This window comes from Hippocampus bargibanti, linkage group LG02 (assembly GCF_051943395.1).
Source record: "Hippocampus bargibanti isolate YZ-2025 linkage group LG02, ASM5194339v1, whole genome shotgun sequence".
NCBI classification, from domain to species: Eukaryota; Metazoa; Chordata; class Actinopteri; order Syngnathiformes; family Syngnathidae; genus Hippocampus; species Hippocampus bargibanti.
Window position 1 is genome coordinate 9,991,018 of NC_142735.1, and position 72,089 is coordinate 10,063,106.

At 40.4% G+C, this 72,089-nt stretch overlaps 1 protein-coding gene across 3 annotated transcripts; it reads left to right on the forward strand.

Moving 5' to 3' along the window:
* The first annotated feature begins 2,507 nt into the window (after positions 1-2,507).
* klhl4 (kelch-like family member 4) lies at positions 2,508-35,317 on the forward strand. 3 transcript variants are annotated; one of them, XM_088988488.1, is made up of 12 exons: positions 2,508-2,996; positions 7,973-8,431; positions 17,879-18,046; positions 18,838-18,974; positions 19,393-19,589; positions 26,028-26,240; positions 26,740-26,926; positions 27,049-27,273; positions 30,208-30,370; positions 31,819-32,031; positions 32,935-33,106; positions 33,354-35,314. In XM_088988488.1, the coding sequence occupies exons 2-12, from the start codon at positions 7,983-7,985 to the stop codon at positions 33,411-33,413; spliced, it is 2,184 nt and encodes a 727-aa protein (XP_088844614.1). In that variant the 5' UTR covers positions 2,508-2,996; positions 7,973-7,982; the 3' UTR covers positions 33,414-35,314. The 3 variants fall into 3 exon arrangements, with proteins under 3 accessions (XP_088844614.1, XP_088844622.1, XP_088844606.1); XM_088988480.1 differs by lacking the exon at positions 2,508-2,996 and having other exon boundaries at positions 3,035-8,431; positions 33,354-35,313; XM_088988496.1 differs by lacking the exons at positions 2,508-2,996; positions 26,028-26,240 and having other exon boundaries at positions 3,033-8,431; positions 33,354-35,317.
* Positions 35,318-72,089: the final 36,772 nt, after the last annotated feature.

Sequence of the window (72,089 nt, forward strand, 5' to 3'; positions counted from 1 at the left end):
AGTAATGTAGTTTATTCCATACGTTGCAAGAATGAAAATTGTAAAGAGCAGTACATTGGGGAGACTCAACAAATTCTCAAAAAAAGACTTTATCAACATCGCAGGGATAATACTAGTGGGCCTCAATCGGCAGTACATTTGCACCTAAAAGCTAGCAACCACTCATTTGACGACAATGAGGTTAAAATCTTAGCGAAAGAACATAGATGGTTTGAAAGGGGGGTAAAAGAAGCGATTCTTATAAAACAACAAAATCCATCATTAAACCGGTCTGGTGGGGTGAGGTTCAATTTGGATCGTTCATACAATAGCCTGCTTAGGCTAAACAGGTTAGGCAACTTTCGCAATGCTGATGAGGGTCGTTATGCTGATGAGGTGATACCGGGGGTAGTGGGGGTAATAGGCCAGTCGTTAGTCAGGAATGTAGGAACAGTGGGACCACAGGGAGGGGTCCCCTGCCCCCCCAACCTGAGAGTAGGGACCTATCATAGCTGTGTCCGGCGCCACCATGTCTGGACATTAGGGATATATAAATGGGGCCGATACGACCAGTCAGACTTTAGTTCGCTGACGAAGCCTCTTGGATAGGAGGCGAAACGTCCGAAACCTTCACTTTTGTACAGATGACGGCTGAAGAAACCTTCTCATCGAAGGCACTCACGTAATAACTAATTAGAGCTGATGCAACTAATCTGTAATATTGCTCACTTGGGGAAAATCACTACAGTGCTGTTTAAGTGTAAAACACAACAGCAAACATAAAAAAATCATGGCAACAATTAAATGAGCACAACAGAAAAGTAAAATCACAACTAAACGTAGCATTTTCTTTAAAGGCACACGCAATTACAAAACAAAAAAAGCAGTTTGATCACAACAACACATAACTAAGCATAAGAATATTAAAAACACGTCAAATAACATAACAGCATAGCAACAAACAAAACCTACAACCAATGGGTAAAGCCAACAGCATCCATCTATTCATCTGAGGCACCCAGCTAAAATAGGAGCTTCCTGTTTCGGCATAGCTTTTGCTGCCTGCCCAGGCCTCTCAACCTGTCCATTATTACTGATCATAATGTGCCCTAGATATCAATTGAACAAAGTGATATACGTACTTAACTGAACTTACTGTACTCGTCGAAAACCAATTGAAGGTCAATTATCGCTGACTAACACTTCTAGAATGCCAGAACGTGCAATCAAGATTTTTCACTTTTCATTGACTTACTTATTTGTGATGTGCGGCACATGTAGCATCTCACTGTACCAAGAATAGTATTTTTAATACTCCGAGATATGACTGTTTACTTTGCACGCACAGGTCTATTCTTACCTTTTGCCTGGATAGTGTTAGGTTAAAATATTACAGGCTAATTTTAGCAAACAACTACAACTTCAAACATGCAAACATTCCACATCTGCTCCCTCACCCATCCATTGAAACCAGAGCACCATTGATACTGATTAACTCACTATTTTAATGTTCATCCTACAATGTTTAAAATGGCTAACTAAATGTATTTATTTCCTTCACTAGTAACTAACTTTTGTTTCTTCATGCTTCTACGCTCTGCAAATTTTACACTGTTACTGCCAGCGTTCACTCTACCCGGAGGTAACACAGCAGCAAAGTTATGAAAGGAAGAGGAAAGGAAAAGTAAACACACAAAAAAAACACAAAAACTAAATAACAAATCTAGTACTGTACTATATGTAACATGATATAATTGTTCTGTCATTCAGGCTGTGAGAGCCTACTTGCTCCTCGTCGCATATCACCCTCAATACCAATGGTTGAACTCACATTTAGTGGCAGTACATACTGCCTACACCACCGTCAATTTTTCAATAGAAATAATCATTTGGGCATTTTGGTTCATATCTTCTGATCCGTAGCCAGACGCGTTAGGGTGTCCACTGCCTCGTGACCGAAGACAGCTGGGATAGGCTCCAGCACCCCCTGTGACCCTGATGAGGAATAAGCGGTACTGAAAATGGATGGATGGATGGGTTCATATCCTCCATCAGGGAATATTTAAGAGTCTCCAGCCACTTTGTTCCTCCTCCTAAACATGTACTGTTTTGTGGCTAAGTCCATGAAACGATTTCCCCCTCAATCCCCTCGATAAAAACGATTTCCCCCTCAATCCTGTCGAATCAAAATCAAGAACAGTGTAATTAGGTGGCTTACGTCTACAATAACAATACAGGGTGAATATCCTGTGGTATGCGATTTGATCGATTCATGGTGAAAATACGTTTCTTAATTTGGTCAGGAATCTAAAGCACACCACACAATGTCCTTATCAATGAATGGTTTATTTTCAAACCTTTTCTATACATAAGGCGCACCCCTTCAATGAATGAAACAACTTTTCCAAATATATAAATATCTAAAAGTTTTCCAAATATAAGGTACGCCACATTATAAGGCGCTACAGTAGAGGCTGGGGTTACTTACGCACGACTTCTTCAACAGGAGGGAATTGAGTCGTGGCTGCTGGCAGTTGTGAGACCTGTTATGGCTCAATATTACTTCACATACAAGGCGCACCTGCGCATAAGGCACAAGTTCGTCTTTTGAATAAAATGAAGGCTTTAAGGTGTGCCTTATACACAGGAAAATACAGTAACTAATTAATTTCTTTAAATCTATGACTTTATATGGTATGTCTGATTTTTACTTTATGTACAGAACTTTGCATGCAGCAATGGTTGTTTTGAAAGTAATCAAAATATGTTTGAGTTGATTGAGCAGTGAAAAAAGCATTTAACTGCAAACATTGGATAATGTTTGCGTGCTTATAGTGATTCGATGGCAACTGTTGATTCAGTGCACAGGAAGGAAGAAACTGCTTCCTTTGAAAGAGGAAAGTGCCCCCTTTTCCTTTTGGAGGACCAAGCATTTGTGTGCTGAAAGAAACAGAAGACAAACGGTTGTGATGGTATTGCATCTAAAAGTTTGTTTTAAACTTTGAATTCATTGTCAGGTAAGGTCTTCTTAAATATTAATTTGAAGCTTCCTTGAAAATATACAGCATTTTTGTTATCACTACTGAGCCAAACATGGTGTGGCTATGTAAATTGAGGCACTTTGCTGGATGAAAAAGTAAATTGTAGTATATTATGAAGACTGCATTTATAAATGGTAGACAAACGTCATGATGGCAAGTTTGTGTCATTTGTAATGGTTTTCTCTAATGATCAAAATCCTTCAAGTTTTAACATCAATAGCTTTGTCATTAAAGGTGTTGAGGAATTCGGCATTTTATTTTCCGTCTGCTATACACGATGCACAGATCATTACAATGATAACCGGATGGTCTAATTTTTTTCATCGTTGTGTGGAAAATCATCAATACCCTATATGTATTTGTGAATGATCATTTCGAATCGTCACTGCCCTAATGGGGTTTGTCTGGGAATGCCACATCTACCCAGATTGTTGCACTGTAAATCAGGAACAAATTGTAATTGAAATAACTAGATCTCAGATCGCTTTACTAACTATTGGACGAGACGTATTGCTACCGTGCAATCCTGTGAAGAAAGATAGTGGAGACTTTAAGCACACAAGTGCAACATCTTACTACGTATGTGTCTTGTGGAGTGTAGCCAGAAGGTGTCCTTGACTTGTGTGCACGATGAAGAGGTGACGCAGCCTAATGACTATAGCTTGTATACTGTATATGAGGTCATACTTCATTCAAATAGACTTGTGATGTCATAATAGAATGAGACTAAATGATTTATATGTTGCTAGTATTTACTCAAACTGTGATAAGAGGATGCAAATGCATTGATAGGACAAGTTCACATTGTATGAAATATATGTGATTGCATTTACAGTTCAGTACATGGATTATCTTTGGGCATTTATGCTGATTGGTTGTGTTGTCTGACCCATGGCATATTTTGTGTGCTGGGAGAATCGGTTCACAATGAAGACGTTCACTGCCTTGTTTTTATTCTAACCTTTTCCTTTGATCCCAGACAATACTGCTTGCAGCAAAGTGGTCAAATAAACTCTTTGTTACCAGCTTTGTGAGCAGAGGTCTGTAGCCTAAGTGAGTGCTAGTCTAGTTACCTACTTCAAAACCACTGAAAAAACACAGACCCAATTTGATTGGAATTTCTGAAGCTGCTGACACAATGCGCCATATTTTAGTGGCAGTGCAATAAAAGGGAGTCAAATTAGGATAATAAAACCTAGTTAATTACCCTTTAATGGCTGTGATTAAATTCTTTTTGGAAGATTCCGATGAACTTGCTTGTCTATTTTCATGCCATTAATTGAACTTAATGAGCGTGGGACGAATAAAGGTTTTCTGATTCTGATTTTGAATCTGATTCTGATACTTGGACACACACACACACACACACACACACACACACACACACACACACACACACACACACACACACACACACACACACACACACACACTAACAAACACACGCACACTAACAAACACACGCACACTAACAAATACACGCACACAGAATCCCTTTCATTTTTCAATCCTCATTTGGGAACATATTTTATATGCAAGCCCCATCGGGCTGAAAAACAACATAACCCTGCAGTTCAAAATCATTTTTTTAATGACTAGACATTGCATTTCTTCATAATGTATTGTTTTGACCTATGACCAAATATAAAATTGAGCTTTTACCGCCAGCATAAGCGCTCCACTCGCAACAATCAAGACAAGTGTGTATGCTTATTGAAATTATTATTTTCTATGAGTATTTTGGAATGCAAATTTCTTAGTTCTATATTTTTCAGCATGCTGCACATGAAAAACACAAGAAAACGGTTCTGCCACATTGTGTGCCGTGACAGTCAAGCATGCATTTTTTTCATCCTGTGTTTTTATGATAGCCTTTTTACTCACAAACACATTTGTACAAAAAGATACTGTATGTCTAATTCACAATAGGGATCATTTTTTTCTCATATAAGGAATATTTTATCTTCAACCCTCAATATGATACAATGATCCATGCATGTCAGAGTCCTCATTTGTATATATCATTGGTATTTTGGCATGACAGTGACATTTTTCCTGCATAGGTATGCTAATTCACTATTTTCCAATTATGTTTTTTGTGTAGTCGGTCAGGGTGTGAATGCTGTGGGTTTCAAACAAGTAATTAGTATTTAGGAAATAGATACAATCCAGAGACAATGAACTGAACAATTTCTAGATGTTATTGATTTTTCACGTAATTATCCCATTATATTACCTCCATGTGGGGCTTAGCCAATGCCTGTGGACACAGGAGTTGGTTACAAATAACCTTCCCGCTGACAATGCCCACACACGCTTCCTAACATGAGGTGGGAGGTAGCAGAGGCGGACGACAGCTTTTGAGGTGCCAAATTAAAGCAATGTCAGGGCAAGTTAGCCCTTTCATCACTGCAGAGCCTGTTTTTATGGTTCACAACAACTGAGTGTTTGCATTTTCCTGATTAAAGTTGAGTAACATGCACTCGTACTACATCGACAAAAAATACATAAAAAATGAATAGTGAGTCACATCAGTCGCTAAAAATGGAGAAATCAGACATCTTAAAATTTTAATGCGCTTTCAGTCACCCAAATTCACCCTAACCTTGCTTTTGCTTTCATGTATCTGTTGTGTATATTTATTTATTTGTTTTGTTTATTTTTACTTCAATATGGTGCCGCGAGAGTGGCTGCCTTTCCAGCAGCTCTTGTATTTTCTTTTTATACTTCTTTCTTTCCTTTTCTCTTCCTTTCATGACTTTGCTGCTGTGAAATGTAAATTTCTTCACTGCGAGATGGATAAAGGTACATCCAATCCAATCCAAATGTATGCAGTTTATTCCCACAAATGGTATTTAGGTTTAAATATGACATAATTGAGACCTTTACAGGTTGTTTTGAGGTACTAAGGACAACAGTGAGATAGCATGGTAACTTGGTTCCAATGGAGTGCCTTCACAAACTATTGTTGGTGAAATTCAACGTCTGACAATGTATGTGTCCTCTGGCGAGTACTGCTTAACTTCGGTAGATGGATTATTCATAAGCAGGGTCTGTTCTTGAAATGTAAAAGAGTGCTCTGAAGTTTTGACAGGCATCTCACTGATCTTGAGGGTTCACCAGTTTATTTATTTTAATTTGGCTGTGTCTCGCGAGGGGGCTTCCAAGACTGCGAAGGGGAATATTTATCATCATACAAGTAATGGGGAAAAAGGACAACGTGATTGTATGCATCAAGTTAGAGAACTTGATATATTTTGTACAACCTTTGAGGCAATTTCTCCCTTAAAAACATTTCTGTGAATTTTCAAGCCTCAAGGTGGGAAAATGTTCTTTGGATAGATGAGACCAAACTAGAGCTTTAACTAGACACTCAAAATGAAGCATTCAAAGATGATTATTACCTCCCTTGAAACATGGAAGAGGTTGAATCAGGTTACAGGCCATTTATTCTGCATCTAGTCCTGTTTTGAAAACACTATAACTACTCTTCTGGTCTCCGCATTGATGATGATCCTATTGTCGCAGCTTATCCTGTTAGACCATCACATACAGTTCAACAGTGCATACAGTTTCTATTGAACAAAAGCAGGGTTGTTGCAAAAATGTTGTTTGTAGGCTCAAAACAACAGGCGCCCCATGATCTTACCATCACCGTCAAGGGACAGCAATTCAGTGGTCCCTACTTTCTCCTCGACTAAGACAGTGATGTTGCAAACATGCTACTGGAAAGGTGCAACCGCGGAGCATAGAGATTCTCCTCCATTAACAAAACAACTAAAAACAGTCTGCACAGTGTACAAATTCACAAAACACAAAAGGGTGTAAAATACTAATTTTGGAGTGAAACATTAGCTGAGGTCTTACCGTAGGGTGCTTACTCGCAAAAGCCATTTGAAAACGCCGTAAAATCCAAAGGAACATTTGTTGGATGAGACAAAAAATATATAGTCTGGACAATTTATCTACCAAATATCAGACGCCTGGTTAACAGATATGGCGCAAAAGTCACATTCAGAATTAGACATAATTGTGTTGCTCTGATTGATCACCAAGGTCTGAATGAAATTAGGGTGAGCATATAATACACTGAAGGTAGCATAACAATACATTAATGTGCGATATGTACATCAAAAAACAAAACAAAACAAAACACTATCTTGAAGGTGTGACCTCATCATTCTTCATCCATGGCACCCCACCTTCCTTGCAGTAAGACGAGATAGCCCTGTATTTCTCTCTCTCTCTCTCTCTCTCTCTCTCTCTCTCTCTCTCTCTCTCTCTCTCTCTCTCTCTCTCTCTCTCTCTCTCTCTCTCTCTCTCTCTCTCTATCGCTGCCTCACTCACACACACACACACACACACACACACACACACACACACACACACACACACACACGCATGCACACACACACACAGAACGCGGAGCAGAGATATGACTATGGAAGTGTGGGAGCATTTTCACATTTTATCAAATGCACTGTCTAGAAGTGTGTGGCAGCACGTGTGTGCATGAAGAGTAGACAAGCAGGGAGAGAATGCGAGAGTTAAAAGGAGTAGAGAGAGAGAAAGAGACATGGGTGGCAAAGGGGAGGGAGTGTAGATCATGCGTGCACATTAATTCAACTCCAGCGGCACAGAAGCAGCAAACAGCAACCGCATCTCTGGCAGCAGCAGCACAGGAGGCAGGAGAGGAAGGAAGGCAAAGGAGGAGAGTTAGAGTGAGATTGGCAAGAATAAAAGCTGCAGAGGACCATTCTACATCACTAAAAGAACAATAGAGGTGTAACAGAGAAGGGAGGTGGCGGTGCTCATGAGTGTAGAGAGACAATAACGGAGTGGAAGGTACCCTGTATGTGTGAGGACTGAGTGAGGATTGAAACCGAGGCTCCCGTCTTGTCTGCTCTCCATGTTTTTGGGCACTCACCATAGTATTGCCCTTGTCTCCAAAGCCAGGGGAGAATGTCGGGGAAGAAGGAATTTGATGTGAAGCAGATCCTCAGGCTCCGCTGGCGCTGGTTCAGCCACTCATCGCAAGGTTCGGCAGGAAGCGGTGGTGGCGGCGGGGTAGGAGGTTACATCGCGCAGGATGGCACCGACCACAGGGGGACCCCAGTTCACGGTCGGCTCAAGAGTCAGTCTCGGGAAAGGGGTGGAGGAGGAATGCGGAAGTCGAGCAGCCCGGCACACAGTATCCTGGCACCCACGCCGGGACCCACGCCTGTCAGTGTCAGAACGGGTCAACAGTCCTGGCAGCAGCAGCAACACACCGTGCCAGGCCTTCAGGTCAACGAGGACACGTACAAGGGCGCTCCCTCACCCAGCACCCCCAGGAAGGAGGCCCCCTACACGGGCATAGAAGAGGTGAAGAGCATCTCGGAGGAGACTGCAGAGGTGGAGGCCAGAGAGAGGTACGCCTGTTGACCTCATAGACCATGTGTTCATGTGGCACAACTTCAGTCACTTTTAGACATTGACCCAACAGCCGCACAATCCCACGCGTGTCAGTTCAAATACGGATTTTGAAAAAAAATCGGCAGTTTCTGAGAAACGGATTCTCGATGTGCTTGTAGTTTGTTGTGCTCTCTCACATTTGAAGCTACTTCTAACATTTCCTCTCTTGCTGAGCCAAATAAAGTACCCAATGCTTGAAAAACCTTTCTGTACTTAACAGTACAGCTCTATATCATTGCAAACTACACAATCACAATCGTAAACACAAGCAGAAATAGCTCTAGTAAGCCTGCAGGCTGGTTTGCTTCGAGTCACAAGTTCAAGACCTGCTATGCAGAGAAAAATATGGAAATTGAGGATGGTTGTTGGAGGAAAGCCAGATTACTTTGTGAAGCCCACTCTGAGGAACACAGCCTCTTCGTTTTGACACCTTGCTACAAACTACCCTAAGTATCTTAAAATAATATCCATAAAATGCCATTCCTGAAGTATTGATCTAAACCAGGGGTGTCCAAAGTCGGTCCTCGAGGGCCGCCGTCCTGCCTTTTTTCCAGCTCTCCCAGGAGCAATGCACCTGATTCAAATCATCAGGACCATTTTGATGCTGCTTTTACAGCTGGCTGATGAGCTGATCATTTGAATCAGGTGCGTTGCTCCTGGGTGAGCTGGAAAACAGGCAGGACAGCGGCCCTCGAGGACCGACTTTGGACACCCCTGATCTAAACAAAGCATCAGATCCAAAAGATATTCATTTTTTTGGAGAACATAGCACTAACCTTATTTTGATCAACTGAAGAGTGTGTGCTGTGGATATCTGAAATGTTTGGGACAATTGAGTCTAATGAACACGGCAAGCCATTGGTGACCTCAGGACCCACTTTTATGCTGTGCAGATTGTTGGACGGGATAAATCATAGACGCGTTATCTTAAGTATTCAGTCGACATAAATCATCAGCTTCAGGTCAGTTTTGAGCCAATTTGCTGCTCTCCAATCTGTCATGTTTTTACACTAACTTAGACGGTCAGACTTTCATGGGGTTCATGTGTTAGGCGAGGAAAAGCGGTGACATCACTTAACAGCCAGCGGCCATCAAAAACAGAAAGCACTGTTGTGCCACGAATTACCCCAATGAAAGTGACTTCATGAGTCAAATGCCATCACAACAAGAAGCTGCAGCGCAGTTTGATTTATCACGAGGAAACATGTTTTTCAAATGCGAGTTGCAATTGTCCAAATGTTTTAGTCGGTCTTGTTATAGTTTTAGTACTTTAGCTTTCCTTTCTGGCTCAAAGCGAAACGGAAAGCCCCCAGACACCAACATTTGATCTTTCCTGTGACGCCATTCTTTGGTGATTGGCATTATGCTTGCTTCATGTACCCGGTGAATAATTTAGTAGTGTCAATGCAATGTGTCACTTTATTTCAGAACAGGCTCAGAGGAAGTAAACTGAATGCAAATAATGTGTCAAGCAGGGTTCACTGAAAGTCGAGATAGCAGAACGGACTGGGAATTCTAAATTAGCATGTGTGGTTTTGGAATCAGCTCAAAATGTGGCTCTTCATAATTGGCAGATATCCATATTTGGTGGGGGTTCCGTATGTGTGAAGAGTACATGCATAAGAGATGTGCTTACAGTGGGGGAAAAAAATTGTGTAACTCATCGGCTCTCAAAGGGACTGAGTTCATGCTGGTCATGTAAAATACAGCAGCACCATCATATTTGACAACGATGCTGAAATATTAAAAAGGGTTGCTCTCCGTGGGATCATAAAACATGCCCTTGGCCTTCCTGCACTTGGTTTTAGTAACATGCATTTATGCACTTTATAACCGTGCAAAGTAATCTGATACATTAAGTCAGTTTAACGAGAAAGCCTTCCTTTGCACACATTAAATTGATAAACGTTATCACTGATCTTTGACTATTATGAGTTTGAAGAAGCAAGATCCATCACCAGAGGGAACCAGAGCTGCGAGGGAAGATTTCATTCTGAAAGTATTGACTCATTCGTGCTGTGCTCTGAACCTACCACTATGAGCGCTCTCTTAGGTACATTGTGACTTAAAGGACAACCGACGTCTCTGGACAAGTCGTGTCCATAATTTGAAAAATGGCTTCAAATGACTTCTACTGAGTGTATTTTACAAAGATTCCACCGCATATAGCTATATTTTACGTTTTAAGACTCGCGCTGAATATTCCGGAAGTCTTGTTTTTAAGTTGATGAGTCCTCACCCTACGTCACTGAAGGAACGCCCCTCAGCGAGAAAGGACATACCTTGCATCACCTCAATGCATTTTGCAATACTTTGTTTGGTCTGAAAATTTCGTGTTGATGGCGAAATTAGAAGGAAAACATAAATAACGCGATGGTGAATCCTTGTGTGTGGCACCGAGCATCTATTTGATATTCACTGACAAAAATTGTAAGGAATTAATCAGCTCGTTTCCACGGAGCTTTCCACGGAGCTTTGTCGCCCCCTTATGCCTCTTTTCGGTGCTACAATTCCCCACCCAGATGACACACATTCGATGCTACATTTCCCCCCTCAAAATGACACGGAATAAATTCTTTAATCGATTGCAAACATGTATGCTTTCCTCTTCAGAACTATTTGAATCATATTCATAACTGGATGAGTAACAAGAAAGCATATTCTCAGAATCTGAAGCCATTGTTTTGATTCTCGAGCAAGGCAAGATGTCTTGCCGTGACGCCACGAACATGGGGGTGGGAACTTCTGAAACTGGCCACTTCCGGTTTCAAATTGAAGTACTTTTTACACACTTTAAGTCATTTTTATTGGTGTTTTGCATTTGACTAAACATATCATACTGCGTGTTTTGGGTATTTTAGATGCTATAATACGTTTTTCTGATGTCAGTTAGGAAACAAGTGACGTCGGTTGTTCTTTTACAATTACAGCATGCTGTGACTGTGTAGAGTTGCTAAATCGAACTAGTGAAGTAAGTCACAGCCAGTTTCACTTTTGTTCACCCTTGGGTTGAATACAGCCACATATCCCTTTTGTCCTCATCCAAACTGGCTCCATCGTCAGCATACAATATATAGCCCCCGTTAGCCTGAATGGAATGGAAACCCTGACCTCTTGCACATAAACACGAACAGAGGTTGGAGTCAGTGGTTGTTATTTTGAATGATATCTCAATTCCTTCTCCGCCGCCTTGGAAAAGAAATACAGCCGCCTCTCCCATGTCACCAGCAGTAAGTCAGATATTTGTTTGAGGCCTCATAACGCCACAAGCTTCTTCACGTGTGGCACGTGCTAGAGGCGGCAAATGACCAAATAAGCTCTTTTTGTTCTTTTTCCAATCTTTTCAAATCTCTTTTTTTCTATGCTTGTCTGTGACTGTAAAGTGTAGTTGAGAGCTTTGTAAAGCCCTTGAAAATAAAATGTATTATTATTATTATAAATAATGTGAAGTTGTCTTCTAAATTGACATCTTTGTGGATAAGATACAGATTCCAAACATTTTTTTATTAATTACCGTCTTGAATAAAGGGTCAGATTCTGCTGAGAAGAGAGAGAGCAACTATCTCTCTCTCTGTCTCTCTTTCTCTCTCTGTTGCTCTCTCTGTCTCTCTCTCTCTCTCTCTCTCTCTCTCTCTCTCTCTCTCTCTCTCTCTCTCTCTCTTTAGATACATGCACTGACATTCTGGACATATTCTCCTTCCTTACAATTTGAGCTAATTCAAAGAAAATAATCCTTCACACATCTTTTCATAAAATTTACATGGATACTATTAGGCATGGCCGTTACCCAGTTCTGCGGTATCCCGAGGCACTCATTTCCTGTCATTTGCATTGAAAAGAATCACTGAGCCATGGATAACAGTAATAAACAATAAATAAATAAATAAACAGGAGAATTTTGGATTATAGATAGCATTTAATTTAACGCACATATTTACACATGATATATTTCTATTTTTTTTTGTTAAATGCTGATATGGAACAACAATGATTAATCTCATAATTACCATTGAATTAAACACATACATTTCTCATAAGAGGTCAATTGTAATTGGAAGCAACATATGACGTTATCCAATAACAGTAATAACTTATTGATTGTGGGAGTCAACTATGGAAAAAAGAAACCACTACCACGTGTGACACGCTTCCTGCAAAAATCTGATCTGCACATTTTCACCACAAAGACTCCCTCAACATTGACAACTGGCACACTTATATCATTTACAAACATCAAATGGAAGGGAAAAGCCGAAAGGAAAAGAAGAAGAAATGGAAAGATGTCACTGCCATATCAATCAGTTAACCACCGATAATTTCAAATAGTCTAAATATTTTACAGTATGTGAGAACATTTGCTGAAAAGTGAATTTTACCATTTCTTACATACACACTGGGTATATACTATGAGTAGTTTATCTTTCATTTTGAAACCAGCTGACACTGTTTAGATTTACTTCAAAGAGAAAAATCTGCTGTGTGGTCCTGCAAGCATTTTGACACCTGTCTGGGATGAAAAGTGTGTTCAAATTAGGTGTATTAAGATCGTCAAAATTTTTACACTCGCATTTTTGGGGATAAAGTTCATCCAAATATAGAATAATACAAATGGACATATAGTATTGACCATGAGCCACGAACATTTTGTTCACTACCTACACAACATGTTAGAAAACTTCCAGTGGAAATTTAACGACTGAAAAAAATCCTGAAAACAGAAAAGACAATTTCTGAAAAGACAATTTCTCAGCATTTGCCATCGCAGCCTCTAAGTTTGAATGTCATTAATACACATTGACTATTTTCCCACCATCCCACTCACACAACTTCATCACGCATGATAGCGACTGAGGTGGAAGTTACTCGTGAAATATATATAGAGTATAAAGCTACACTAGGCTTTTGAAAGCTCAACCCAATCTCAGTCTGCAAATAATAATGGCTTGACTTTGCTTCCTGGGAAGCAGCTGATGCCTCAGTGAGATCCCCTGTAACACGTTTGATTCATATTCACACACAGTATCTTTACCCAGCAGGTCTAATCTGGGATGAATCATCCAATCTGGGGAGCAGTCTGACTGTTGCTGCACAGAAATGATGTGATTATTTAAATATGCTCTCTATAGATTAGATATCGCATGGCTTTCGACTGGTTAGAACATTCGCCTCAGGTCATGGCTTCGAATCCGGCCCTGACCTTCCTGTTTGGAATTTGCTTGCGATGTCGAGATGTTTGTCCAGGTCCTCTGGTTTCCTCCCATATTCCATAAACATGCAGGGTAGAATAATGGAAGGTTTTCAATTGTGTGATTGTGAGCCTGACCGGTAGTTCGTCAGTATGTGTCTTACGATTGGTTGGTAATCAGTTAAGGGTGTACCCGGCCTACTGCTCGGAGATGGTTGAGATAGACTCTCGCACCCTCGTGAGGATAAAGTGATTCAGATATTGATGGTGATGTATCACATGCTCGTGTCAGCTTTTTCTTTTTTGCTTTAAAGTCAAGCAGCATTTACTCTCTGAAAGTTTTCGAAACTTTAGAATAATTTCAATTGGCTCAAGTGAACTCTAGCTTTTGCAGGACAGACCTGCCCAGGTCCCGATAGCGTCTGTTACTTTGAGTCAATTGGTTTGTTTTACGCGATTGTTTTGCAGTGGGCCACAGTCCGTTCCCTAAGACGGCTGTTGTGATGCTTTAATGCCTCAATAAAATAAGGCTGTATACCTTTGATGATTCCACCCAGTCCTGCAAACCAAATATACACCTCTGACAAATTTACCGTCCTCTGGAATGTGATACCAACGCAATTAGTGTCAGCGAGATGTGCACACATGGAAAATCCCTTTTGCAGGCCTTAGAGCCGATACACAGGGAGTGCGTCTTAGTTTTATGGCCCCATTGTAATTCTGTCTTGTTTGGTGTTCCCATCCAAGATGAAACAGCAATGAGGGAATTATCGTGACTGCACTATGTATCATGCTTTGCACTTAAACATACCGTGTATCATAAAGACTGACCTGGTGGGATTAAGAGGAATGTTAGAGTTCTACAGACAGATCTTCATGACTTTGAACAAACAAGCCAAAGAGGAAAGTCAGACACTTGTTATTTCTTCTGTTTACCATAATGTTTGTATAAGAAACTGCTCCTCCATTCTACAAATCAGGTAAGCAGCCATTCTTTTTTTGACATGACTTTTTACAAGACTCAAAATCCCATGCTGTGACCCTGTGTATAAATTACGAAGCATGGACTTCAATTAAAAAAAAAAAAAATGCCCCCCCCCCCCCCCCCCCCCCCCCCCCCCGAAAAAAAAAAAAACAAAAACAAAACAAATATCAGTCTTCACACAGCACAGCCACTGTGCTGATGACCATGATATCCTCCTGTGACATGATGTGATTCTTTTTGAAATAAACGAGCCCAAATGTCAAAATAAAGCAGCTTTATGAAGGGCATGGAGTAACCCGGTTGCATTGTTCAGCAAGCGTCACAGGGATATACTGGGATGCTGGTGAAACAGTGCAATCTCACAGCCTGCGGAGACGAAGATGCGGCTTTCTCACAATGCAGCAATGAACAGACGTCTTTGCTAGTTAAATCTCCATGTGATTGGAACACTTTTGTGTGTGTGCAGATAAACACAGGCCTGTTCTGAAAGGGAAGCAGTGGATTGTGGTGCTGTTTGTCCCACTGGACTCAGTGACTTAGTCATCCATTTATTCACGGAGTTTAGTCCATATCCATTTTATTTTCAACTTGGAAAGATGTAGAAGCACCACAGAGGATTTTTGAGTGTCACGTGTCCGACCGAATAAGTGCGATGGTCCTCCCCCCATCATTCTTTTCCTAGTCTCTTTTTATTTTGGATGGCAAAGGGGACTGGACAATGGAGAAATGTTTGTTACTGTGGCTATCAAATTAATTCTATGACCAAGATTTGATCCTGGATGCATGTACACGTAGACGTTTTTGTCGGCACTCAATATTTGAAATTGAAATTCAATTCTTGAAACTTTTAGGAGATGATGTCATGTCAGTGGATAGGTCTCGTGGTTAACACATCTGCTAACAGTATTAAGGTTTGGGTTTTAATCTCATCCTGTGGCTTTTAGCTCCGATTTACCTTGTACTGTATTCCGTGAGCTTGAGCGGGTTTTCTCAGGGGCACTCCCAACTTCCTCCCACATTCCAAAAACATGCACATTGGCTTGATTCAAGTTTCAACACACACACACACACACACACACACACACACACACACACACACACACACACACACACACACACACACACTTCTATATATATATATATATATATATATATACAGTGGTGGGCCGTCAGAGCCAGCAAGAGCCTTCTCTGCTGGCCTAACATAATCAGACATCATTTTCATAATTATAATAAAAGTCAATTTCATTAAAAAAGTATTTTTTTCTAAATATATATATAATTATTCTACATACTGTTTTCTTGATGTTATATTATATCCATTTGGTTATGCTCCTTTCAGTGTTGTAGTTTTAGGTCAGAGTTTTTAATCCGATCAGAATTCAGCTAGCTTGTGTCGCCAGGCTGTATGAAATCTGACCGACGCCTTCAGAATCAACAGTGAGGGCGTCTGTGCGCTGTACATGTAATTGATATATAGTTGCGATAGCCAATCAGATCACGAGTTGGCACAGTAAGGCCAGCTAGAGGGCCTCGCGTTGAACATGACATGTACGCGTCCTGTGATTGGATACTCACTTTACCTCAGCCCTCAGCGGAGGCAGCGCTATGCAAATCAACCAAGCTACAACAGATCAGACCCGGAAACTTTAGCAGAAAAACCAAGTATATCTACTCGCTTTTTTTAACCCACAATGGCTGAAGGAGAGGACAACTCGCTGTCGCATGTCGGCCTATTCTCAAGAACAAATGAAAAAGATTTGTTTACTTTTATTTTCAACAAATAGTTCGTTTTGTGAAAGTCTTGTTGTTTTTCTTATATTAAACTGACATTTTGTAATTTAGCATAAAATCTTGTTAAAGATTGCATATTCTTGGTGGACTTAATAAAGCTTTGTGGACAAATGATTTTAAATGTCCTTTTATTTTTAAGTGTTTGCAGTATCACGTATAGTGACAAGTTCTAATTGCTGATGCAGATTTATTGATGTGTAATTGCTCCGGAAAATAGCCTGTGTTGTAGACGATTAAGGTGATGCCACGCCCAGTACTGCGTGCGTGTGCTTTTGTAAAGGATATCTCCAGCCGTTGTGTCATAAATTATGGTATTACGAGGGATATTTGTTCAAGTCGGACTAAGCAGGACTTCACTGAAGGCCTAGGTGTGAAATGCACGGACCACCACTATATATATATATATATATATATATATATATATATATATATATATATATATATATGTATATATATATATATATATATATATATATATATATATATATATTAATTGGTGTGATTGGTTGTTGATGAGAGATGAGATGAGACTTTATTTGTCTCACATTGGAGAAATTCCTATTCTACAGCAGCAAAGTTGTGAAAGGAAGAGAAAAGGAAAAATAATCAGTAGAAAAACAAAATAATAATAATAATAATAATAATAATAATAATAATAATAATAATAAATTTCATTTTAAGCGCCTTTCAAAGCTCTCAAGGACACTTTAGTCAAAGTCAGCTTTATTGTCAAATATGCTAATATGCATGACATACAGCACAGATGAAATTACTGTCCTCTCGGACCCAGCATGCAAGGCACTTATAATGACTTTAACAAACATAATAAACATGAAAACGCCAATTTGCCGGGAGAGGGGAGCCGCTGTGTGTTCACACGCCGCCATCTTGGGAAAAACAAAAATAACAAACATGACAACACAAAGACACAAAGGACAAAGAATTACAACACTCAAAGTTCATTCTTCATGACTTGCTGTACGCTCTTTGTGATGACATGAAGCAGTTCTAGATGAAAGAGGAAAGGATCAAAGCATCCATTTCAGCAGTGGATCAGGGACGTCATGGTGCAATTTGCACATCTACTACAAGCTAAATGTTGAAAGCAAACACGAAGCTGTAGCATCCATTGACAAAAAAACAGTCTTTACAGTCACATACAAGCATAAGTACTATAATAAATAAAATACAATCACAAATAGAACACAATAAATAAAATGTAATTATAAATAGAAACAAGAGAAAGAGCTACACAGAAAATTCAATTTTAAATAGGTGGGTTTTGAGATGGGATTTGAAGGTGGGAGAGAATCGATGTTACGTCATGTCCATTATCTGGCAACTAGTTCAAGGTGTAGCTTTCAACAGGAAATAAAAAGACTGAAAGAAAACATCAAGTTCCAAGTCCATAATGGCAGGCCTCTTTCGTATATTCTCCAGGTTAGCTCTGTCCGCATTCACCAGAATGAACACCAACTCCTCTGGCGAATTCTTCCAGGCCACAAATCACGCTGAACAGACCTTCCGAAAGATGGAAAGCTACCAGCAGCATAAGCAACTGTGCGATGTGCTACTCATAGCAGGTGATCACAGGATACCAGCTCACAGGTCAGCACTCCTATCGTATTTGATTTACTATTTAATTACATTTAATGTGAAATGAACAAAGTTCATCAAGATTTCCTGTGTGAATGTTTTGCTTTGCTCCGGTCTCACCGGATTTCCTCGTTGAGCAAATAATCAAATGATCCTTAGGAGACGGTTGAGCCTCCAGATGAGCAGACACTTTGTTCACCAGTGTGTAAACAAATAAAACCCACTGCTGTGATCTAATTACACCTCTACCCTCTCACATCGATATGTTACTTTTGAGATGCAGACGCGTACTGGGATCCAAATCGCAAAAATGTCTTAATGTGGCCGGAAGAAAGTGGGAAAAACCATGAAGCATTCTCTCATAGCATCAAACCAAAGTGAGCAGACAAATATAAATGATGAATACCGTGCTTTTGCTGGATCACGTTCGCTTATTCAGGTGTACCTGGTGAAGTGACTGCATGGTTCCAGCTCCACACTCAAATTAAGGGGACTGGGGGAGGAGAGTGAAACGTATTTGACAGTCCTTTCGTGTTTCTCTTTGTGCTGGTTTTAATGAAGCACTGCTGTCCATTTCTGCATACTGCTTGCACTCCAATCTATTACACACATCTAAAATCAATGCATTTCCACTTTTGCATTTTTAATCCATCAAAGTGAACAAATGTTTCAAAACCACACAGTGCTACATTATGTAATGATCCTGTCTGAAAAAAAAAAAAATCAGCCAGGATGACACTATGTACACAATACGTGACGGCCGATCTGCAGTTTGAGCCTTACTTGAATTTTCTCTGTATAAGGCTTGTTCTGAGCGCCGTCTCCGACTACTTTGCCGCAATGTTCACAAATGACGTGAAGGAGGCCAAACAGGAGGAGATCAAAATGGAGGGGGTGGATCCAGATGCCCTCACCTCCCTGGTTCATTTTGCCTACACTGGTGAGTGCTCATAAAGATATTCACAAGCGCTTGCAAGTCGTTAGGAAACCTCTGGAACGCGACCGTGATTAAAATGGATCAATCACTGAAATGAATGACTGACCACCCTCGGGATTTCACATTACTTCATCTCACATTTCCCCTTCTGTATGTGACTAAGCATTTCCTTTTTTTCATTGTATTGTAAATACCTAAAATTAAAAGCAGAATGTTATAATAATTTGTTCCGCTTTTACGATAGGGATTAAAAAAAGCAGTTTGGTTTTTATTACGTCAATGAATGTTATCACAGAGGAAAAGGATTTATGCTCATTTTTATCTATTCAGAAATCATGAGTGACACCATTACAGTTTTTGCCGGCGCAGCTACATTTGGTCGTTGCATAAAAAATACAGCTTGCGCACTCTGACATTGCAGGTGTCCTTGAGCTGAAAGAGGACACCATTGAGAGTTTAATGGCGGCAGCTTGCCTCCTGCAACTCTCACAAGTAATCCACATTTGCTGCAACTTTCTGATGAAGCAGCTGCATCCCTCTAACTGCCTGGGAATACGCTCCTTTGCCGATGCCCAGGGCTGCGTGGATCTTCTTAATGTGGCTCACAACTACACGATGGTAAGCAAAAATGGAGCAACAAAACAATAAAATGACCAACTTTTGGAAGGCCATAGTTTTAAATGCAAAGTCCTTTATAATGATAATAATATAGCTCAGTTTTGATTGATTGCCACGGCTTGATAGAATGGGTACTTTTGTGATTATGGTTTTCTAGTCGTGTTTCTAAGAATTTATCTCTCATGTAGTTATAAAGGTCAATATAAAGTTGTAGTTAAAGAGGTCAAAAAAACAAAGAAACTTATCGTCAAATACATACATTTTGATAGTGTAGCCAATTTCAATCAATGTTATATATACAAACAGTAGTGCTGAAATGTGTCTTCCTTTTTTATTGCCTTTTGATTTGTGGTTCAAAATGAAGAGACATAAATAATTGTCTTACTTGTTTCACTGTATTTATGCATGCTCTTTATTAATTTTCGTACATCCATTTTCTGATCCCAGCGGTCTTTTGGCATTAGGTGTTTTTATTGTAATTTTATTGAATTTCATTTTTGGCATCCATTATTTCATTGGGGTCTCAAGCTACATATAGCAATTTATCTTTTCTTTGATACTTGCGCTATGTCCAGTTTTTTATGAAACATTTTTGCACATTTACAGGATACATCTCAGTTTTCTGACATTTTTACCATGCTTAGAATATCTTGTTTTATTATTCTTTCCCAACCTATGGTTGTTGAGTGAAAGTGATTTTTTGGTTGTGTACGTGCATGTGTGCGTGCATGTGTGAGCGTGTGTGGGTCATCACAGGCACTAGCCTTGATATATAAAGGTCGGCTGACTACCTTGTTACAGAAATCAACATTCAATATACATGTTGCTTCAGTCACAGTAATTTAATGGGAGGTTGGTATTGGTGTGATCCTGTGACTGTAAAGTGACATTGAGAGTTTTGAAAGGTGCTTATTAATGAAATGTATTATTATTATATAAATGATGAAAGTGTTTTTTGGATTGGATTGGATTGGATATGCCTTTATTAGTCTCACAGTGGAGAAATTTACATTTCACAGCAGCAAAGTGATGAAAGGAATGAAAGTAGAAAAACGAAAATGATTTTCTGATGTATCTTGCATTTTTAAGTAAAATACATGTGATAAGTACACCTTCTTGCCACGTAACACGCCGTCCCAATGAGTGTGAGCAATAGAGAGGTTATTTTCTTCCTTGCTGTAATCCTGCTACGGTCTCTGGTTGACAGCTCAGTGTCAAGCAACTCCTCAGGCATCGTTGAAGGTTGGCCATGGAGATTAAGAGGCTAAGGACAAATATCAAGGTGAAAAAAACAACAGCGGCAAAGAAATGCAAAATTGGTGGAATGCAGTTGGGGCAAAAATAGTCGCATCTGACAGGTGATTAAGATTTCCTCTCATAAATCATAAATGGTCAATGAAACCAGATTTAAATAGAACTACGTGTCTGAAGGACATTATCCAACCAGGTACGATACTTTAAAAATACACGAGTAGCATATAACAAAAAGTATACTGTAGTACCAAATAGCAAGAGGTTGTTTACTCCACATTACAGGAGTCATTTTTTACACAGTGTTTTTACACAGTGTTTCCTAATTTACATGCATTGTTTTACTTCCTATACATTTCTTCTAGTCATTTTTATTTGTCATCACAACAAAACAGAATGAGAAAAAATGGCCCATTAACATAACGCTCGAGCCACAGTGCATGAAGAGAAAGACAAATCAATAGAATTTAGGAGAGAAGCACCTGTCTGTATCATGTCATGTATGTGTGTGTGTATGTGTGCGTGTGTGTGTGTGTGTGTGTGTGCGTGTGTGTGTGTGTGTGTGTGTGTGTGTGTGTGTGTGTGTGTGTGTGTGTGTGGGTAGGTAGGTAGGTAAGTACGGATGGATGGATGGATGGGGGTGTGAGTGTGTGTATGTGTGTGTGCGTGTGCGTGTGTGTGTGTGCGTGTATGTGTGTGTGCATGTATGTGTGCATGTATGTGTGTATGTGTGTGTGTATGTGTGTGTGTACGTGTGCGCGTGAGCTCGTGTGCGCGTGCGGGTGGATGGGTGGATGGATGGATCGATTGATTGGATTAGATTGGATGTACCTTTATGCATCTCGCAGTGGAGAAATGTTCATTTCACAGGAGCAAAGTTATGAAATTAATGTACAGAATAATGTCACACAATTGTCTGCCTCTTCAGCATAACATTTTTATGACAATTAAGGCATCATTAAGTCTTATAGTAATTAACAAGTTTAACTTGGAAAAAAAGGAAAACTATCAATATGTTTCACTTTTATGGTTACATTTTCACCAACTGTATGTCCATGACTCCAACGAGAGTTAAGTGTAATTTACGAGTGGGTAATTGATGCACACTGGACGAGTAGGTCAGAAAGACAAACTATGCCAAAATGCATAGTGTAAATATGCCTGTGGTCAACCAATAAAAGGCTACAAAGTATACCGTGGCTTGGAATTCCACACTTATTTATTTATTTATTTATTTATTTATTGGAAATCGCGTTTTGTTGATACTTTGAGCAGGTGGTTGACAGAATGAAGGCAAGCATGTCATGTTTGTGTACAATAACGAGACAGGGTATTTGAGATGAGACAGCCATGAAGGTGACAATAACTATTTTTAACAAGCCAGTGGGAGATGAGCTTAACTGCCCTTGGCTGGATCTGGGCACTCGGCACTGACGGCGGCGGGTATGGCTCTTATGTCGATAGTGATCGGACCTGCACTCGATAATGGATAAAGAAGCTGCTGAGACACAGGGAAGAATTTGCACTGTGATGATTGTGCATTCAACAAAAGGGCATGTATTTCTATTTTCCAGTATTGGTCGTGCAGTTGTGTCCGGAGAAAATGATGCAAGGAAATTACTTTTCCATACTTACAGCAAAAGTCAGCTACTTTTCCTGAAATAATATTCTACAAGGTAATTTGAATTTTGAAGCTCTATAAAAATATTTTTCTTTTAAGAAGTTCAACTTAAGATACTTGCACACTTTTACTCAAGTATCACTTTCAGGTACTTGAGACAAGACTGCTAAAATAGTTTACAAATGTAAATTTATTGACATTTCCATACGTTCCAGGCTTCATGATGTGTTTTATTCCCTGCTTTCAGTTATATACTATTGGAAAAGAGCCAGGTAGGCAAACCACTCGCTTATTAGTTTGATTTGTGTCGCATCATCCTTTCAATCTTTAATATTCAAAAATGGCAATTCAACCACATAGTTTTTCCCTTTATCATTTATTTTCAATTAGATAAAGTAGACTCGTTTCTCCTCTCTGACATTTATAAGTTTTTTATTAATTAAGGGGACTGTATGCTTTCTATATAGCTCTTTCTTCAAACTGTGATTCCTGTTAAAGTATGGAAGAAGTTGAGTTGAGAAATATAATAAATTACAATATTGTGTTTTCAGTTCTGCAAAAACTGCTTCTGTCAATTCAATTGCCTACATTACAATTTTTGAAATATATGTCATGGACGACTGCATATTCCTATGTAGACTACGGACAATGTCAATATGGTGCTCGCAGTCAGATTCTCTGTTGACCGTCTTGTATTTTGAGGCCAGTTGCATTCAACGAACCTATTAAATACTGTAAAAGAATAGGAACGAAGTTGCCTCACTTGTTTCTATGAATCGAGTTGTGTGGAGCCAAATGGATGAATTGCACATTTGAATAGATATTGACAGATTTGGGGCATTTGCATTATCTAATTTAGATCAGTGGCTGCCAGGAAGACACACAATTTGGATGGGGATTGATTAGTGCACCCGCCCTACCTGGCAAAATCGGATTTCTGTTACATTTCTGAGATAAATATTTGCATTGGATTAAGATTCATACACATGCTTGTCAGATAAGGTCCTGGCTAACCATGCAGGAGTGACACGCTGAGTGAAGCGTTATCTTCCAAAGGACATCTGCTCAGCCTGTTTACAAAGCCCGCTTTCCGGGATCAGGAGGTTAATCTAATCATCAAACTGCACAGGTTGGCTGAACTTCCTGTTCAATCGCGGCACTGAATTGAGAAACACGAACGAGATGTGTGTGCACATTACAGCCGCGGTGTGCACATGTGATGCCACAAACGCACACCTCGTTCGTGTTTCTCAATGATCTCCTTCTTCTCCTTGACTGTTATTTTGTTTTGTGTCTTCTTTGGCAATGAAGCAGGAAGATCAGTGGGCTTCCTTGAAGTCTGTCGCCTAAAGTATCAGCACAGAGTTTTATTTTATGAAGCTTTTGTTTTATTTCCTGACTAATAATTTTTATATACTGTACCATTTTACAAACCATTTTATTTGTTTCTCGATGCATGCAAAGTGAGTCGACATCCTTGCAGTAATGGTCAAAGTGAAATGCTTGCAGTGGCCATGTAAAATCATAATGTATCATTTTCTCTGGAACAATACAAGTGAGAATCCACAGTTTCCTACGGGAATAATATTTCTTTGAAGGTATGCAAAAACTGCTTCAAACCGAATGGTCTTCAAACTGAATGGTCACAAAGCATTGTATTTTCCAGTGATAAGCTTGATTTTCTTTAAAAAAAATGACCTTGCACCTTATACGCCGGTGCACCTAATATGTCAAATAATATTGAGCCACAACAGTTCTCGCAACTACTGTCAGCAGTCACTGACTCCATTTCCCCCCGTAGAAGAAGTAGAGCACGGCCCATGCTGGGATAAATAAAACGAAAGTCCAGCCTCTTCTCTAACTCCTAATAATGTGCCTTATACACTGGGACCTCGGTTTAAGAACGAGGTGTGCGTGCACATTACAGCCGCGGTGTGCACATGTGATGCCACAATCGCACACCTCGTTCGTGTTTCTCAATAATCTCCTTCTTCTCCTCGACTGTTATTTTGTTTTGTGTCTTCTTTGGCTGAACACGAGCCTGTGGTGACATCTTTATATAACATAAGTGTTTATCGGTTTGAATTAAGTAGGAATTTTGTGTTGCCAAAGGACTCTTTGTAGTTTTTCAGAAACTCCTGCAACGTAAGGTACTGCTACTCCTCTCCTTTTTATATCTTCAGAATTTCTGGTTTCTTTCCCTATTCTTTCTTTCTGACATTTGTTAAATGACCACTGAGGGTACCCACAGTTTGTGAGTGCTCTCCTGATATGTTTTGACTCCTTTTCTCCACCTCCAACGCTTGTTCGTATTAGTTTAGCCCTATGCTGGAGGGTTCTGATAACTTCTAGTTTGTGTTGTAAAGGGCGGTTAGAATCGAAAAGTAAGTATTGGTCAGTATGCCTAGCCTTCCTAAAGACTTCTGTCTTCAATTTGGATCGTTCATACAATAGCCTGCTTAGGCAACATAGGATCAGTAATACTGATGAGGTGATACCGGTCGAAGTGGGGCAATCAGGCCAGTCGTTAGTCAGAACAATAGGAACTATCAGAGGGGCTGTAGGGAGTGGTGCTCTGCTCCCCCCCAACCTGAGAGCAGGGACCTATCATAGGGTCCGGCACCGCCATGTCTGGGATTAGGGATATATATATAGGGCCTAAACTACCAGTAAAACTTTATTTTGCTGACGAAGTTTCTTGGATATGAAGCGAAACGTCCGACACCTTCAAAGAAGTACAGATGACGGCTGAAGAAATCTGTTCATCGATGGACCACTCCTGTACGACTAAGAGCTTACAAAGACCTCTCCATCAAGTGTAACTACAGTTGATTAATGCGAAGCCCTCTTTTCATTAAGGCTTGTAGTATTTAGTTCTCAAATCCTGCTCTGGTAAAGAGCTGAGCGGCACGCTGTAATCTGGACATTAATGATCAATAGTGGGCACTGAGGCGTCTTAATAATAAATGCTCTGTTCACAAAGAAAACATGTTCAGTCCTCCTGGCTGGATTCACACGTGGTGATAAGATAATATAGGGGCGGGTTTTATCTCTCATCATCTCTAATGGAAGTGCCCGGAGATAGTGTCCTTGAAAAAGGTTGCCGTCTAGGGTTCTAACATGGCCTGGGCTGCACGCGAGTCAAAGGAAGATCAATCTTTAGGAGGGCAATCGTGAAGATCTTCCACACCAGAAGTTGCATGATGATAATGCAAGGCATCGCTGGTGCTCGTAAAAAAGGCTTATAAAAGACTAATAGTGTCATGTATGATCAGCAGGAAAAAGTCCTTTCGAAGCTGACAAAGTTTCGAAGGACATATTTTCAGCTCGGTTTGCTTGCAGCCTCCATAATTTTACTTAACGAGTGACACTTATATCTATGCCTTTGGAATTTCAAGCAATGGAGCATAAGTCATTGCTGTTATCAGCTCTGAAGACTGGAGAAGCCCTAACGCTCCTTTCTGCGCTCTCATTCCGTGGCTCTCCGTTGCCGCAGCAATAAAAATAGAAAAAGTTGTGGTCAAATGACTGATGATTATCTGCCCCCTTGGTGTCTCTCTAACCAGGAAAACTTTCTGGAAGTCATTCAGAACCAGGAGTTTTTTCTGCTTCCCACGGATGACATAATTAAGCTGCTGTCCAGTGATGACATCAATGTGCCTGACGAGGAGACCATCTTTCAGGCCTTGATGATGTGGGTGAGATACGACGTCCAACATCGACAAGAGGACCTCGGAATGCTTCTGTCTTATATTCGCCTGCCTCTTCTTCCACCACAGGTCACATATCATGTCTTCTTACTTACTCCCATGTGAAAATGTGATTTTTTTTTCTGTGGCTGGGTTTCTGTAAAACCCAACAATGCTATTGTTGTAGCATGTTTGAGATTAAGAATGTTTCCTCATGAAAACCTAACACGAGGCCCAGGTGAATAAAAACGCAATTCCACTGAACAATGTTTCTCTTGGAAAAATAAAAATTCGAAATATTGGAAATAGTTTGCAGCGCAGGGAGCCCAGCTGTCGATGAGTGAGTGTCTTGATCTCACATCTCAGAGGTACCAGATTCAGTTACAGCCCTGTATGGAGTATGCATCTTCTCTGCAGGGCCGTGTGGGGTTTCTTTGAGTACTACGGCTTTCTAAATGACAGTTATGCAGAAATTCAGAACATTTTCGGATCAACAATACTTCTAATACTTTTTTTAAATTCATCCCAGATTGTGGCACTACCGAATGCGTGTCTTCAAAGTCTTTGTTCTTGATGTCTTGAATTGCAGCTTATTGCTGACCTGGAAAACAACAAAATGTTCTCTGATGACCTGGAATGCCAGAAACTTTTGATGGAGGCCATGAAGTACCATCTTTTGCCTGAGCGCCGTCCCATGTTTCAGAGCCCAAGAACCAAACCGAGAAAGTCAACAGTGGGGGCACTTTATGCTGTCGGTGGGATGGATTCTACCAAAGGTGCGCTGTAATCTAATGATGTTAAGGAAATTCTCATTAATAATGACCTGAACAATTGATACCAGAAATGCATACATGGTGTCGCAAAGCAATCAATTTACAGTGGGATTTCTGCCTGTTAGGATCAACCACCATTGAGAAGTATGACCTGCGCACCAACACCTGGGTCCCACTTGAAGTTATGAACGGACGCCGGCTGCAGTTTGGCGTGGCCGTGATAGACAACAAATTGTATGTGGTCGGTGGAAGGGATGGGCTCAAGACCTCCAATATGGTGGAGTGTTACAATCCGGTCAAACAAGTGTGGTCCACCATGCCCTCCATGTCCACACCCCGACATGGACTTGGTAAGTGGAGATTCTCTCTCGTTGTCTCTCTCCCTCTCTCTGTCTGAATCTATCCATCCATCGATCAAATCGCGATTTTTTTTTTCAAACCTTGATTGATTCAAGGCCCCCCCATTTCAAATCTAACAAAAGTAGTATGATTTAAATTAAATCAATTACCTTGTCAAAGTTGATTTGAAACCATGCTTTGAGTGTTGTCTATTTCCTTCCACTCTTTTTGACATTGTGGTGATCAGCATAGCCTCTAGAGTCTAGGGTTTGCTCCTCTTACACCCAACGATGACATTCACTTGTTTCAAATTAATCTGTTCACCTGTTTCAATCATTTTTTGCATAGTGACGCTGTCAAAAAAGAGATAATCGTTGTCCCCCAAAAAAATAAACAATACTAATAAAAATACATTATAATTTTTGTCTTTTGTGATTAACCATCTTTTTTGGTGAATTCAGTTGAATGCAGGTTGAAAATGATTCAAGCAATTGTTTTTCTCTCAATTTTACAGTTCGCCTACACCATTGGAGTTAGGTTTTCTATTTGTAAAATTGATGAAAAGGTTTCTTCAGCCGTCATCTGTACTTCTTTGAAGATGTCGGGTGTTTCGCTTCTCACCCAAGAGGCTTCATCAGCGAACAAAAATGTTGCTGGTAGCGCAGCCCTATATATTTATCCCTACTGTCCAGAGGAGCTCCACCTCTGGACAGTAGCGATAAATATATCGGGCCAGAGCTACCGGCAAAATTTTCGTTAGAGATGGACAGTAGGGATATATATATATATATATATATATATATATATATATATATATATATATATATATATATATATATATAGCTAGTTTTCTATCTATTTGAGTTACTTTCGGGTTGAGTGAACGCTGCCGCGTATGGCTACCGCTGCTCACCCACAGAAAAATTTATCCTGTGACTGTAAAGTGATCTTGAGAGTTTTGAAGGGCGCTTATAAATGAAATATATTATTATTATAGGGCCAGAGCTACCAGCAAAATTTTAGTTAGCTGACGAAGCCTCTTGGATGAGAATCGAAACGTCCGACACGTTCAAAGAAGTACAGATGACGGCTGAAGAAACCTCTTCATCAATGGACCACTCCTGTACGACTAAGAGCTTACACTGACGTATTTGCAAAATTATTTGCAAAAATTAGGAGAAACTGGTTAAGTTCACTAAACGTCTGTTTCAAATTTGTACAGATGACGGCTGAAGAAACCTTCTCATCGATTAACTTCACAAAGCATATCCAATGTACCCTTTTGGTCGTGTGACCGTAAACAAATTTCCCCACTGTGGGACTATTAAAGGCTCTCTGATTCTGATTCTGAAACTTTGAGGTACTTTTGGTACTTGATTTAGCAGCATGGCATTTGATAGACAGACTGAACGTTGCATTTCATCGTACACACTCAATTTTCATGCTGTGGGTTTGTTCAGGCAGGCAACACATTTTCACTGCAATATGGATATTTTCTGGATGTAGGCTTCTAACTGCTGGCATGCTGCGAACCTGAAATTACATGTCTCTTTTGATATCCACCTTTGATATTTTCTCTTTCCCCGATCAAAGCACGGTGGGCAATGCTGTCCCCGCTCTTCCTCAATGCTCACCGCTCGACAAATCTCATATCAGAAGTGTCTTGATTCACAGTTGAAAGAGGTCTGCATAACAGAAACATCGAGATCTTGTTAAATCTCACCTGGGTGTTTCTTTGATGTTGCGTTCAGGCCAAATATATGCCTGCTCTGATTGTGCCATGCTTATTTAGAGTGGAAATATATTTGGACCGTGTGTTTCCCGATGTCCCCACAGCTTGCCGCCAGCTCCACCGTTGAGGGGAGAAAAACTGTTTATTTTGATTTCTGAAACCACCCTGGAAGAGCAATTCCCTCCTTAGAATTGTCTCTGTTGACAGCGTTGATGGAATTTCCGACCTCAGCGTTGTCCTCTGTTTCCCACAAAATTGTTCAAGTCTCACTACTGGACTCTAATACAGAAAGATGTTGTGTGCTGTTGTCAAACAGACTTCCTATGTTAATTGGGGCCAAGGAATAATAAGGCTGTTTCATTGTCTTCCTGTTTTAAAAGATTTCTGTGGCTCACAATTGATGTGTGTTTCAGCCTTCCTTTGTGCTTTGCGGTTGATTTTATGTGCCACGCAAGCGTCATTGCCGTGAAAGTTTCTGCCACCAAATAAAATGTTTGGATTATATTTGTGGTTGTAGCAGTAATATAAGACTTTGTAGTGTTGTGGGACAAGTAAAGCTCACATCTATGTAATTAATTGCAATTGCACTGATTGCGATAGTCATGGCGATTATAGAAATAAAAAGAGTGGTAGTTGGAGTAAGAAGAAAACTGTGAGTGCTCATCTGAATAGTTGTGGCTTGAGCAGGTGCTCCAATGACGTAATGTTACAAATCAGCCCTTTCTCAAATGGCTATTATATAATCAATATAAATGTCCTATACTCCGTGCTAAGCGTTGTTTGAGATTAGCTTAATCATGTCTTTTGTCTGAAACAACATTAATACCGGATACAATTTACAACATATTGAGGCTCCACTACTTTGAATGTATCCAATCTGAATCGACCAAACTCAATGAATTGGATGAGCCATTATTAGAATGCAGTGGAGAAATTTACATTTCAAAGCATCAATGTTATGAAAGGAAGAGGAAAGGAAAGAAAGAAGTAGAAAAACAAAATACAGGAGCTGCTGGAAAAGCAGCCACACTCGCGGCGCCATCTTGAAGTCAAAAGAACATAAAAACTAAATAACAATATGATAAATGCAGACATGATATAACTTTGCACTCCTCACGTAGTTGGCCGTTGCAATACGGTAGGAGTCAATTATGCGACCATGAGTACCTTGCATGTTATCATGGACAGATCTTTAACAGCTCACTACGTACAGGCATCGCTGTGCTGGAGGGCCCCATGTATGCTGTCGGCGGCCACGATGGTTGGAGCTATCTCAACACTGTGGAGCGCTGGGACCCTCAGGCTCGACAGTGGAACTATGTTGCCAGTATGTCGACACCACGAAGCACCATGGGAGTCACCGCTCTCAATGGGAAGTAAGTTTCTGGTCTTTTTCTGACCCTTGCAAGCAAAATGCTGATTGGTACAAAATATCAGGAAACAACTTCCTCACCATCTGCTGCTTTGTTTCAAACCTCGGGATAAAACTGATGGAAAACTTGGGAGTGGGGCAAATCTGACCCTCCGCCCCTTCTAAAAAAATGGAGTATAGATAATAAAACATACCACAATGTGAGGAAAAAAACTATAAAATATTAATGGTACAGCTGAAACAATCTTGATTCCAATAATACATTTATTTGACATATTGTAGACAATTTGTTTTCAATGGAGTGGTGGAGGTGATAAGCCATAATATTGCAGCCTTAACTGTTGAAATTGGTATCATTGTTTTCAATCACAAACATTTCAACGTTGGTGTGTAAACTTGGTGATATCTATTGCGAGAAAATAGGCACAGACATCCTTTTTTCTACATTGCAGGGGCCAACGCCGTGTTGAACGTTTATGTAGTCCTAAAACTAAATAATCTGTGGGTCCTGGAATTCAAGTGACAGAAACAAAAACCGGTGGCCATGTAGTTGAGTAGTGAGCACACCGGCTTCACAGTGCAGCAGTCACCACGCGTCCCCGTCCGGCCTCCCTTTGAGGAGTTTGCATGTTCTTCCCGGGCCTGCGTGGGTTTTCTCCGGCAGGCAGATTGACCACTCCAAATTGTCCCTTGGTGTGAGTGTGAGAGTGACTGTTGTACGTCTTTGTGTGCCCTGCGATTGGCTGGCAACCAATTCAGGGTGTCCCCCGCCTCGTACCCGAAACAGCTGAGATAGGCTCCAGCACCCCCCGCGACTCTAATGAGGAATAAGCGGTACGGAAAATGGATGGATGGAAAAACAAAAACCCTGGCACTGGAGTGGACACATTTTTGCACGTGTGGCAGTGAATGAGTAAAAAAATAATAGTGTGAATGTGGGGTTATCTCTTAATGTACAATACAATACATATTGATTTATGTAGCGCTTAAACAACAGCTGAAGCTGTCACAAAGGGCTTAACATGGACAACTATCATATACAATGTTGGTCAAAATTAGATAAAGGAAGTGTTATCCCAAGCATCCGCTGTCTTGCTGTTCGGTATGTGAGCTCCCCACCCTCATGGCGCTCATGTCGATTTCGGCAGGAAAGATACTCAATAAATGCTCCTTCTTGATAGTGGGATAGCTGATTTGAATAATTCCTGCCACTTTTCTTGATATGAGTGCCCTCAGTGATCACTTAACCAATTTACTCCACATTTAATCCACAATCACGTTGGTTTCAAGATAAATTGTAGTTTATTTTTGATATACGGTGTACTGTATTTGGTGAGTGCAGACAAACAACAATCTGAAAAATGGCTCTAATTATTGTGTGATTAAGTAAACTACAATTTACCAATGTCTTTTTTTTCAAATCATAATGGTATTATTGTTTGAAATTCCCAGATTGTTTGCAGTAGGTGGCCGGGATGGCAGCTCATGTCTGAGGTCAATGGAGTGCTTCGATCCTCATACCAACAAGTGGAGCAGGTGCGCCCGGATGGCCAAGAGGCGAGGGGGCGTGGGTGTGGCCACGTACAACAATTTCCTGTATGCTGTTGGCGGACACGACGCCCCGGCCTCCAACCACAGTTCCCAACTCTCAGATTGTGTTGAGAGGTGGGAGACATTATTTTCCTCTCGAGAACATTTTGGATTTGCTCCAAGTGTGGAATTCACTCATGGGTGTGGACATGATGAATTTCATATTGGAACAAAAGATAATTTGTTTCACCACACTTATATGCTCTCGGGATCATGGTTTCCAGCACTTAATTTATTTCAAGTTGATTAGCACCATCTGGTGGTCACCTAGACATGGCCATGACAGAACTGTGCCGGACAGTATTTCCACGTGCACTGGCTCTTAGAAAAACGTGGAAACCCCGATGTTCGACAATATTTATGAATACAATATTAGATTTTAAAAATGCATTAAGGAATGAATTCATGTTCACTTTTGGGAAACATTGAGAAAATAAATGAAAGACGAGGTTTTTGGCCTAAAAGTTTTATGAATCAAATGTTTGCAGTGTGAGTCGCAGTCACCAATTCATCAAATATGTCCTGCACTGTCTACTTTTTTTCAGTAAGATTCCAGACATGACATCTATACATACACAAGGGGTTGATGGATAACAATATTCATTTTGATAACGTTTCATTCGTTGTCGCAGGAGGTACACACTGGAATACAATATCTTGCTAATACAAAGTTTATTATTTAACACTGTAATTATATGTCATCTGTAAAATGCACTTGCGTGTATAGTTTTTTTAAAGGTGAAATCCAGGTGAACATGATGCACCGTTTCAACGTTTGAGTGAGTGATTGATTTGCGGTCCACCAGAGGGAACCCTCATACCATTTGTGGTATAAATATTTTTTTAAACTATCCATGGAAGCATACTTTTGAAAAGTTGTATACGTAACCCCCAGGACTTTTGGTGCCATGGTCATCATACAATTTCACTTCTCTGACAAGACGACTTATTAATCAAAACATGTTTGACTAATTTCAGGTATGACCCCAAGACAGACACATGGACTACCGTGTCATCGCTCAGCATTCCTCGGGACGCAGTGGGCGTTTGCAAGCTGGGTGACAGGCTTTACGCCGTGGGCGGATACGATGGGCAATCCTACCTGAACACCGTTGAGTCATACGATGCGCAGAACAATGACTGGACTGAGGTACCGTGCTGAACAATACGTATCCCTCTCATCGCCATCACAAAAATCACACCTAGCTATGTACCAACAACCCTGCAATTTGAAAGAAAAGTAGAATTTGACTCCATATTGATGCAAATCAATATGGTCCCCCCCCCTCAGCCGTGCTTTACAAACACTCTTTTCATCCAAAAAATGGCATAATGGTACTACAGTATTTGAAATCCTCAATGACTAATTGCATGTTCACCTGTTTTTCGTTCTCCAGGAGGTCCCGCTGAACATTGGCAGGGCAGGTGCTTGCGTGGTGGTGGTGAAACTGCCTTGAGTGTTCTTTGTCCCATGCCTGCTCGATATAAAAAAGAAGAGCAGACCACCAAAAAAACAAGGATGCATCCACTGAGAGACACTTGTTTTTATCCTTTCAGCTTTCCAGATTTTTGAAAGGGTGAAAAAAAACATGAGCAAGCCTCTCTCCCGTCACTGGCGCACATTAAGCCGACTGGGGAGGGGTAAACTCCCAAACTGGATTGTGTATTCTTGACATTCTCATCCGATGAAGTTTTCATACTCTGGGCCAATCTGGAGAAGCTTGCCAAAAGTTTGGTGGATTGCTTTATTATTCTGGTTTTACAAAAAAAAGCTGACATTTCGACACAATCATTTTCCTATTGTCATCCAAACTGTAAATTTTTGTGCTACTTTTCTCCCTTTACAGCAATTTAAACCAACACATCACTGTGAATAACAAGAATACAATATACGTTGCTTCTTCTCTACCCCGTAGCGCAGCGGTCGGGAACCTCTGGCTCTCTTCGTCAAAAAGGTTCCCGACCCCTGCAAGCGTTACATGACACCAAAGTCATTTGCTTGTCCTTAGAAGTCTGGTGGATTGCATAAAGATTTACACAAGAGTTTGTATCATTTTGATATTTCACATTGCTACACTGATCTTGAAGTCCTGTTTGAAGCTGTGTGCTCAGATTACTGCCATTATTTCTTATTTCATTTATGCGCGCAAGGTGAATGTATTATTTCATCACCATAGCTTATGCCAAGTTTACTGTGTTCTGTACATGCCTTCTTGGGTTACGTAGATGGTTAGCACTTATTGTCCAAGTTTATGACCCAATGTCCAAGGGCTATTGCCCAAAATGTGTTGTTTTTATTGCTGTATTTTATATATTCCACTCACAAGAATTAAATAACAATTTGAGAATGATTTCCAATTATTCGTATAACATGCTTCCGAGAATGAATGTTACTTTCCATGTTTTTAATCAGATGTTGTGGAGCATGTTAGCATCTCAATATAATCATTTAATCTCACTGCATGCTCAAATCCTAGATGGATGTTTTTTGTCAGAAGCCATTATGTCAACACCGTCAGTGTTGTTCCTGGTGCAGCAATTTATAAACCAAGCCCGAATCTCATCAACAGACGAAAGATCAACTCCACTTTATCTGCCCCCTCATTATTTTCCCTCCAAATTGTTTTCAAAGTTCCTCTAAAAGTGATCAAGTCAAGACTGGTGGAAATGAAATTTGCATTCACAAATATTGTCTTAAGTGTCAACAAAAAATATTTTTGATACCCTTGAGAGTCTTATAAACAACAACAAAAACATTTGGTCACAAGCCATAACGAAGTTGTTTTCCCTTTCTATTTAATGTCAAAATGAATTAAGATCGATTAAGTCGATTAATATGTCACAGCATATTATAATAGCCCCTCATCTTGACAATATGCCCTCTAAGGAGGCAGTGAGAAAGATAGCAGGTATAATTGGACACCAAAGAATGACATTGGTGCTTTTGAAAATTGGAAGAATTGAGGTGGAGGAACCTAATTGCTCAATCATCCCAAACGAGGTAAATTGTGTTCATTATTTGGGGTTTAAATAGAATGGAATACAAATACATTTTGTGTGAATGGTTTCTCTGGATCACGTGACAGGTTTCTTCTTAATGATCATGAACAATGTTTTGAGGTGATTTTTCTAAGCCAAATTTCAACATAAAAGAGACAAAGTTGCGATTACGGTTTCCCTCAAATAAACATTCAATCGTGTGATATTATTACGTGTACCCTCTAAATTGTTGGACACCTAGTTTTTCAGAAATCAAAGACAGTAGTTGGACAACTTGTGCTGAAGTTAACTCATTCACTGTCATTCACAAATTTATTCAGGAATTGAAAATATGACGTCGAGCGCCATTCCCGAATTTTGTTCGGGTTTTTTTTTTTTTCATATGTGGGTGCGGATAAAGCCCTGGCCGTGGCCTCTGGCAATGTTTTTTTCTTTTCTACAATGGGACAGCATTTCCCCTTTTTCCAGGTTAGCGCTTTGTTCTAGCTTCAGCTGTTGTTAAAGGGTGATATAAACCAATATGTCTGTATCGCATTGTATTTTGGAAAGCTGCCCTCATTTCAGGTTCTTATACTGTAACTCCATACCCATATAATTTAGGGATTAACTATTTCTTTCTGACGAAAGAAGATAGTCTAATGTTTCTTGCGCAGCATTAAATGTTTATGTAGATTTTTTTCTAATTTTCATGAAAGCTCCTCTGGAAAATTTGCTAAAATTAATGTGAATACCGGTATTAGTTGACAATATTGAACAAACACATGTTTGAGTTTGTTGTTTGGCTTGTAGTGACACCAGGCGAGTGAAGCGCACCACACACTCAATAGTGCGCTGCTCTCTGCTGTACGAGCGTCAGCGTGAACACATATGCACACGCGCATCTGAAGATTAACGAGCTCTATCTTCACGAACAGTGCATGCTTGGGGCGGCCCGGTGGTTGACTGGTGAGCATGCACCTCACAGGTCGTGAGTTCAAATCTCGCTACGGCCTCCCTGTGTGAAGTTTTCATTTTCTCCACGGCCCACGTGCGTTTTCTCAGGGTCCTGCAGTTTCCTCCCACATTTAAATCTAAATTGTCCCTTTGTGAGTGTGAGTGTGTGCGCGGATGGTTGTTTGTTGCTGTGTGCCCTGTGATTGGCTGGCAACCAATTTAGGATGTCGTGCCCCACCTACTGCCTGAAGACCACTGGGATAGGCTCCTGCATCCCCGTGATCCTAGTGAAGATAAAGCGGTTCAGAAAATGATGAATGAATTCTCAAACTGTGCCACCATTAATACAAACAATTGAATGTAGGAATAGAAGCCAGAGGGCATATGGGGGTGCTAAAGCCCCTCCAACTGGAACAACAAAACACCCAACCGTTGAAGCACCATGCAGCCCCCCTACAACTTTATTTTATTAGAGGCACAACAATACAAGTTGTCCCACCCACATCCCCGTCCTTCTACCACATCACACCAACACAGAGGCAACGTTAAGTGTGATGATTGAAAAGCGCATTCAACTGGATAATTCCACGTCAGTGACGTGCAGTCAGTGGAGGCAGGTGAGGCAGTGCCTCACCTGTCATCATGGAAAGCTGTCATGGAAATATCAAATTAAAAAATAAATTAAACAGTTAGATGTATTTAGTGATTTGTACTTTAAAGTTCTTGTCCATTTAACTTCACCGTTTTAGGATTTTTTTCAAAATCGCTGAATTTTCACATTTACCGTTCAAGTAGAGACGAGCGTTGACGTCATAGATGACGTCTGTGCCTCACCAGCCATGAACCTCACCGCACGTCACTGTTCCACGTAGATTCTGCCCTGCAACCTTCACAGTCTAAGTGCGTTGCGATCCAATCACTTATTAAAAGAGCGAGTTCCTTCACAGTGACTTTACCGTATCAGAAATGATCAAAAGAGGGTGCTGTTGTACCGCAGAGAGCGTCTCGGTTGCAATCCAAGCACATCACAGCACCACCATTATTAAAAGCGTCAAGTGACATTAAGAAAGCCAAGGATGAATACTTGAGCTAATCACCCCTCACAAATATTAAAATAATGAAGTGCCAGGAAATTGGAAGCAGAGGTGTCTTCTCGCTCTTTTTTTTCCAAATGAACATCTTGCTGAGTTTTAAGGAGAAGCCTACAATCAAACCGACTCGAGAGATGATTTGTCATTATTTGAAGAGATGGCGGTATCACAGACTTCGAAACAATCGTCTGTAATTGCTTGACAAAGGCGGACAGATCGTGCTATTTTGGATCTTAGTTCCCAGATTTTTTTGAAATAACTCTTTTGTCTCTGCCTCTCTATTTATTTTACGTGACAGTGAGCTGCAAGGATGAAACAATTAAGATATGACAAGTATGTAACAAGACACGGGTTGCGAGCTGTTTTATATTAATAGTTGGTCTTGCAAGGGTGTTTATTTATAAAGTATATCTATTTTTTTTTGTTTAAACTTGGAAGAAAACCAAAACATAATGTGCTGTACTGAAAAGTTAGCCAGCTGGTTAATAGTGGGAGATTTGCCCAAAGTGGACTATGTGTGCTTGATTTAGATTATTAATAAAGGAAAGTAAAACTAATACCTGTACCAAGGTTTTTTTCCTAACGAACTACTCTGAAACATACTGTAATGGTCAGTGGTTGAATAGCACACTGGAAAGGAAAATTGAACGAATCTGGTCCAGCATCAACCGGGATGCATTCCATTTAGAAGCAATGATTAGGGAACACGTAAACATTTTTAATTGTTAAACAAATGTAGAAAGATGTAGTTTTAGTCATATTTTGTTAAAACATTCAGTTGGACATCATTACCCGAGAGTGTGACATTAGTGAAACGATCTGTGAAAAAATAATGTCTGGCCCAATTTCCCCCCTCAAATTTGATTTGCAAGAAACCAAGGAAACAGAGGACAAAATAGGCTTGAGAGAAAGACGGCGTGACTAACCATGTTTATGTTCACACACCAGGACATAATACCCAATTCAGATTTTTTTCATAAATAAATAAAAACAACAAGCCAACCTCAAACTGAACAAAATCTGTCTGCGATGCAAAATGCCTGCATATTGAGCTTGATGTCAATTGAGTTGCACAAAAACCCACAGTGCAGTGTTGATGGAAGTAATGAACCTGTGTCTAGGGGTTAATCTCAAATTGAGACAGGAGTGAGAAGGAATCATACAGAAATCTTTTCCATATTATTTATTGGAGATGTTCAGTAAAGGTTACATCACGTCATTGCCGTGTGTAATAATAAATGAGCAGTCAGTGTGGCTGCATGACAATCACCAAAGTGTTTGCTTTATGCTATACATTTGAAGTGGGATTAAATTAATGTCTAATATACAGTATAGTCAACAATGTCACTCAAAATGCCAGCGGTTTCACGGTCAGCTCAGCAGGCTGTCTCCATAAACTCCATGCACTATGAGCATAATTTGATGACATCCAGGGCGGTTGTGTATGAATAAGATTCATATTCACGCATGCAATATGCGCTGGTCAGAACTGAAAAAAAAAATTTAAAAAAAATGTACATTTCACACAGCATGAAAAAAATCCAGTTCAGCTGCAGTGTGAACATAGCCTATTTTTAAAACGGTGTTGTGTTTTCATTATTCTGAAAATTGTACAGATTTCAGTTTGTACTGTTCAGTTTGTACTGTTATTAATGCATGTTTCTTTCAATGGGGAATTGTGTTTTGTTGTTCGTTTTTGATGTGTTATTTATTTTCCATATTTTACAGTGTATACGGCGCACTGAACTACAAGGCACACCCAATTGAATGGTATATTTTCAAACATTTTCCATATTTAAGGTGCACCAGACTATAGGGTGCACCTTCAATGAATGAAAAACATTTGCCAAATATAATATCTAAATCAAATATAAGGCACACCACATTATAAGGCGCTACAGTAGAGGCTGAAGTCACACATTACATCTTCTACAGGGGGAAATGGAGTCGTGGCTGTTGACAGTAGTTGCGAGACCTCTTGTAGCTCAATATTACTTCACATATAAGGCGCACCGGCTTTTTAGGCGCAGGGTCATCTTTTTTTTATACATTTTAATACACCAAAATATCCATCATGACTTCTAATTGTGGGGGTGGATGGGGTGTAATGTCACACAACACTAAACAATGACTGTTTCTCCTCTACATTTCAGTGCAATTTTCTCTCCAAACCTAAAATCTCAGAAGAACTCTACTGTGGGAAGCATGAGGGGAATGATTTGGGTGTCACATAAAATAAATTGTACGTATGGGATCATCTTCACCGCGGGTAAAAACGACAGGTTCGGCACTTGTACAAGTGCTTTAAAAAATTGTCAACTTCAAAAAAAGTATTTCCCTATCATGCCAACATAAATAAGCCCATTAACACAGCACTTTTGATGTGCAGCACTGCAGCCATGTCAGGAAAAATATGGTTTGCCTCTTCTCTCTTTGGCTTCTGGCAAATTGATTTTATACAATAAAGACATGTGGCAAGGTAGTGAGGAGCAACGTGACTGTATTCACAGATTTTTACTGACATTCGAAATGCACTGGCTCGTTTTGCAAAGTACTGAGGTGGGTTCAACAGCTACTAAAGCAACTCTAGCCTTTAAGCCGCATTGGTGGCGATGAAGTAGATAGCAGTGCTTTCATGAATCCGTATACAAAGACTGACAGTTGCTTCTCTTGGCTGATCAAAGGCGGCAGACGTGTTCCGTACAACTTTCCTTCCTCCATCCTCTCTCCTTGGAAGCCAACCTCCATCTAATGATAGTTGAATTCATTGTCATCTCATTATCTTTGAAGAGGGAATAGATCTCTCCCGTACGAGTGGGCACCGTGTCTCTCGCCATCAGACGGTCCGTGGGATTGCTGAAGCATGTTCTCATCTCATTACGCTGAGTGAGGGATATCAGACACGTCCCATCTGGCCAACGCTTTCCACGCACGTGCCGTAATGCTTGAGCCACACTGGTCGATACGGAGATTCTTCACGTGGCCCACAAGAAGGGGCTGGTACCAGACGCAGGCTGGGATTTGAAATCACGGCATTTTTAAAGTAACTCTCAACTGAGAGAAAACCTAATGGTGGGTGGGCATAAAAACCTCCAGACATGCTTCAATAATGTGGTAACACATGGGGAAAATATGGAGAGAGGTTGGTAATGCTCCTTTCACTAAAGTTGCTGCCAACCACAAAGGTTATCTCGAGCAAGTCACTTACAATGTGCGTCGTTGAGTTGCTCTGCTAATTGCTAAATGGGTGAAAAACAGAAACCGTATTTGGAGTACAGTAATTCCTTGTTTTTGGCAGTGAATGGGGACCAGGAACATCCGTGATAGATGACAATCTGCGAAGTTATTGAATAATAACCCACGTGAGAAGCTGTCATTGGCTGACGTCAGTGGTGGGAACAAATCAAGCTACAGCCATGTACGAAACCTCAGAGTAATTTGGCTTTTTGGTCGCAGGGGTTGCCAGCCAACCGCAGGGCACACCTAGACAAACAACCATTCACTGTCACACTCACACCTTGCAACGATTTAGTTAGTTAGTTTTGTGTTCTATCAGCCTGCCACGCATGTTCTTGGAATGTAGGAGGAAACCGGAGGACCCAGAGAAAACCCACGCAGGCCTGCGGACAACATGCAAACTCTACACACAGAGGTGCAGGTAATGAAATTTGAACTCACGGCCTCTGCACTGTGAGTCAGTGTGCAAACCACTCGACTACCAGGGCACCCTTCTCTTTTCTTGACATTGTTGACCTAATAACTATTTTTGGTTGACTCACACTTGTGTATCAAAACGCAATCGGAAATGTACTTTACTCCATCTCAATCAAGTTAACGTTAAAGTATATTCATGACAATCAAAGCTTGGGTAGTTTGTCTCGGTGGTGTTTCAGCCTCCAAACTGGTGCACGCTCGTGGCCCTCCTTCCTAAAATGTGACTTGGAGGCCTTTTCTGTTTCCTTCATGCAAGTGAAACTGAGGAAATGAATGCTTTTTGCAGTTCTTCCCAATTTTCCAATTTGCGAATCCTCCCCGAGGGTAAAGAAAACACACAGGCAGCCAACATTACAGAATCTGACGCAATTCCACCACAAATACAGAATCTCAAGATGACACACTCACAGTAAAACACATCCGTTGCTTTACTTTTTACATGTTAATTTGCATTCTCCACAACATCGAGACAAAAGTAAGTGAAGTGTCTTTATGTTGGGGTATGTGTTGTTATTTTAAATCACGCAATTCACACACAGAATCAGAAGCGAGCCACATTGGTCCCCGTTTTGTGACTGGTTCAAAAAGAAGTCATGGGCCAATCCACTAATCATCTCGTGGTGGACATAGTACAGTGAAAATCACTCAACTCATCTACACGACACATGTCAGATCAAAATAAATCCAGACATGGTTTTAGCAGCTTTGAATTCATGCGTGAGGAAGCCTGTCAGGGGTGAGGCGACAAGGATGTGGAGTGAAGCTTTCTCAGTATTTGTCGAGATTTTACATCCTATCTCCATGGCTACTTGTTTGAAGCCAGTCATCTGCTTTCTCACAGCTTGCTGCCAACACACTTGAGAATCCAGGTTCAACATTTGTGGGTGAGCTCTGAGAGGAACGAATGCAATTAGTACGCTTTGGTGGCTGTAGCATATCCCTTTGCATGCATCCAACATTTTCATTTTAATGGGCCTCAACATACTTTAATACGACTTGTCGATCATTCTTGCTTTTTTTCTTTAAACACCCCAGCAATATTTTTATGCAGCAGTTCTGCTTCATTGAAAGGCTTAGCAATTGAAGAAAGACAAGAAAAAGTACACTTCTGAAGTTTTGACGTCAAATGGACCAGTGAGGAAAGAGAAATCTGGAAGCAGAAAACGGCCATCTGTACACAATGCCTACATTTCGTACATTTTCCTCACTCCTCTTCTCAAAGTTACCGAGTATTAAGAAAACATCATACACACTTATATCAACTAAAAGCCTTACCCTTAAGGGACACTTAATCCACATTTACTGCCTCTCCTTTTCAGATTTATCTTTGCAAAGAAAGGTTGAAAAATACATTTGTGTTAAAATTGTGCCAGCTGTATGCTTCTAACCCTGCGTCACACCTCTCAGCACATTACTGCTGTCACTGCAGTAGACGTGTATGGATTGCCTCCAGGAGTAAACTGCTTCTTTTGGCAAACATGACTGCTTTATTATTATTATTTTTAACTGGCATCCCACAGTACTATTGTTGGTGAAGAGGAACGGCTTTCAACAATTAAAGGCATAGATCATTACTTCAGCTGTAAGGAAAGTGAGGTGTCATGCTTTTCAGCATAGACGAGAAGACTGCACTGTCTTGCGTTTGGCATCCTCTGATGGAACTGAAGAAATGTGCTGGAGTGTACTATTAACTGTTAAGAGTTAATTAACTGCGTCGTGAACATTAAGACAACAACCTTGCCAGTGACTATTACTAACTCAAAAGTCAAACAAGTACGGTACACTGCGATTAAACAACTTGAGCATCTAAACATTTGCACTTATACGTGTCTGTAGAGCACAACCGTAAACTTGTTTTTGTGCTGAACAACACAGTGAAATAAGAATTGAAAATCATGGTTCAACTTGCCCGAATCTAATTTATGAGTGTTTTAATTTTATCACTAACACTGATTGTGCTTTCTCACAAGGCTGTACATCACCTGTTCAGCAGCGGTACAAATAAATCTTTGGAAACTCTAACTATGACACTTAACCTGACTAAAGGAACGAATAGATGAGAAGGACAATTGGGGGTGGGGGGGGTGGATGAAGGTAACAACATGCTCATATATTAACAGTGATGTCAAAAAACATCCTCTTGTACAATGACTCATATTTTATGTTTCAAAAAGCATTGTTTCTCAAGGACTCAGCTTTCATGTTTTCTTTCTGAGCAGACAAACACACTCAGGAATGTTAAAAAAAAAAGCAGGTCGTTTCGGCCTTATTGAATAATGTTGTTTAAGAAACTCGAGCTCAATGCTGGAAGGGCGTGTGGAAAGGAGATCGGAGGAATGGAGAAAGGTAGAAATCAGGGTAGACAGCGGGGAAGTGGTATGTGTGAAGGGAATGCTGGGGAACATAAGGAGGGAAAAACGGGAGATGGCTCATCTTACCCTGCTCCCATGCACAATTTAACAACCTATTCAGCCCAATGAAGTTTCTTTGATATCTCTGTCTGTCTACCGGATGAATTATTGCGCTGGAAGCATGTAAAATGATATCCGGCACAATTTGTTAGCATTAGTTATTAGTAATGTTTGCCAGTTTTGTGCAGGATGCTATTTTAAAACAAAGCAACTTCAGTCCTTCTGATTGAAAAAGCAACTGAAGTCAAAAGGTCTCCAAATGTACACTTTAACCTGCCGGTCACGATTCATGATTGATACTCCTCAATTCGACATAAGCTTTGCCTCGTGAAATTATCACATGCCCGGCGACACCACTGCAAGAGTGACAGTTGCTTTCCAGGCTGTTGGAATGTGTACTGAGTCTTGGACATTCAACTTCAGTTAACACTGTCACGCTGGCACCATTGCGCCTCTTTTACACCTCTTCTACTCAAACCTCCCTCACAAACAGTTTGGACTGTCAAACCACTTAAGCAGTTTGTGTTGTGTCGTGTCGTGTCAGTAAAATTGCTTTTTGTGAAATTACACACCACTCCTTCACAGCGGAACACTCAAGATGACAGCCACTTGCCCACCCGCTCCTCAGCCAAATACAGTAAAGTCTCGTTATATCGATATTCAAGGGAGTCCGAAAAAATATCGATATAACCGGGACTATCGATATATCCGACCCTGTTTGCATGTAATTTTCTCCATGCGTGCATAGAAATAGTATCGATATAACCGGGACTATCGATATATCCGATATCGATATAACGAGACTTTACTGTACATAGATGAACGTTTCTTCAATTCATTCACCATCCTATGAGATCACTTATACTCAAAAAATTAATAGAAGGATTAAACCAATTTGGCCTTTGTGATCGCTGGAGAGTCAAATTTGGGATGAATTAAAATAACCCCGGGGAAGATTGTTACCAAAGTATCCAAAATCAACACTTTTTATTTATAACAGACTGACCCTGACTAATTGCACCTTTATGCCATGGAGGCAAATACAAACATAGTTCTACTTGAAACATTGCATCGTTCTCCTGTTTAATTCAAGTTGCATTTACTTTCGGACAAGTGAATCAATGTTGCTCAAAGCTGTTATTTTCGGATCACATTATAATACGAAAGCATAAAGATACAAGCGGCATGTTTTTCTGATAGAGGTAAAGAAGCAGTGGTTTAAAAATGATTTGGTGAATAAGCAAAGCACAATTTAAAAATTTACTTTTACTGATTAATACGCTTTCTGAATCCAAGGAACGTTTTGCTCCACAAGTGGAACCTCAGCACGTTAAAGGAAATTCCTTTAACATGTGTCAAGGATGAAGTATTTTTATTATTTTTATCCAGTTTAAAATTGATTCAGACCCTTCAAAAGAAAGAAAATCAAATTGGGAAAAGGGCTAGGTGTGTGACACCACTTTGCCCCTCTCAGTAAATTCTCCCTCGACACTCCAAATGTGACACAAGTGCAATGAATTGAGGCTAAGTGACAAGAAAATCTAAGTTCTGAAGCATTATAATATGCAAGTGCAGTACAGTGTTATTGGGGAAAAATACTACCATCACAGCATTTCTGCTGTAGGCAAGTCTATAATTACCTACAGATGAGATCTGAGCAGAGACACACTAGGGTTGATTTAATAAATTTTTTGAACATTTTGCTTCTTGCATAACCCCGGGCGATCACAATCACACAGTGGAAAACCCATACTGAGTTTTGCCACAAGGATTGCCCACGGTAGACAAAACCCGAACCTTTCATTTCCTCCTATAGCCTGGTGTCTGAGTGTGAGGACCCACGTATGCAGATAACAACTTCAAAAGATGCATTCTTGTCTTACTACAAAGTGTCTGCAAGAAAACTCATGTCTTTTGTTACATAGCCTTTAGCTTGAAAAAAAAAGCCTTCCCTTCAAATTCATCCTGAGGCTCATGCCTGCCTGATAGCCCTGTTGGACTATCTATGGCATTGAATTATTTAGGCAGAATTTGCGTTTTACCACGTAATGGCATTTGGAGGAAGAATGCGGATTCGAATCTATTCGCATCTATTGATCATATTCAAGGAAGCTTCTGTGGGTAAGATTTTCAACAGATTTGTCAAGAGGATGCTGCGCTGGGAAAGGTGCTGCCTCTTACAGCCTCACGTGTGGCATGTTAAGCAATGGTAATCTGCTGCAGTGCAGACAATAAATTTTGCCGCATAACTAAGCGTCGCCATGACATCGTATTGTACCTGCATGGAATGAGATATCTGTGGATGGAGGTGAAGGCCCTTCTGCAGAACAAATACGCACGATTGTATCACAAAAAGAAATACAATACAATACGCTGCTTGTTCACAGTTTGTGCGAGTGAGGGTGGAAACATGTACACGAGCAACACCACCGAGGAGACTCCTCATCTGGCCAACGAGGGATTGATCTACACTTTTCACAATGACAAATCTGAAAGACTGGGCTGTCTTGCCGGTTCCCCCAAAGCTTAACTGAGTGGCGTGCTGACTGATGCAATGCTTAAACACTGGATAACTTGAGTGCACTGGCAGAAGCCACTTTTGTCAGGGCAGAGAAAAGAAAGGAAGGGAAAGTCAGACAGAAGGACTCAAAGGGCCTGATTACCGCATATCATCTCGAACAAAACTTGTACGGTGCAAATCTCTAGTGAGATCCCAACACTGCGCAAGCATGATAACAGAGAGGGAAAGCTCTCTCTGTCAGAGTCTGCAATGGAAAATCATCTTGGAAACCTTCAGTGCAGTTAGTTGACAAGCTGAAAGCCATTAAGGGCGGACCCCGTGGCAAAGCATAATCCCCAACTCAGAAATATTATTTGCAGAAAAGAGACAGACCAAAGTTTTGCTGCGCTAAATGTGAGGTTTTACCATATTTATCTTTGCCGTTTTTCCTCAAAGACTGCTTATTCTACACACAGGCTGAAGGATGGTTTCCAGTCGGAAGCATATAGTAACCTTTTAGAAAACACTTCTTTGCATAGATATTACTTCTTACGTAAAGCATGGGCATGGATTTACATGAGACAGCAACCTTCCAAATGCAATGACAAATGCTAAATCAGATCCAGAGAAACCATTAATGAGATTTTTACCCTTTTGAACTAATCCATTTGTTGGAACCCTTTGGCAAATGGCATTGGCGCCTTTTGCCATGAACTAATTCTTCTGAATATTTAGATGCACATATATTCGCAAAAGGGTCGCTTCTCTCTCAGAGTGCTTATTGCAAATAGGGTGCCATGTGAGAGTACACCATTAGTGTTGAATCAGACATGACTAAAATAATATATTACATTTCAAGTTGATCCGTTCTCATAATCCATCTGTATTTTTACGATCTCGATTTAGGTCATTTAACTCAACTTAATTTTTAATTCATTGCCATTCCCAAATTTATTCGGCAATTGAAAATTTGACGTGGCGTGCCATTCCCGAATTTGTTCGGGTTTTGGTTTTTCTTGCAGGCCGGTCCCAAGGAAGCACTGGTCAGACCTCTGGCAATGTTTTTTCCCTTTTGTACAGCCGCTCCCACTTGCATCTCATATTACTCCAGACCCATATAACATAGGAATTTACTTTTTTTCTGATGAAAGAAGAGAGTCTAAGTTCTCTTAAACTGCATTGAATGTTTATGTAGTCCAAAATCTCAATATATATATAACTGTGGGTCCTGAAATTTGAGTTAAAATGACAAAAACCCTGGCACTGGAGTGGACACGTTTTTGCACATCTCGCAGTGAATGAGTTACATATCATAACAGTACAGAATTATAGACAGACTTTGAACCAAATGCTCACATGCGTGATGCTTAACACTTCGGAGACTCAAGAGACTGTACAGCAGTTTCATTTAGCAACATATCCACCAATTCACAGGATCTTTGACATTGGGTAAAATATAATTTCGTTAAAAATGTGACCGAAAAAGCAAATGGCTGCAGTGTCAACATAATTTAACACGTGGTGACTGAAAGGCAACTGCTATCTAACAGTCATGGTGGATTTTCCATTTCAATTCTGATCACAAGCCAATTTGTTGCGGTCCACACGAACGACTTTCACGATGCATGACACTCTAATACTTTCGGCCCCTGTGGACCAGAGGCATAACGGCGAGCCCTGGGCATTTCATTTCATGCTCTGCCTCCTCAAGCCCAGATGTTCACCTCCAAAATATCGCCAGATACAGGTAGGGGGCTTAATGACCTGCAAATCGCCCTCAGCTCAGGTTATGAAATGCAAACTCCGTGCAATTAATTGAGAAATCTGGATGGAAATCAGATGCTCGTGTGCTATGTGCATGGAAAGTTTTCAAGTCACGGTGAGATTTGCATACAGTCCTGTCCAAAGTAAGGCAGCCCTTCTCCTCGTGAGACTCTTCTCACATGAATAGTGGATTACTCTGTGTAGTAAATGCTTTGGTCATGTTTGAGCAGCTGGTAAATGAACCGGAGACAAAGGCGCGTTTGAATGCACAATGCTGCCATCTATTTACAATTTATTCTGACAAGGGGCATATCAGAAGCCATAAAGTTGCTCAACTGTTGTTGATAAGATACCCTCAATAACGCTCCTTCCCGCAAATACCCCAGCCCCTCTCCAACCACACACACCTTAATTGATGTGTGGAACATTGCAGTTTCTGTATCTGTTTTACATGCATGTTCTATTTTGTCAACTGTGTTTGTGTTGCCAAATTGCTTTTGAGGAATGACTGAACAAGTTGGTTCCATAGTCCAAACATCGACCCTAAGTACTTAAAATGTTGGTATACGCTATCACACTAACGTAATTACAAAGCAAGCTGCACCTGCAGTCATTACGTCGCAAATCTATTTCAGTCGAGTTCTTTTTTTCCTTATTTTACCCCAATAACCACTCAAAATCCTTTGTGACTATCTCCAAGCAAAAGCTGTAAAAAAAAAAAAAGGAAAAAAAAGCTGCATTTGTGGAAACATTAGGTAAATTGACCTGGAAACATATTGTGTCTTACTTTACAAAAATGTGCATTCCTTTGTGGAAAAAAAGTATTTATTCTTTACTAAATCTAGGATCCACAGGTGGCAGTATTTTCCAAAACAAGTGTTCTTGCCGACATTGCCACTTTACAATGCTCCCATCTCTTTTCCTCTCAGGAAAAAAAGTCAAGTTCTCCCTTGGAGGACAAGACACTTGAGCCATGATGGACAAAAGTTTTTATGTACATGGGGCGCTGTTTTGAAATTATCTGAGCAATATGACCGTAACTGTGAAATGCCTTTTTTATCTTGAAGTGTGGGGTTTGCCAAAGAGAAAAAAAAATCTTTAAAGATAAAAAAAAAAATCATTCTGTGTCTACCTGGGCTAAGTGTTCTTGAGCAAGATATTGAATTTCCAATTGCATCATCCGTAGGTGAATGAGGAATCAGTGTGAAGTGCATTGAGTGCCTTGTAGGTGGAAAAGTGCTTTCCAAGTGAAAGCCCCCAAGTCTATTTTTGACAAACCACCCCCCCAACCATTTAAAAAATGATTTGTCCACGTTAAGATCAATTTGGAACTGGGTGGAGGGAGACTCGAACTGGGTGCCATATCTACTAACCACTGACTCACTGTGCTGCTGCAAAGCATGTCGTCTACCGGTTAAATTGTTGGGAGAATGTGAAACACCAACTGAAATTTACAGACTCAAACAGATACTGTACATGCACCAAAGGCACACACGAAGCCCTTTGGGAAGCCCTTCGACAGGCACCAGCCTATGACGCCAAAGCCAGCTGCTCCTTCCCCACCTCCACTCAGCTGTCCGAACCCAGAGTAGCCTTTGAACGGCCTACAACCCGGATATAACACCAGGGGAAAGCAATCTGCTCCAGAGGTACAGCTCTCTCACACCAGATGCTTGGGGAGATGAATTGAGCCATTACATTATTGCAGGATAATTCCTTAGATGAAGCTAATTAAAAAGAAAAATAATTGCTGTACTGCTTCTTATGATACCTTTTATAATACAAAGAGTAGTTCTTTTGACACACTATCACCCTTTGGCACACACATGCATGACATCTGGTAAACCTTCACCCCAAAATGGAGAAAAATAATAAAAGCTTTTTTATGCATGTTTGTTTGCTTTAGGAATGTCTGCTATCACCAACACATTAAAATATTATACACACATTTGAATTTGTATGCCATTCAAGAATGTGTGATTTTATTTTCTCATAGATTAGGTTGAAACATGTTAAGTCCATTGCAAATAATAAATAATGACAATTTCAAAGACCTAGCTCAGATTAGATGGTGTTGACCATGGATGCCATTTACACCCTATTTATTCAATATTATGAAAGTGAAATTAGTCAAAAAGTCAAAGTCAAAGTCAGCTTTATTGTCAAATATGCTAATATGCACGACATACAGCACATATGAAATTACTGTCCTCTCGGACCCAGCATGCAAGGCACTTATAATTACTTTAACAAACATAAACATGAAAACGCCAATTTGCCGGGAGAGGGGAGCCGCTGCGTGTTCACGCGCCGCCATCTTGGGAATTTTTTTTTGAAAAAATAACAAATATGACAACACAAAGAAAATTAGCAATCTAATAAAGATTGAATAAGGCTATAGCAGGACTCCATAATTAATAATTGCTGTCCTAGTATGTTGACATACGTAACACATACGTATGTGTCAAATTTGGAATTTTACACCCCCCCCCCAAAAAAAAAAAAAAAAACTCAGTTATCTCCCAAACGGTTCGATTTCATATTTTGTGGAAGTTTCAAAAATTGTGGAATTTGCTTTCATGGGCCAGATCTGGTCACTGGCCTTGACTTTTATGTTCGACACACATTATCACACACCACATGGTCACACATCTCCAAATGCTTGGCAGTTTGTTTAGCAATGCAAACATTCACTAAAAATTGTGTTGCAAATTGTAAGCAATTCATCTAACAAAACAAAATATGATTTAGTTTTGATTACCATAAACACGTTTTGGCTTTTTGTTCATAAAATAAACAAACAAACAAACAAACAAACAAAAATAAATAAACAAAAACAATACTTTAAAACTAAAATTGTGTGTGTGTGTGTGCGTGGGTGCGTGCATGCATGTGTGGCTAATAAAAAAAAAGAGCCCAAGTACATTTTGTACCCACATTGGTTTGAACTTGAGTAACCAGAAACAGGCTCAGCAAGAATGTGAATTGTACCTATATTTGAAGGATTTAGGTAAACTTCGAAACAGTGCTTTTTGCTCTCTTATCCACTTTTGTCTTAATGAAAAGCATGTCCTGAATCTGTAAGGAAAGATTAGGTGAATATCATTACCATTGTCCTTTCGCCAATGTAGAATCACTGTATCCACAGGGATTAGCGTCCAAGCCTTCTGAGTGTGTAAGAGCACTCCATAGAGAGAATGTTCAGCTAAGTACCTCACAGACCACCCATGTAAGAGAATTCCAATCAAACAGAAATACATTATTAGTCATTTGCAGTCTCGCACAGTTGCAAGGGGAAAAAACGTTTTGCAGTTTTGAGCATTTCTGTGCAAATTTTACATAAATGTTCTTGGATCTTCATCTAAATTACGGCAGCACACAAACATCTGCTTAAATGAAGGCAATGCAAACAATGTTTTAATAGCGCTAATGGACCAATCCTGTCAAAAACCATAGTGCAGGATGAAATGGTATACGTAAGGGGTGCGCAAAAAGGACTTCTTCAGGAGCTCATCAGAGCTAAGACTCAGCAATTGCACAGTCCAATTAAAGTGATGAGGTTGGAGGTGCAGGTTAGGGTTGCCCTCCCCTATTAAAACAAACATGCCATTGCCTGTTGTAAACCATGCCTTGCACAAAGCAGCTCTTAGTATAACTTTAGATATTAAAATGCACGAGGTTGGAAAGGATGAGCAAGGTATCTCAGGAAACCTTTATGTTCATCAGTACATGTTAATTCGGTAGCCCAGTATTGGTCATTCAGTAAAAAGGACCACGAGTACACAGCGCATAATGTTCAGTGAGGTAAAGAAACACGTGTTGACTGCAGCATATTTCTATCATCTGTTGAGGAATGGATTTTGAAGGAAAAATCCAATACTGTTTACTGCTACAAGTTTGAAGTTTGCAAATAAGTGTCTTGATAATGTAAGTTTATTGAAATCAATAGCTGAAATTGTGATCACTTGACTCATTCATCTTGTCAAACTGAGTGCTTTCAGTCAGAAGCAACCGTAAAAGAATTTTCTGTACTTAATTTTTTTGTCCATGAGTAAAGAAGCTCTTTTTTTTAGCTAACGCAGTTATGCAGGTTGCTAAATGTTGTGTATTTCTGAATGATTTCTTAAGTGTTCCACGTATTGCAATGTGGCAATAAAGATTATTCTGATTCTTATATCGGTTACCTCCTATGGTCAGCATTGGTTCAGATATATTTATAGACTCTTCAAAGCTCCTCCAAGAGTAATCAAAATCTAATCACTCAAGCTACAATATGTGTGATCACTGCAACATACTGTATCCTCATACCGAAACAACATGCAGTAAGGTCTCTATCCCTATGACGACCATATCATTCACTGGGTCCTTTCCTTGTGTGTAAAGACTTTTGAATAAGGTCTTGTTAGTGGAGCAAAAAAGAAAGTCCTTGGCTCAACTCGACATGCCTGGCTGTCATGGTAACAGTAATAAATGTGCTCTGAGATAAACAGTGGCGTGCCATTCCAATGTATTTATGACTCATGCAAGTGTTTTGTAAAATGGTAAACAAATGCCTTTGTGTCGTCGCAAACACAAATAATCACTTTGGTTCGGTGTGCTCTAAAGAAAGATGAGCTACAAAAGTCTAGCGTTTCTCATACAAATATCTTAAAGATTGTGCTCTGCAAAGCCCTGCTTGGATATGCACCAGCTGGAATTCAGACAGTCCACCTGACTTTGAGAGTTCATGTTTCAGTTATGCATTTTGTCACTTGGAGTGGATGCAGTGCCTGAATGCTTAATTATTCATAAAGGACACGGCTGCTTGCTAAAAATTGACCTGAATCTGGCCCTCTGCCTGTGAGAACCGTTTCGAGCATGTTGCTTCCTCATAATTCCTTCCTTAAAAGGGTTTTTCTCAGGCAAACAAGGGGAGAAAATTGTTGGTTTGAATTCCAAGAGAAAAGTCGCATTCATCCAACAGTGTCCATGAGGGAAATGCCGTTTTGTAGGCGTGCTGCAAGATTTGTCATGTATTTTTCCTTATTAATTTAAATATGAAATCAAAGGTCAGTGCTCTGCCTGCATTGTTCTACTATTTACAAATATGCTCAATCTTCAAATTCATTAACAGAGGCATCTACAGTGTAAAGACTCGTAATGATGCCAAAGGAAAAATATTTACGGCAATCACTGATAAACAAAGGTGAACACATTTTTCTACTTATTTAAGTTTTCTGAATTAATTTTTGAGCTATTTCAGAATCCGACCATTAGTTTTTGGGTTTGGTAATTATACTATGACTACTACTACTACTATTAATAAATAATAATAATAATAGACTAAAAATGTACAATTTATGAGAGTAATGCATTTAGTAATATTATTGCCGTTTTGTCACTTAACGCTTCTGTCCTGGGGGGAAAAAGCCATGTAATTTAATTAACAGAAAGTGTGGAAAATAAAAAGCAACAAAATAAGCCTTTTGATGCTCAAGAGCTGAAGTCTCTTGAGCTCCTTCCATCATGGTTAGAACTCTGCATTTCAAAATCCGCGGTAACAGTAACTCTACGAAACAACAAACTATTAAATTCAAGGGTATTCGTGTTTCTTGGAGTTCACAGTCTGATTTGCAATGACGACGATAGAAGTTCCACTGTAATTTGGGTGTCGAAGTAAAAGAAAAAAAGCAATCAAAATGGTAATCTTACTCTCAGTATGACTGTAAATCAAGTTCAGCATTCAGTCTAGTTAAACAACAGATAAATTGAAATAGCATCTGGAAAACACTTTTCACACAATTTTGTCCCCTCTTCAAAGCATACGCATGAGCATGGCAGTGATCATCCACACATTTTCTATCAGGCAAAGACTGGAAAGATAAGGCATGACATAGCTATGTAGTCCCGTGCGTGGTCATTTCCATTAATTCAGGATGTGATTGCACTTTCTACTTGACTGTTGATTTTCTTGACTGGGTTCTGATCACCAAGTGGATACGGTTTGAATAAAAAAAAGCCTTACTTTCATTTTCATTTCATAAACACAGAAGAAATAGCCTGCATCGGTGACACGAGTGAGACAATGTCCGAAGCCTTTTTCTTCCGAAATGATTAAATCAGAACAAAACCTAAGCAAACACCCCAACTTTAAATCGTACATATGCAAAGCTGTGAACATAGAGTAAGTGCAACCTTGAAATGCTAATATTTTGCAAGTCTCAAGAGTTTCTGTGACAGATACTCTGAAGTATAGTTTGATGTTTATGTAAATGATAGCTTGCTGACAGATGTAATGCGGTCTTTGCAAGTGCAAACAAAGAAGCAGAGGCGAGGGGGGAAGCAAGCAAGGAAGAGCATGCATATTCTTTCGACAGCTTGTGTCCCCAGCATCTGGCGTCGAACAGCTTGTCAAGATTAATGAAATGTCGCTTTTATTGATCTGCAGCATGTAGCATATAATACATGCTATGAAACAACAAAAAAAAAAAAAAAGTCTGCAGTCACTTATAGGATACCCTGCGTTGAAAGCAGTTTCAGTTTGTAAAGTTTATCAGCTTTTTCTTTTTGGGGCATCCGACTAAACCACTAGCCGGTAAGTTGGTAGCTTGTTTTAAAACAAATGTCAAGCTCACACTTTGGCTAGGAGATAATCTTAAAGTCTTCCTAGCCATATTCTGGGGCTTTAAATTCCAATCAATGAGGTGAAATTAAAGACCATGTGAATGACTTTTAGCGAGACCTGACTCGGTGGACTTGTTAACGGGAGCGGGGACACAGTGACAAGATCGCTTTCCTCACTTTCCTCTCCCCATTTAATTTTCCAATTCACTTCCTCCACATAGTTAGGAGAAGTGAGTTTTGTTCTGGTTAGGTACTCAATGTAATGAGAGCTACGAAGAGCTTGTTGAAATCATTCACTAATAACACATCCTGGAAGCAGTGAATATGACTCTCTCTCTCTCTTTCTTTTTCTTTCTCTTTTTGTTTTTCTTTTTCTCTCTCTGTTTTGTAGAAGATTTTGATTGACCTGACATTCAATTTCAATCCTCCAACATATGCATTTGACTGCTATTTATAAGATAGGACTGCAGTATGTGATGTTGATAAGCAATGAACCTCTGTAGTTAAAGTAGCATTTTGTGTTTGTTATGGTTTAGTTAACCAGCTCAATCTGCTCATCTGTGTTATGACATTTTCATTGTGTTAGAATTTTTTTTTGATAGTTAATACTCTGTCGGCGAAAGACCATATTCTGTGAAAGATGTAATATTTAACATAAATCCATGCCCTGTTGACCTGAATGCACCATGACGGTGTGACATGTCTACGCTGAATCTATTCTCCTTGCATGAAACACGGTCGTTGTAACAAGAACAAGTGAACTGACCTGGCTTTCTGTACCATCTCCTTTGTGGTTTAAATGTTATCAGTTTCAAAGATAAAGCACCCTCCCCCTACTTCCTTGGGTCAGGGGTATTAACGACTGCTGAAACACTGGTTTGTATTCCGGTCTTAAATCCTCCAATTGTGTCCACACCCTGATGTTTGATTGGATCTGTGCAATTGCATGTAAATGCAAATTTGCCTGATAGCAACTTCTGCTCGGGGGGGAATCGGAAACGATGGTTGCATTCAGACGATGTTGCTGCACGGACGTGAGCTTTCTCTCGCTTTTTTTTTCCTTGGAAAGAAGCATTTGGATGATGTATGAATTCAGTCAATCTTGGATCCTGGGTGGCTTCCTTGACATTTTCACACCCCCACATAGAATATTTCTAAGGAGGTAAAAATCTATAATCTGTGTCAATGGTATCACATGGTGTATTCGCAGAGGGGCTCTGCACGTACTAAACTGGCCAAGCCATCAGTGCAGAGGCTCAGAGGAGGTAAAATGTTTGTTCTTACTTTTCCTGTCATACTTGCGCCTCAGGGCCTACAGCACTTTCTCATACAGCAAGCAGCACAGACAATCCAATATTCCGCTTAGCTTTCTGCAGATCTAACCATGCTGCCAAATCTGTTTTCACGGGAAAAGAAGTGAGGAGCAGAAATAAATTCACAAATGCTGGAAAGGATACATACGACATACGATACATCTTTTTCTTGTGTAAAGGTTTGATCAGGTCTAATCTTATCTGCCTGTGGCACTGACCACTGCGTTTAATGCAAAGGGCTTAGTGCCATTTTTTTCTAAATCCATTACGGATACCCCATTTCAATAAACGGCTTCTGTTGTTAAGTCATTCAACTACATAGGTACATAGGTACTGCATAGGTACTACATTTTAGATAACCACACACCTGAAATGGCCTATCAAAGTAGCATGTGGTAATTTGGTTTACAATATAATCGTTAGTGGCATTTGGAGTAAATTGTAGGGCTTCTTGTGACATTAATTCTCACGAGTAAGTAGAAAAGATAATTGTATATGATGGCCGCTAAAGAGCGTCTATCTGCAACGTCTGTGCATCTATTCGTTGTGACAGTCACGATCATTAGTCTTTGCCTGATCTTTGCAGCTAATCTATCTTGACATGATCATTTGCATCCATTCTGAACAAGGCGCTTTTGTCAACCTTTGCTCAGTAGGGTGTCATGACGGCACGCACAGCAAAAGAAACAAGACGAGGATATATTCAATGTTCCACTGTCAGAGCTACACAGGCTCCGAACAGATCAGAACAAACTGGGCCGCTGAAGTTTTTGTTCATGGTGTCACCAAATTGTACTTGACATGTGGAGGGAAAAATTGCTTGATTCATGTATGGACCGGTTTCCTTCATGCAATTAATAAAGTACTAATAGCCTACCATCTGTATTGTACACTGCACAATATAACCGAGAGGAAGGCGTGGCAACACATTCCCATGAAGGCATCAAAGTGACCATCCTGCGATGTGAAATATTACATTACCTCAGAGAGATTTTGTTACCTAATGGCCTGTCCGTATGCCGTGGGGAAATGTAATGGAGCATGTAATGGATTAAGGATTGTATTTATGGGCATGTGTTGACTTAACCATATTGATTTGGAGAATATATATAAAAATAAATGCTAAACCATTTTTCAGGAAATGGTAATGGAGTGTTTCTGTGGTCTGCTATGAATAACAGAGATATACATCACAATCAGAATCATCTTTATTGCCAAGTATGTAGAACACACAAGGAATGTGTTTCCGGTAGAACACGCTGCACTAGTATCATCATCAAAAAATTGCAAAGAGGCACTATACAGTTCCATTTGGGCTACTGTTCAAAGAGTTAATGGCTTGGGGGAAGAAGCTGTTTAAATGTCTGCTGGATTTGGTGCGCATGGATCGGTAGTGCCTGGGCATCAAAACAATACAACTTTCTTTTCATAAAAAAAGAATACTTTTAATGCATTTTATTAATGGTGTGTGGATTTGCTTCAAACAGTACACCATTATGTGAAAACAAACAAAACAAAATTCTACTTGAATTTCAACAAAAACGAACGGTAGCCAATAAATATATCTTTATTTATATGTGTGTAAACATTATTGGTTTTTATAAAATGAGGAGTTAAATGTTTCCTAACTAACATTTATTGTTTTCCCTTTTAATTTTGATCTGTTTCTAATATTTACATTTTGTCAAAGTATACTTTGCAGTTTTCAAGTTATCTCAATGTTATGTGACCACAGCATCACTCGATTGTCCCGCTCTGACCAAAGCCAAGCCCTTCACAAATATGCAACTACATTATGTCTGTTTACATGCCAACATTAGGCCCAACTCCTGTTTGGCAGCCCTGTCTGAGTGGTTATGGGTTCACCTGCCACAGTGTTTCAAGACCATAGCCGCAGTAGTGCATAATGAGACACCGGTACCCCAAACTGCTCCTTCCAGGCGCTTAAGCGGGGTCATTCCAGAGTTGGAGGGCATTCCATGACCAACCAATCAAGTGTTAAATAATCCACATTTAAAATAACAAAACTTGCAGTTTCAGGGGAAATATGCGGCTAAAAAAAGAAGAGAATGCATCAAAATAATTAAAACCATACCTAATAAGTATAGTGTAGCCAAGGAAATGCTATTTTCCGCTTGTCCCCAAACTCCTATAACCACATTTCGAACAAAACAGTTAAAATTAAATTGAAAATTATCTTTTCTTGATATAATTTGTTTTCTTGCTGTCTCATGACTGTGTCTTGTATGTGTCGGACCACCTGTTTTAATAGATCATCCAATGAACTGCTCCAGCCTCATGAGATTCACAGGAGTGCTGGTTCCATCGCAGCTGTATTTGAGCAGTAGTTGTGGTATATCCATATCTGGTTGTCAGCAAAAAGGAACAATCACTTGCACTGTCAACCACACCAACGGACAACTAAGAGTGATCACATAACCGACCTTGCAGGTTTTGGGAATTTGGGGAGAATTGTGAAAGAAAACCGACACATGCATGAGGAGAACATGCGAACCCGACACAGGAAGGCAGGCACTCGCAATCAATCTGTACTGAGAAGCGGACGCGCTAACCAGTGGAAGCATGGCACTGTTTAGTAAGCATAATATTTAAAATAATAATTCATGGTAGGTGTGTCCCACAACACGCATGCAACTCTGTTACTGTACTGTACCTTTTTAGCATGGCAGCGCAAAAGTGTGAATCACATGGTATGCTGGAATTGACATCATACAGTTTTCCAAAAGAATGGACAGCGTAAGCCGTAAAGGGATGTCCTCTCCAACTTGTAATATTTTTATACTAAAACATATGTGGGCTTGATCGAATGTCTCCCTTTACCTTATGCTTATGATCAGAATAAGACAATTCTTTCTTTCTATTTGCATGTATTTGTCCGCAGCATTAACGGCTAAGGCAAAAGCAACCTCTTACTCCTGGGAGAACATTCGTTTGAATTTGCAACCTTGCTACATGCAACCCTGTTATTGTGAAAATAAATCATGTAATAACAATTGTACCATTAATATAAGGTGAGCCACTATGCATTTTTAAGTGTACTAATCGGATGCATAGACGGGGATGTTCTTTTTTTTCTTTTTAAACACAAACTCAACACAGTGACTAAAAGAAAATATCCTTAAAATTTCAGTGCCATTAAAACACCCGCAGTTGAAGTAAAACAACATATACAGTGAGACCTCAACTTATGAACTTAATTGTTTCCCAGACAGAGTGTGTAAGGCGAAAAGTGTGTATCTAAAAAAAAACATTCCCACAGGGAACCATTAAAATGGGAATAATCCGTTCCCGGGTTTCCATAAAATATACTTTTCAACTAAATAAGCCTTAAAACTACACACAACATACCTTATTCTATGTATAATAAATGTGCTATTGTATTGTAATGAAAGAAATACACTGCATTGTATCATAAAGTCACTTTATTTACATTTGTGATGGTCATTTATGGCTCGATGGAATGGCGTTGGAGGTCAAAGGTCAAAGGGAATTGCTGTTTGGAAAGAGAGGCGCATTACATGAGGACTGTAATTAAAGAAATAAACTGTGCAGTAAAATAAAGTTTTATTGACCTTTTTGATGGTCGTTGATGGCTTATGGAAGGAGAGTCACCTTCCATAAGGACTGTTGGTAACTTAACCTCTGGTGCTGTTCGGTCGTGTGCTTCCGCCGAAGATCACTCTGCCAGCCGTGGTGGGTGTGTATTATGAAAATAGTGCTTATTATAAGGTTTAATTTTCATAAATTTGACGTTTGTAAGACGAAAAGTTTGTAAGTTGAGGTCTCACTGTATTTGGATTTACATTTAAAAAGAATTAGGATCCCTCCATCAATACAAAGTAGATGGACGAGAAGGACATTCAGATGGATAAACAACAGTGCCCAATCAAACAATGGCCGCAAATGATGATACACAGGAAGAGAGGAACAGCAGAGAGCAAGGGGATTGTGATGGATGACAACATCCAACATAGTATCATATCTCAGTGGATTAATGTTCTGGGAAGATGGCCCCGGAGTGTGCTTGTGCATATCATTCAGCCTCTGTGAAATGGAGAAGGGAGGGCAACATTGGAGCTTTCTGCCGACAAAGTGCATGGAAAGGGCACATTTCACAGTTGGACATGGAGACTCTAAAGGCGACTGAGGATTGGGTTTTATTTTATTTCACAAAACATTTTACATGATATATGCTTCATGTGGACTGAGGCAGGGAAAAAGGTACCGTAGCCTATTGGGGTCCAACTGTTGTTTTAGTGACAAGAACATTTGGATTTTGCAATTCTATGCAAATGTGTGTGTGGGTGGGTGTGCGTGCACATGTATTTGTGTGTGTGTGTGTGTGTCTGTGTTACACGTGCCAGTCAAATGTTTACTTGTTTGCATTGGTCTCTGTACTTTGTGCATCATTCTTCCAGAGGGCAGTTTTGAAAACATACTGCATCAAATATTGGATGGCAACCGTATAATTTGACGTGTCTGTGCGCAGAGCTTGGCTATGGTATGAGTCATTGATTGTGGATCATCTTAGTATGCTGGAGTGCAGATCCCTACATTGGTGGAAAGGCAACCTGAAGGCCCGGATCAATAGCTGCAGGCCTGTAAAGCTTGAAGGACTCCAATCTCACTATCGCCTATCGCTATTGCCTAACCTTTACTGAAGAAGGGTGAAGCAGGAGCTCATCATTTATAATGAGGAATTAGTGATCAGGCCACTGAAAATGGATGTCGGCACTACATTGCCGGGTTCAAACTGACTCTCGAACTGACAAGTCCAGAGTCCCTCAAAACCTTTCTCAATTGTACATGAATGACAGAAGGCAAGTACCAAATGGTGTCTGCAATTCTGTCATAACACTTCCTGCTCTGCGAACAGGCAGATAATGAGTATTGCTGTGCAATTATCAAATTGTGGTGGCAGAATAAAGCAATATCTGGAAATAGACAGCCATCCCTCCACCCTCAGATATCCCATTTTGATCATCTTGGGCATAGAAGACACACATTTGTTCTCCACAAAAAAATAAAAATAAATGCACAAATACACCCGCTTTCAAATCACACGATGTGTTCAATGCTCACGCGGTGAATCAATCCAATTGACACACAGTCACATTAGAAATTTAATTGCCTGCACTTTATCCATTTAGAGAAAGATGAATGTGAATTCATTAGAGGTCCTCTAAAAACCAGATGTTCATTAAATTATGTCTATACAAAAGCCATTCTTCAATAAATTAGCTTAATATATGTTCCCGGTAAAATGAGAAATAATTCAGCCCTTTAAGGGTTGAAGGCAGCAAAACTAACCGATTTCTGCAGCTGCAGGAATGTTCAATAATATTTTTTTTTGTTTTTGTATATTTTCCAAGTATTATTGAGTTTAATGTTTTAAAAATCTGAATTTAAACATGGACATGGTGATTAATTATCACAAACCTTTTTGTTTTACCTAATCGTAACTGAACAACAAATCGAGCAATAAACAGTATTCTCTCTTTGGGATCCACATACTAACCCCAACAGATACATGAAGTCACATTTGTCATGAGACAAAACAACAACTCTCAAGAGGTGAACATTTTTATCGCATATCTCTCAGTAATGAAATTTATAAGAAGTGATCATTTATTTTTGAACAAACCTAGAATTGGACGCACAATTTTTGGAGGAATCTTCAAAATAATTTGCTGCTCAAATTTTCACCTTTGCTTATGCAACTGTTCCTTTCTGAATGAGGTACCTTGTTTGGATACTACCGCACCCCATTTTCTTTGTGCAACTCACATCCGGCAAAATGAGTGTTTAGTTGCTCTTTGTCTTTTGATGATTGTCTCTGTTATAAGCCAAGAAGGAAACACCCATTGGACCGCAAATAAAAGTACTCCTGAGTTATTTATTTCACAAACAGACTAATAACATCTGACACCTCAACTTTTTATAATTGGCTAGAATTGGACACATGGAAAATGCACTTTAGCGACAACCAAGAGATCAAACATCGAGCCTTCAAGTCGAGATCCAAAGTCACAATCATGACAATGACATTCATTGATGCATCGTAGTAATGTTCAGGACCAGACAATCAAGCAGCAAGCTATCTTTCTGTGTTTTCTTCATTCAATGCCCCAGAAAAGGAATAGAAGGAATCTGGCAGGAGAACTTAGTGGTTGCTTCACCATGACAATCTGGCCGCTCACAAAGTCCTCAACATCTTTCAGTTCCTGGTCAGTAAGAACATTGCCCTGCCGAAGCAACATTACTATTTATCCAATCTGGCTCAAAGAGGTCATCACGGTGGATTGGTGTTGCGTAAATGGACATCATCACGGTTGGCCATCACGATGGAGCTGCAGAGAAACCCCAAAGATCCTTTGCCAACCCCGGGACAGCGTGCATGAAGTCGCAGCACAGAAAATATGTGTCACTCCAGAGGTAATACAGTGCTCACAAACAGTGACGTGCGTTGAGTTTCATGGCTGGTCGTCATCACAGACAAACATATGAACTCTACAGAGTAGCTTATTCACCATTTGATTGGCAACAGTTAACATGTTTTGTTTAAAATGTTTTGTCAGCATTCTTTATATATACAAACTGCAGCATAGAAAAAAAAAAAAATTAAAAAAACATTATTATCGTGTTACCTTTACTTACAAATGAAGTCCATGCACCGCTCCTTCTGAAGAAAGGCATGGATAACTTTTTTTGTAGAAGCCTTCCTTATCTTTCTTCAATTTTAAAAGTCACTCTGTGTCAACGGCGATCAGTGCCAGTGAAGAAAGTCATCCTTGTTCAGTCCTGTTCCGACTATGTTTTCAGTGCTGAGAATGAGCGCTTCACTGATGTTGTAGTAGCTGGAACAGTGAGCACGAGCTGGAGCAACTTTGTCGCCTCAGGATTAGTTTCAATGAGATCCTTCTGGGCGAAAAAGCTGAGAAGCTGTCCATGAGATTTACATCCATCCCTCACCGTGTGTGAGCTATACAGTCCGGTGTTGGTCTTCCTTTAATTATCTCCTGCTTCGATTGAAAGTCCAGTTTAGAAATTTCTTTCAATTTAGATATGTAATCCTCCATTCTGAAAATTAGGCCAAGCAACACGAAAAAAATGACTGGATGGTTGCACTTAACTTGCTGTTTACTGTAGCTTGTTGTCACTAATTCTATTCTGCAGCCTGGAATCACCAGCGCCCCCTGTCATGAGGCAGGAGAACTGTGTGTCTCACCTATGCAGACAGTTTTGATAAAAATAAAATAAAATAAACACTATTGTACATTGTTTATAATGTACAGTGACTGTACATTATATCCACCAGCTAAAGTGTAGAAATTTAGTTCATATATTAAAAGTTTTCGAACACTTTAATAGCGATATGCAGATGGACAGCAATGCGGTCTCACTGCAGAGCAAGCCAGCACGGTTAGCATAGTCATTGCATAATCCAAGGTGAGGCTCAGCCGGCTGCTGCCTCACCGCTTCTCTACTTAGTATTTGAACGGTAGATGTGAAAATTCAGCGATTTTGAGAAAAAAAAATCCAAAACGGTGAAGTGAAATGGAAAAGAACTTGAAAGTACAAATCACTAAATAAATATAACTTTAATTTATTTTTTAATTTGATATTTCCATGATGACAGGTGAGGCACAGCCTCACCTGCCTCCCCTAACTGCACGTCACTGCTCACAAAAGAGAACAACTTGAAATTTGAACCTTGAATTTGAAATAAATCTGTTGACATACCGGTCCTATAACTTTCTAGAAATGCATCATATATGTGAGGAAAAGCAGTACCTCAATCGATTTTTATTTTATGTATTTATTTTTTTACCAACTCTCAATAACAATATGTAATTAAGAGCTCAAATCTACACGGTGCATTTCTAATCACACTTAATTTGATTTAGAATGCAGTTTACTTTTACGTATGATCCGCTATAGGCAAAAGCTGGTGTATTCGCAATATGTTCTGCCAATAATTATTCAAATGTTTATGAAATATACATGTGACACTGACAGAACAATATATTTTTTATGAACCCCTTTCAAGAGACTCTCCACTGAACATCTGAAAATGACAAGACACCATCTGCTAAAGAGAAGACACATCATTTGCATTTCATTGGTTGGACTTCACGATTACAAGTGAAGTTGCTTCCCACACAAAGTATGTGAATCAACAACAGATAACAATTTGACATTCAACCAAAAAAATTACCATTCATTATCTTGAATTTAGTTGGCCGACTTTGATTTGGGGATGTGAGGGTTCAAAAGCTGCTACCTGATTTTTTATTATTCTTTTTTGAATTGACAATAACAATGTTAAAAAGTGTTAATGTGTGTTAAGTAAATCAGAGCAGCAATTCCAGGTTGTGGAAAAAAGAGGGGTGGGGGGCAGGGTCTGATTAAAACAATGCAATCAATCTGTTTTTTTTCCACGTAGAATGTATAACGAGCATAAATGAAATGTGGTGGAAATCACAGTTCAGCAACATAAAGAAATGTATTATCTGTTCTCATTGCAATTCCCAGCAAGAAACACATTGCCATTAAAATGACTCTTGAGGAATGCGACACCATCAATGGAGCCTTAAAATTGAGATGTAAGCCAGCAGTTGTTCACAGAAACAGAGACCTTCATGAGCTTTCACTGGGGGGCAGTCTAGTAACATGAACCCTTGTTGGCTGATAGGTGCCTGCAAGTTGGGGGAGAGACAAAAGGGATGAGGTCATATAACGGTACAATTAGTGATACCATTACCACATGTGAATATACAATTGATATTAGATTAGCCTAGATTGGCCTAAAAAAACTGCATATAAATGACCCTCAACAAAATGCATTGGAAAAAAATCAATAATGACACCCTAAAAATCCTTCCCCAAATGATGATAAACATCAACAGCTTGGAAAATGGGGGACCCCAAAAAAGTAAATAAATAAAATTAAATCTTCTTCTATTCCTTTCGGCTTTTCCCTTCAGGGGTCGCCACAGCGAATCAATGTCCTCCATCTAACCGGTTTTGTGCATCCTCTTCTCTCACACCAGCTACCTTCATGTCCTCTTTGACCACATCCATAAACCTCCTCTTCGGTCGTCCTCTCGGTCTCCTGCCTGGCAGTTCAAGATTCAGCATCCTTCTCCCGATATTGTCGGTCTCTCTCCTCTGGACATGTCCAAACCATCTCAGTCTGGCCTCTCTGACTTTCTCTCCAAAGCCTCTAATATGAGTTGTCCCTCTAATGTACTCATTCCTGATCCTATCCAACCTGGTCACTCCCAAAGAAAACCTCAACATCTTCAGCTCTGCTTCCTGTCTTTTCTTCAGTGGCACTGTCTCCAGTCCAAACATCATGGCTGGTCTCACCACTGTTTTATAGACTTTTCCTTTCATCCGAGTTGAAACCCTTCTATCACACATCACACCTAGTTCATTTTTCTCCAGCCGCTCCAGCCTGCCTGGAAACGCTTCTTCACCTCTTTTCAACACTCTCCATTGCTCTGGGCAGTTGACACCAAGTACTTAAAATCCTCCACCTTCTTTATCTCTTCTTCCTGTAGCATCACTCTTGCACTTGGATCCCTCTCATTCACACATATATTCCATCTTGCTGCGACTGATCTTCATTCCTCTCCTTTCCAGGGCATATCTCCACATCTCTAGTTTCTCCGCCACCTGTTCCCCGTTCTCGCTACAGATCACAATGTCATCTGCAAACATCATGGTCCAAGGAGATTCTTGTCTAACATCGTCTGTCAGCCTGTCCATCACCATAGCAAATAAGAAGGGGCTCAGAGCTGACCCCTGGTGGAGTCCCACCTCCACCTTGAATTTCTCAGTCAGACCGACGGCACACCTCACAACAAAGACTGCGTCTGTCGTACTCTTTTTTGGCATGAAGCCATACTGCTGCTCACAAATGTTCACTTCTGCTCTTAGTTTAGTTTCAACTACTCTTTCCCAGAATTTCATTGTATGGCTCATCAACTTTATTCCTCTGTAGTTAGTACAACTCTGCACATCTCCTTTGTTCTTAAAAATGGGCACAAGTACACTTTGTCTCCATTTTACAGGCATCTATTCACCATCTAAGATCTGGTTGAATAACCCAGTCAGGAACACCACCGCCACCTCTCCAAGACGCTTCCATGCCTCGATTGGTAAATTATCAGGCCCGAGTGCCTTTCCCCCTTCATCCTCTTCAGCGCCCACCTCACTTCATCCTTGCTGTTTGCTACGTCTTGGTCCACAACAGTCATGTCTTCTACTCTTGTTCCTTCTCATTTTCCTTATTCATTAATTCTTCAAAGTATTCTTTCCATCTTGCCATCACACTACTGGCACCTGTTAATACATTGCCATCTCTATCCTTAATCACCCGAACCTGCTGCAGGTCCTTACCATCTTTGTCTATCAGTCTCGCCTTCCTTGCTGTCTACCCGAGCATACAAGTCACCATAGGCCTATTGTTGGGCCTTTGCCACCTTTACTTTAACCGTGCGCTGCATCTCCTTGTACTGCTGTCTACTCTCGTCCGTCCTCTCAGTGTCCCACTTCTTCTTTCCTAACCTCTTTCTTTGTATACACTCCTGCACCTCCCCATTCCACCAACAAGTCTCCTTATCTACCTTTCTCCCACTCGATACACCAAGTACTTTCCGACCCGTGTCTCTGATGATGTTCGCTGTAGTTTGCCAGTCATCTGGAAGAACCTCTTGCCTACCCAGTGCTTATCTTACCTCCTTCCTAAATGTCATGCAACACTCTTCCCTTTTCAACTTCCACCATTTTGTCCTCACTTCAGCCTTTGGTTTCTTCATCTTCTTCACTGCCAGCATCATCCTACACACCACCAACCTATGCTGTCTGGCTACACTCTCACCAACCACTACTTTGCAGTCACTGATTTCCTTTAGATGGCGCCGTTGACACAAAATGTAGTCTACCTGTGTACTTCTGCCTCCACTCTTATAGGTCACCCTATGTTCCGGTCTCTTCTGAAAGAAATTATTCACAATAGCCATTTCCATTCTCTTAACAAAGTCAACCACCATCTGTCCTTCAGCGTTCCTCATCTGGAGTCCAAACCTGCCCAGCACCTCCTCATCGTCTTTGTTTCCTGCGCCAACATGTCCATTGAAGTCTCCACAACCCTCTCACTTCTCGGGATGTTCTGTATGACATCAAAGTCCAACCAAAATGTCTCCTTCTCCGCCAGCTCGCATCTTACTTGTGGGGCATACCCACAAACAACATTGAACATCACACCTTCAATTTCTAGCTTCAGACTCATCATTCTATCTGATACTCTTTTTACTTCTAAGACATTTCTAACAAACTCCTCTTTTCAGATAACCCCAACTCCATTTCTCTTTCTGTCTTCACCATTATAGAACAACTTCAACCCTGACCCTAAGCTTCTAGCCTTGCTCCCTTTCCACCTGGTCTCCTCCTCCTATCCACTCGACCAGCAAGCCGGCAAAATACAAATACAGCTTTTGAAATGATTACCGTATTTTCCGGTGTATAAACCGCAACCCACGAGAGTATAAGGTGCACCCCTAATGAATGGTGTATTTCCATTTTTTTCCAGATATAGGGCGCACCGGACTATAAGGCACACCTTCAGTGAATGAAAAAACTTTTCCTAATATAATATATAAACATGTAAAAGTTTTCCAATTACAAGGCACACCACATTATAAGGCGCTACAGGAGAGGCTGCTGTTACGCACTACTTGTTCTCTGTGGCTGCTGACAGGAGTTGTGAGACCTGTTGTGGCTCAATATTACTTCACATATAAGGCAAACCTTTGTATAAGGCGCATGATCATCTTTTGAAGAAAATTAAGGCTTTTGGGTGCACCTTATACACCGGAAAATACGGCAAATCACTCTGTATTTTTAGATTGGAGTGAAAAATCAACTAAATGAACGATCATAGAACTAAGATAGAACATAATTTAAGCTAATCACTTTTTGTTCTTCATTTTTAAAATTGTCCTCTTTACATTTTGAGAATGGTCAGCATGGAGGGCACTGTTTTACTTTCCACAGTTGGACTGCAGGTTGCTTTAGATGTAATGACGAATTTAGGTCATTGTATTGACACATATAGAGGTTGAAACATTAGTCTCATCAATAGGAAAATTAAGTGTTTCTTGGCATAAAGTCAACCATGCGACTGCCGGCTGTCAGAATGATTTCTATGCTTTACACTTAATTCAACTGCATTCTCTGAGATATCTGAAATACAAAGAATAAATGTTCCAACCATACTCTGTTATTTCTCCTATATTTGGATACTTATCCAAGGGACAGCCTGTGAAAACAGCTTTGAAGGTGAGAAATTGAACTCACAAACAATTATCACGGACTGATTGTTCACTCATTACAGTATCTTGTCAGATAAAAGAATCACACTCCTTTCCTTACCTATTACAGCACTCTCGGATTCTTTCCAGCGTAGAGAATTGGCAGGTGCCCCAAAAATACAATCTGAGATGAAAAATCACACTATCCCTACCTGAACCCTATTTGGATTAACTAAAAAACTGTAACTCAGAAAATGTCGGTGCACAGCCAATTCTTGAAGAACTCATCACTTAGTTTAATAGTGGCAAACGATCCAAAGAAAGTGTTATCCAAAAGAAAAATGCTTCTGGAATTAATTATGAAATAATATAAGCTAAGACGTACAAAGCTTTATTTATTCTTAAAACATCCAGAATAACATTTGTAAGAAAGCGGTGCACAACTCTGGAAATAATTTTTCACTGTCACACCATTGTTGTGCGGCGATACAGCAAGCAGGTGGAAAGATGATAAAAGTTCACTCAGCCAGATCCAGGAAGGATATTTTGAGTTTTCTTGATTTGAAGTCGTGGTGGATATCGGTTTTCAGCAGACCACAGGTAACACTGCTCTCCAGGCTGTCCTTTCTCCCTCTTCTTCCTCCCCGAAGTCTGAACAATATCTAAACAATAAACTGGACCGGACTACAAACACGGATGCCCTAATCAAAAAGGGACAGTAGCCTCTTCCTACTCAGGAAACTGAGGTCTTTTGGAGTTCAGGGGTTCCTCCTAAAGACTTTCTATGACTCTGTGGTGGCTTCAGCCATCCACTATGGAATTGTCTGCTGGTCAGGCAGCATCACCACCCGGGACAGGAAAAGACTGGAGCGCCTTGTCAAGAGGGCCAGTTCTGTCCTGGGCTGCTCGCTGGACTCTCTGGAGGAGTTGGGCAACAGACGGACTCTAGCTAAACTAAAAGCTATGATGGACAGCCCCTCCCACCCCCTTCTGCCCACCCTGACAGCACTGGGTAGCTCCTTTAGCCAGAGACTATTACACCCGCGCTGCAAGAAGGAGAGGTACCGCCGCTCGTTCCTACCGACTGCTGTCAGGCTTTGCAATTCTCAATGATCACATGTGAAAAAAAAAACACACAAAAAATGGACACTTGTAAATATGGGTTGATGCAATATATCAATATGCCTTTCTTGATACTTGCACTATGTACATTTTTTTTTTAGTTTTGCACATTTACATTTGCACAGTATACAGTTGACATTTTTATTTTGTTATGCTTAGAATATCTTGTTTTCTATCCTTTCACCCCCCACCCCATCCCCTTTCAAATTGCTGCTGTGGACTGCAAATTTCCCCATTGTGGGACAAATAAAGGTTTTCTGATTCTGATCTTGGCTTCCTCTTATCTTTACCACTTCAGCAAGGCACAACAATCCCACCTTCTTCATGCAGGGTGAAACCATCCCACCACTGCCACCAATTGTTATGCGGCGAGTCAGCAAGCAGGAGGAAAGATGATAAAAGTTCACTCAGCCAGATCCAGGAAGGATATTTTGAGTTTTCTTTATTTGAAGTCGTGGTGGATATCGGTTTTCAGCAGACCACAGGTAACACTGCTTTCCAGGCTGTCTTTCTCCCTCTTCTTCCTCAGTCTGGTTTTAAAGGTGGTTCACCTTGAGCTTCTGGCCAATCAGGTCCCAGCGGCAATTGGCCATTCCCAGGTGGTTGCAATCACCTTCTCAGAGATAATTGGTGGTCGCCCGACTCTACTGTTTTGGATGGGGAGAAATGTACACCCTTTTCCCATCCAAAATCCAGAAAACACGAAATTATTTAACATTTCTTTAGCATCATGACAACCATACTTATGACCAAAATTGATCTTGATGTTGTTGAACTCTTGACTAATCAACAACATCGCTACAGTTACTTTGAAAAAGTAACTTACATAGTTAACATAAGACATTAAGAGGGCGACCTCCTGTGAGACCCATCAGGATTTTTTTGTTTAATTGTATAGAGTATTAACTTTTTGTTCACCGTTGTATAATTCAATTTTGAAAATGTTTTAAAGGTGTGTCATTTTTTTGTATCAAATGTAGTGTAGAAGTTATGTTTTTCATTTGGGATCAACGATAACGGCCTCATGTTATTGTCGTGGATCCTACACAGAAAGGTCCTTTTAAGAAACGCACAAGTAGGGAATCTTTATGCCCTGCTGATGTTATGACAAAAAGACTACGTTTCCACTATACCTCAATAAGTACCGAGGTGATCTTCTCAACAATAAACTAGACTGGTGTAACAACATGGATGTTTTGATCAAGCTCTACCTGTGAAGAGAATTTAGGTCTTTTGGAGTTTAGGGGTCACCCTTTAAGACCTTTGATGACTCTGTGGTGGCCTTAGCTATTAATTCTGGCATATTCTGCTGGTCAGGTAGTATCTCAGCCTATAGTTCGACTGGTTTTGAGGACCAGCTTTGTCCTGAGCTGCTCTCTGGACACTCTGGAGGAGGTGGGAAACCGTTGGATGACTGCCAAACTAAAAAGATAAAATGAACGGACTCTCCCACGCCTTCTGGCACAACCTGACAGCACTGGGCAGCTACTTCAGGCAGAGACTGATATACCTGCGCTGCAAGAAGGAGAGATACCGTCACTCATTCCTCTTGGAAGTACGCTTTTCACAGTTGTATGCACAGGATTATGTCTCCACACATCCAATCAATATTTTTTTAGAATTAAAATAGTCAAGAGAGACATTCTGCAACCCTCATGAGGATAAAATGGATGGATGGATGTTTTTTTGCTTTTGTTTTAATCAAAATGTTACTGACTACTCGATGAATTCATTTTGTTGAATGGAGATATCTTTATTTCAAACAGTAAACGCGTGTAATCAAGAGAATTTTACTCTTCAGTTGAATTTAGTTTGAGTTTAAGAAATGCTTCATGCAGCATGAATGCTATTTTCCACTTTTTTTCTCCCATTACTAAATATTTAGCCCTTTGGTCCAACGGACTGCTACATAATTATGTAAATTGGTATTACAAGAGACACTGAGGATTTTTTTTCCACCACTTGAATTAGGACCTCTGCACCGATCATCACATAGACGTACAAAACTGTTCTTTTAAATCAAAAGTGAGAACAAGCTGTACTTCCAGAATCAAGCATTTCCATCTTCACATTTTTCACTGATGTAACCATGGGCTTTTGATAATGTCTGTGGTATTTTAGCCTGCCACAGTTTTGTGATCATATATTTCCATCACCCGAAAACAAGAAAAACACATTTTAGGTTTTAAATAATGCAGTCAGGAAAGCCACTTGTACAAAATGCCACAATGTATCAAAAAATGGTGCCAAATCATATGCAGCTCCTTTAATATCATAGTGTGGCGGGCACTAGGACCAGGCATCTCACCCAGCAGGTGCAGAGGAGGGGGCGGTTCATGTTACATATATTACACTGCATTTGCTGTTTAGAGTTAGATCCACTTGTTAGCCGTTGGAATAAACACGTCTCCACATTTAGTCGTGTGTGCTCATTCCTCAACGGCTACACTGGTGACCCCGACGATGGAAATGTTCATGGCAACGGACGAAGATGTATCTTCTACGGCCATGTCGCCACGACCGGCGCCCAAACTCGCAGCTGCCGCCTACGCCGCAAAGTTGCCCGAGTTCTGGCACAGCGACCCGGCTTCGTGGTTCCAGCATGTGGAAGCACTTTTCCACCTACGAGGCGTCACGACAGATGACCCAAAATATTACATGGTCGTGGCGTCCCTCGACCAACCGACAACGCATCGCATGATGCAACTTCTGCGCGCGCCTCCACGATGCGGGAAGTACGACGCGCTCAAACAACTGCTGCTCCGGCGGTTCACGCTATCGGCCTCCGAGAGAGCAGACAGACTTCTTTCGCTTCCCGGACTCAGCGACGGAACAGCAGTGGATCTAATGGACAAAATGCTGTCGCTGTTAAATTCGGATGATGGCGGATTCCTTTTCCCCCACATTTTCTTTCGCCAGCTACCACCCGAAGTGCGCGCCGTGCTCGCTAACTCGACGTGCCTAGCCACCGGCGACTATCGTGGCTTGGCGGAAGAAGCAGATCGAGCGCTTCTGGCAATACGGCGGTTAGCCATGCAAATCGATCCGACCGTCGTGGCCGCAGTGGGATCGCAGAAGCGGCGCGGGAAGGCCACCTGCTATTTCCATCAGCGGTTTGGCGCCAAGGCTCGACGCTGCGCACCTCCCTGCTCCTATGATGCGACGGGAATCTTCAACGCCCGACACCCAGTAGCAGCCGTGGGCGCCAGCAACGAAAGCGAGCTGCTTTTCGTCACGGACTCCTCGTCAGGAAGACGTTTCCTTGTGGACAGCGGGGCACAAGTAAGCCTGCTGACGGCCACCGCTGCGGACAAGATGGCAGGTGGATGCGGGCCTGCCTT

Bases quoted from the DNA above. Each gene is read 5' to 3' on its own strand.
- klhl4 (XM_088988488.1), top strand. From the start codon at position 7,983: ATGTCGGGGAAGAAGGAATTTGATGTGAAGCAGATCCTCAGGCTCCGC. The intron at 18,975-19,392 runs GTGAGTGCTCAT...CTGACATTGCAG, and splicing joins GGTTCATTTTGCCTACACTG to GTGTCCTTGAGCTGAAAGAG. The intron at 26,241-26,739 runs GTCACATATCAT...CTTGAATTGCAG, and splicing joins TGCCTCTTCTTCCACCACAG to CTTATTGCTGACCTGGAAAA.